We start from the raw sequence: 72089 nt of genomic DNA on the forward strand, positions 1-72089 counted from the left end.
CACAAGAAAAGAAAATCAATGACCTCATTTATCTCTTAAATGAATAATAGGCATCTTTATTTATTTTTTACAAATTTCTTACTATGGACTTGCTAATGATGTCATGCACTTTTCCAAAACATGTTTTTTAAGTTAAGGCATTAACAAGTCTTGAGTCTAAGTATTATGCTCTTGAAAGACTGAGATAACATCTATAGCCAAAGTAATTTGACTTGAGAGACTTTCTTTTGAATATTGTAAAACACAGGGAGAGCATCTGTAATTTATGACAGGGGACACAGCACAGAACAATCTGATCTTTTGAGGGCTCTTCCCCAGCCTGACCAGTCAGATAACAAAGTTACTCATTTGGCATACTGAGTTATAAATGTCTTAAAGAGAAGGCAACTTATAGTCCAGCCCCTGATTAAACAACTTTCAGGTCCTGGAGATTGTGTCCTCCCCATGCAAGTCTCCTTGCTGGTGACCCTTCAGGGCTGTTGTATTGACAAATGTCAGTTGTACTTTAGGAGTGATGGAAAGACTACACTTCGGAAAATCAGACAGGCTTTCATTGTCTAAAGGAGACAGGAGAAACTCAGCACAAACACAGGCAAGGATACACAGCATGGAGATCAGCAACTCCATCTCAAATAAAGTTGTAGCTTCCTGGGCACTACATCTTGCTGGACTAATATCTTCCTTAGGCTTCCTTCCTTAGGCACTATAGGGGGCTTCCCTTGCAGCTCAGTTGGTAGAGAATCTCCCTGCAATGCAGGAGACGTGGGTTCAATTCCTTGGTCAGGAAGATCCCCTGGAGAAGAAAATGGCAACCCACTTCAGTTTTCTTTCTTGGAGAATCCCATGGACAGAGGAGGCTGGCAGGCTACAGTCCTTGTGAACCAAGTATACCACCCCATATTCCAGGAACTGCTTTTAGCCATGTATTAGTTGATGTAAGTATCCGAACAATCCCGAGGTAAATATTAATGTTATTCTCAATTTACAGATGAGAAATCTGAGCAGAGACAGGTTAAGTAATTTCCCCAAAGCTGTATGTCTAGTGAGTGGCAGGCTCATGAGGGCAAAGGAATACCCTTTCCTGTATATTGCAAGAACTAAGCACCTCTGCCCTTTCTCATTCTTATTGACTCAGATTGGATTACTTGTTTACTTTGTTGACTCTAAAAATGAAAGTTATTTTCCCAGCTAAAAATGGGTTTATTCTAGAATAGCAGGGGACTTGTAACACAAAGAACAAACTTGACACCATATTGGATCTGTTCCTTTAGCTCTAACCTTTTGCTGGTGCTCAGTCATGCTGGTTCTGCAGCTTTGTCCAAAAGAATGTTGTCTGTAGCCTGAAATGTACATGATAGTCCTGTTCTCAAGGCTCTGCCTCCCAGGCTTGACCTTTAAATATGTGACAGTTTTCGTTTGCTGTTTGGTTACTAAGTGTTACCCTTTTATGACCCCATAGACCATAGCCCACCAGGCTCTCTGTCCATGGGATTTACCAGGCAAAAAATATTGGAGTGGGTTACCATTTCCTTCTCCAGTGGATCTTCCTGACCCAGGGATCAAATCTGGTTCTCCTGCATGCAGGCAGAGTCTTTACCACTAAGCCACCAGGGAAGCCCAATTTTCTTTTATGCAGAGATAAAAAATTGCAGAACAGAGAATAACAGTTGTCTTGTTTTATGTTTACAGGACCATCATAACCAGACCTATGTGGATAGCTGCAGGAGCAGAGGGTTATCACATCACCTTGGGGGTATGACCTGCACCAAGAAGGTCACACCTTCATACCTGCAACAACCAACCACACTCCCTCCCCCTTTAGTATAAAAGAAGCCTGAATTCTAATTCAGGTTTAAGATGTTTCTTTGGGACACTGGTCTGCCATCTTTTCTGTCTGCTGGTTTTCTGAATAAAGTCACTATCCTTTGTTCCAACAACTGGCCCCTCGATTTATTGGCAAGTCATGCAGCAGGCGGTGTCAGTTTGCATTTGGTAACTAAACTGCAATTTGGGTCAAGCAAACTATAGCAAAAGCCAGAGTACAACAAACAAAGCAAAGTTACTTTATGGAGAAAATTGAGTTTGGGAGCAGTTCTTTTGAAGGAAATATCATTGGGGAAAAGTGAGGGTGACAGTTTCTCATTGGCTGAGTTGTGGGGTAGTCTATTTCTTTTAGGAGCCCCAATGTATGGGTTGGTCAAAAAGTTTGTTGGACAGCTTACATCTTTTCCTGTTGGGCCCTGTAATTGACAATTCTTTCTGTAATTTACTGAGAGTGGTACCGTACTGTATGACAGCTCCCCCTTCTGGCCTCTCAACTCTATTTTGGTGAGGTTTCCCTTTACTGTATTAATTTTCACAACTTTGATCTATAGAAACCCTCAGGCAAAAAGAGTCTATTTCCTTTGAGAAAGTTTCTCTGTGTTAAAGGATGTTCCCCTTTGTTAGAAATATACATTTTCAGCCCGGAGTTAGACTTACTGAATGGGTAATTTTGTAGGTGGTGCTTTTCAGTCCCTTTTTAACAACCTTCAAAAGATTCTGATGCAAGTTAAAGACAGCCACTGTTGGAGAAGTTTTCTTCTTCAGATACATGAGCTGGCTGTGCAAGCTTGGGAGATAACGGGAGGGCCGGGCTCCCCGGACTCTATTTCATCCGAGCGGCACTAGGACCCCGGTACCGGATCCCGCTACTGCCGTTGCGCCGGGGCGGGGTTGGCTTTCCGGGAGTGGGCCTCCCCCCTCGACCCGCCCCTGGAGGCGGACCCGAGTTGACTTAAACTCCGGGGCCGAGAGGCGCTGCGTTTTCCTGGCTCGCCCAGGTTGGGTTCAGCTCTGGTAGGTAAGTAGGGACCTGGTTCCCGCCGGCACTCGCATGTTTCCTCGGGTTCTCGGCGCGGCGGGGGGGCACCGGCAGCCCAAGTGCCCACAGGCGGGGGCTGGGTGTGCGGCGGCGAGTGCTTTTGTTCTGTGGTGGGGACTCAGCGGCGGCTCCGGGGGCTCGGGTCTCGGGCCAGCGGTGAGGGCTGGCCCGTCGGGCTCGGCTTGGTGCCCGCCCACCGCGCGGGGAGGGCCGGGAACCGGGGCGGATGTCGACCCCTAATCGGAGGGCGGCGCCTCGCCGGGTGTTCTCTGTAGAACGCCTTTCCTCGCCATAGAGGTCGCGGGTGGCGACTGCGAGGACGCATTTTGTTAAACTGCAAGGCGATTGGTTAGACTGATGGATGTGAGAGTGGCTTATGTTTTTAATGATTTCCTGTCGCTGGCTTGAAAAAAAAAATCTTTGTTTTGAATTATTTTTCCAGTGTTCCCTTCCTCCCCACCCCCATTAGGCCGAACCTCCCAAAACAAAATTGCTCAGCTTGCGTCTCCAAGTGGCCCGCAAACACGTTTGTGCTGGAGTCGCTTTCCGTTCCTCAGGAGTAGTTAGTCCCTCCAGGCATTTTTAAATGCACAAATGCGCACGGATTTTAGATGTTCTCGAGGGATACGAATTTCCTAAGCAGATGTCCTTTGGGAACAGCAAGTTTTCAGAGAATGGTTTCAGTGAAAACAATTTATTTGTAATATTTTAGTGCCTGCCTTCAAAATAAAAAGGAGAGTAGGTGAAGGGGATGTGCTGGGGTGCATTTAAATAGACGGGTCGCAGAGCTTGTTTGGGGATTTTTCTGATTGATGTGTTAACTCTAAATCAAACGAGTTCTAATCGGTGTTAACATGAAAGAGTTACCGTTTTATTTTTTCCTGTGCACTTGGATTCTCATTTACTAATTCGATAAAGAATTGTTAAGTTGAAAGTGTTCAGAGTGATAGAGGGAGTGGATCAGGAGGCGTGCACTTGAATTATCACTTAAAAAGTAAATGGTAATTTACGGCAGACCCAGTTTCTATTTGTTACTTTGCCTTCTTAAGGATTCAGTAAGCTTAGTTTGCTTTTGATCCAGTCTTACCACGGTTTGAGCGGCAATGTCATATCAAGTAAGCAAATTAGTATGTATCTTTATTATAAGTTTAATGTGAATTTTATACAGTTACAAATTTTATATTGAATTTATTGTCAATTATAAAATGTTTACTGCTGTCCCTAGGACCAAAGAAGTAAACACTGTGTGGAGTGGTACTGACAAGTTTGGAGGGAAATGGTAACATATACAGTAATAAAGGAGTAATATATTTAAAGGTAAGTGTGTCAGCTTTAAGTACTCTAATTTATCTGTTGTGGAACAGAATGATTAAGCTGAATCAGTATTGGTTCAGTATTAAACTACAATGGCTCAGACAGTAAAGAATCTACTTGCAATGCAGGAGACCTGGGTTCAGTCCCTGGCTTGGAAAGATACTCTGGAGAAGGGAATGGCTACCCACTCCAGTATTCTTGCCTGGAGAATTCTGTGGACAGAAGAGCCTGGCAGGCTACAGTACCTGGGGTCACAAATAGTTGGACAACACTGAGCGGCTAACACCACCACCAGCTTACAATGGATTTGATGACAAAGTTTGAGGAGAAATAATATAGTTGACATAGCAAGGAATTCACTTATTCATCTTTATTAGAAAAGGAATAGATGATGGTCTAAATTACTGAGGAAGAGATCTACTTAACATTATTTTCTACAAGTTCTGTTTCTTATTTTACTTTTCAAATTCATTACTTGTGGCACATGGGGTAAGGCAGCACAGAGCAGAACTCTGAGAGAACCGACCCCTAAAATAGGGACCTCTACAGCCAAAGTGGTCGTTTCTGGGGTGTCCATTCTGTAAACTCCCAAGTAGTATTAGGGAAGTTTCTGTAATGATTTGAGACCATGGTCCCTGCAGTCACACTGCTGAGCATCAGATCTTGGCTCTTCCACTTACTATCTATGCAGCCTTGGGAGAATTATTAAACTTCTCTGTATCAACTTCCTCATCGTTTGTAAAATAGAGATAACAATAGTTTCAACCTCATGGGATTGTTACGGTAAGTTAATGAGTTTTGTAGATATAACACACTTGGAAGAGCTCCTGGTAAATGGTAAGTACTTAATAAATTTTAGCTGTTGTCATATTAGAGGAAATATATTTTATGGCCTGTCTTATAGGAGATGGTTCACTCATTTAAACTCTAAATCAGTTTATCAGCTTTGTGTTGATTAAACCCTTCCCTGTAGATCCTGTAAGTTCTATTTTTGTAAGGAAGTACCAGACACAACTCTAGTTTTTACCTGTTTGAAGTCAGTAATGCTTCTACAAAATTTTCCAGCCAGGGCAGATTTGTCCAAAAGCATTATATTCCCTGTTCTGGATATACAGGACTCTTCTTCCCTGATAGCTCAGTTGGTAAAGAATCTGCTTGCAATGCAGGAGATCCTGGTTCAATTCCTGGGTCGGGAAGATCCACTGGAGAAGGGATAGGCTACCCACTCCAGTATTTTTGGGCTTCCCTTGTGGCTCAGCTGGTAAAGAATCTGCCTGCAATGTGGGAGACCTGGGTTTGATCCCTGGGTTGAGCAGATCCTCTGGAGAAGGGAATGGCTACCCACTCCAGTACTCTGGCCTGGAGAATTCATTCCATGGACTGTATAGTCCATGGGGTCGCAAAGAGTTGGACAGGACTGAGTGACTTTTGCTTTCAATTTTGGAGAAGGAAATGGCAACCCACTCTAGTATTCTTGCCTGGAGACTTCCATGGTCAGAGGAGCCCATCAGGCTACAGTCCATGGACTTGCAAGAATCGGACACCACTTAGCGACCAGACCACCACCACTTCCCATTTAGATGAGCAATGTTTTAGATGTGATAAAAGTGCAAATGTTCAGTGCAAGTGATCCTACCTAATGTTTAAAAAGGATTTAGAAAGGTGAATTTCAGGAATTGCTTTTCATTTTAAATTAGTCATCTCTGTACCGCCACCCCTAGCCCCACAAAGGCATGTTCTGTGCGAAACAGGCTCAGAAAACATTCAATTTGAGACTTTATTTAGTTTCTCCATTGTGTATGACTCTGTGACCCATGCTCTGCAGCATGCCAGGCTTCCTTTTCATTCACTATCTCCTGAGTTTGCTCAAATTCATGTCCTCTGAGTCCAGTGATGCCATCCCAACTATCTCATCCTTTCGTGCCCCCTTAACCAGACAGTTTACCAACCCAATCTATTGAAATGCAAATTAAAATGTACTTTGTAATAAACCTTGTAAAGCAGTATCTTAAGGACCTTTGAAGAATTCTAAGTGCTTTGTTGTTGAGAGACAGCTCTGTGGTATGTCCATCCTTGATATCATAAGAGTGCTTATAAACTGAAGGGCAATGTTAGAGGCTAGCCTGTTGTAAATGTCTCAAGTGAAACATATATGTAATGATTGCAGAGATTTTGTGACAATCACCAAGATTCTCTTGAGATGTATTAAACTGCGGGGCTTCACTTGTAAATGAAAACTGTGTCCAGTACTTTGTCCACCTGATGTGAAGAACTGACTCATTGGAAAAAACGCTGATGCTGGGAAAGATTGAAGGCAGGAGATGGTTGGATGGCATCACCAACTCGATGGACATGAGTTTGAGCAAGCTCTGGGAGCTGGTGATGGACAGGGAAGCCTGGTGTGCTGCATTCCATGGGGTCTCAAAGAGTCAGACACAACTGAGCAACTGAACTGAAATCACTTGTAAATAAAATCTTGTGGTTAAAATCACAGAGTATTATAAGAAATTATTACGTTGTCCAGTTAGGTTTTAAAAAACAAAAAGTCATAAGCAAGTTTTTAGTTTTTAAGCTCCCAAAGAGAATTTATTGGATCATATAACTTAAAGAGTTCCATGTGGCTTGACTTTCAGGTTTGACTGGATCCAACATTTGAATCTGAAAGTTTTAAAGACTTGAAACACCGTCTTTGAGATCTGCTGTCTGCTTTGGCATTGACTTCATTCTCAGGCACACATCCCTTCATTGGATAGCCCTAACATCTCCAGGTATATGATCAGTCAGCTTCAACTTGCACAGAACATGCCTTTTGTCTGTGTGCTCTGCCAAAAGCCTGTACTTCATTGTGTCATGTGCCCATGTCTGTGCTGATAACTGGGAAAAAAATTTTTAAGCTACAGTTTAGAGATACAATTCATATGTCATTCATACAATTCACTTTATCCATTTACCATGTACAGTGGTTTTGCATATACTCAATACTATGTAACTAATACCGTAGTCACTTTTGGAACATTTTCTTGAACCCAGAAAGAATCTCTGTACTCATTAACGGACACTCTCCATTCTACCCATCTGCAGGCAACCATTTAATTAATCTAGTTTGTCTCTAGATTTGTGTATTCTGAACATTTCTTATAGATGAAGTCATAATATGTGGTCTCTTATGACCCTGAACACCTTGCATGAGGTTTTCAAGATGCATTCATATTGAAGTATATATGTCTTTCATTCCTTTCTATTGCAAAGTAGTAATTTCATTGTATGAATATACCACATTTTGTTTTCCTTTCATCAGTTCACACACATTTGGATTGTTTATGCTTTTTGGATTCTCTGAATGATGTTGCTGTGAGCATTCATGTACAAGTGTTTGTATGGACATACATTTTCAGTTCTCTTAGGTATATACCTGGGAGTGGAACTGATCTGTCTTATCATTTGGTAACTATATTTGGCCTTTTGAGAAATTGCCAGATTTTTTTGGCCATACCTTGTGGTATGCAGGATCAGGGATCAAACCTGTGCCCCCTGCAGTAGAAACACAAAGTCTTAATCACTGGACTGCCAGGAAAGTCCCTGCCAGACTATTTTTGATGAACTATGTACATTCTCAGTAGCAACATACAGGAATTTTAGTTTGTCCACATGCTTACCACACTTGTCTTTTTGGTTACAACTATTATAGTGAGCATTAAGTGGTATCCTGTGATTTTGTTGCTTTCCCATGGTCGTTGACAACCCACTCCAGTATTCTTACCTGGAGAGTCCTGTGGACGGAGGAGCCTGTTGGGCTGCTATCCATTGGGTCACACAGAGTCGGCCATGGCTGAAGTGACTTTGCATGCATTGGAGAAGGAAATGGCAACCCACTCCAGTATTCTTGCCTGGGAGTTCCATGGACAGAGGAGCTACAATCCATAGACTACAGTCCATGAGGGTTGCAAAGAGTTGGACACAACTGAGCGACTAACACTTTCACCAGTTCTTTGTATATTCTGGATTCTAGTTTCTTGCTAGTGATCATGTAGGTGAGGATTTGGTTTCTGTTCCATTGATTAGTGTCTATCCTAATTCAGTCCCACATGGCTTTTTTTTACTGTAGTTTTGTAGTTTAAGTTTAAAAATTGGGAGGTGTGAGTCCTTCAATATATTATACTCTTTTTCAAAAATGAATTTTAGGATCGGGTTCTCAATTTCTGCAAAGAAGTCATCTGGAACTTTGGTAAGGGTTGTCCTGAATCAGTAGATCAATTTGAGAAGTATTGCCTGCCACCTTGAGAGTGTCTGAATGTGGCATACTTTTCCACTCATTCATTTAGGTCTTTAGTTTCTTTTGAAGTTATCTAATTTCTGTATAATAATTTCTGTAAATTTTCCACATTTGTTCAATTTATTCCAAAGTGTTTCATTCTTTTGCTGTTAACTATAAATACATTTGATTTTTGTATATTGAGCTTGTACTAGGCAACCGAGTCAAAGTAGTTCTGTTAGTTTTTTTAGTGGATTCCTTATAATTTTCGATATACAAGATGATGCCATATGCAAGTAAAAGTAGTTTACTAGGTAGAGGGAAAACATTCAGGCTTTAAAGCTGTGGCTTTTTTTTTAGATGTCTTATTAAATTGATAAAGTTCCCCTTTGTTCTAGTTGTAGTGTTTTTATCTGAAAGGATGTTGAATTTTAGGATGCATTTAATTTCAGTCATGTTAGATGCTTTTTATACCTCCATTTCAGATGGTCATGTGGTTTGTGTCCTTTATTGTATTGATGTGTTACAGGATATTGGCTCTACATTAAAAAAAAGAAAAGTCAGTCTTGTATTTCTGGGATAAGTCCCACTTCATTATGGCATATAATTATTTTTATATGCTGTTATCTTTGTTTTGCTAGCATTTTGTTGAAGATTTTTCCATCTATATTCGTAATAAATTGGTCTGTATAGTTTTACTGTTTGTTTTTTCCACCTTTTCTGTTTTTAGTATCCTTAGTTTTCTTATACATTAAGTCATCATCCCTTGACCTTTTCTCATGACCCCCCACCATTTTACAGTGGACCAGATGTAGGGGCTAAAGATTAATGATCACCAGTTGTTTTTCCCTCAGGCATATGGAACAGAAGTCAATTACTATCCTTTCCTGGATCTAAGAGCTGATAATTTATCAGACCAAGGACACATTCCTCTAAGAACCAGGAATTCGAGACAAAGGATATAGTTTTAGGTTAATGGAGTGGGATGATTGAAACAGGCTGAGGTCTCAGAGTTCCTATACTAACTCCCTAATGATTTCTACCTCAGTATTTTATAGGATGATGCAAATTGATCTCCAGTGGGTCACTGCTTCATTAGGTCCCTAAAGAGTCACTGCCACAAATTCTATCAGATTTTACTCTTTCCTTCTATACAGTCATGTTATTTGACAAAGTGCTGTGGCTCAGGTGCATGGGATTGTTGACTTTATATCACATTCTTTCTCATCTAGCAGAATTTGAATGGCTCCCCCGTGCTTGCTGGAGAAGGAAGACAGTACTTATCAGGGGGTTGGGGGTGCATAGAAGTCATTGATTTACCTTAGACTGTCACCACTGTCTTCAACATAGCTGCAGGTCAAATGAAAATCTTAATTATAAGGACACTTGGAAACTCAGCAGCTGCTTATTCAGGGAGTGGATGTCCTTGGAGCTGTGTCCTTGGGCAAAGGCCTGAAAACATCATCCTATTAGTCATGATTTCTGATGGTTTTCTGATTAAGGGGAAGCAGAACTCTCTTGTATAAATTTTCTAGAATGTAGTTTTGGCTTGAATTTAACTGTTTGCTGGATCTGTCATCCTTTACTTGACCCTGCTGAAGATAAGGTAGATTATGTCCTGTATGTCTCTTCTGGTACTTGGGGGTCTCTTTGCGTCATTAATGTCAACCTCTGGTTTTATAAAATCTGGATCTTAACCCCATGACAACAAAATGCCTCCATGGCAGTTCTTAGAATCCTGTCAACCTGGGACTACCAAAGCAATCACTATAATGTGCCTGTAATGACAGGAATAACTAACAGTAAAAGGTTATATCAGTTGTCCCTTTAGAGGCATTTCATCATAACTTTATGGGAGCTGAATGGTGAACCTTAGTGGCCTCTGGGACATATTGGGAGCCTGGTTATGGCCTGATCATCATCTTGCTGGGGCTTACTGTCTAGTCACCCATACTCAGTGTTAACTAAGTGGAAATATACTTAAATAAGAGGTTGAGTGCCAGAGAATTTGCTTTTGAACTGTGGTGTTGGCGAATATTCTTGAGAGTCCCTTGGACTGTAAGGAGATCAAACCTAAAGGAAATCCTAAGGAAATAACCCTGAATATTCACTGGAAGGACTGATACCAAAGCTGAAGCTCCAGTACTTTGGCCAACTGATGGGAAGAGCTGACTCATTAGAAGAGACCCTGATGTTGCGAAAGATTGAAAGCAGAGAGGACAAGGGGACAACAGAGGATGAGATGGTTGGAGGGTATCACCGACTCAGTGGACAGGAGTTTGAGCAAACTCTAGGAGATGGTGAAGGACAGGGAAGCCTGGCGTGCTGCAGTCCATGGGGTCGCAAAGAGTCAGACACCACTGAGTGACTGAAGAGGGCATCTGATTGAGTTGACCTGTGCTTCTGAATCCCGTTTGGAGCTGGATACCTGAAAGACTGGAGAGCAGGGATGGACGTGAACAGCTTCACCTTGGTGCTCTGGTGACCTTTCTTTTGTAGGGCCTCACAGGAAAGCTTTGTTTAATCTCAGGCCACTGATACTTTGACCGGACACCCCACAGGTCCTCCTGGTACAAACATTGATAAGCAGCTTCCTGAAAAATGGCACAAGGTGATTCTCTCTGCCTCCCTCGATTCAGTTGCACCAAAGACTTGATGGCCTCCTTCCCTTTGGGGTATAGCTGCAGGCTATGAAATGACTGCAGTTTAGAATTCTCAGCAGTCTGTTTTCTCATCCACCTCTGTATTGCCTTATGGGCCTAAGGACACTGATGTTGGTTTTGCTATTTGCATTAGAAAAAACACTTCATAAGAATCCATTCAGTCTTAATCTGCTTTCCTTCTGCAGCAGTGTAGAAAGCCAGCCTAAAAGCTGGGACAGTGGGACTTCCAGCCCTGCCAGCCCTGGCCCTTCTGCTTGGGACTGCTTGGCTTCATGCATTTGTTGTAACCATTAAATGTGACAGTGCATTCAAAGCATTCAGTACAGTTCATAACATAAATTTCAAAGGTTATTAGCTCTTACTATTTATAGAGTTGTATTATAAAATGTAAAATCTAGAATAGTCTATTCTTGAAAGCCTAATTCAAGGACAGGGATACAAAAAGCCAGACCTGAAATAGCTTGAGTAAATCTTGATGCTTTAGAATTCCTAGGAAGTGGGTTTTATATTTGCTGGTATTTGTGGTTTCGTTGAGTTTTTTAAAAGTATCTATACCTTTTTCCATTGCAGATCAGTTTTTAAATGAAAAATACTAGTTTTCCTCAATTTAACCACATCAGGGGACTCTCCAAAGAAACAGAAGCAGAATGAAAGCCATAAGGAAAAGGTCCAATTTAAAATACCAGAACAGATACAAGTGTTTTTGAGGTATGAGAAGAGTATCATATTTTTTTAAGAAATACTATATTTTTGAGGTACTGGAATGCTGACAGATGAAATCATGCAATGTTTATGGTTGACACAGATGTGAAGGGAGGGGTGGAGACTTTCCCGTCTATAACTTTAAATAGGGACTTCTTTAACTTGGTCTTCAGCAGTTATTATTTATTCATTTGACAAACATTTATCAAAGCTTGCTAGACAACTCCTATAGATACGTATCCTTTTAAAAATATTTCTTGGCCACACAGCACTGCATGTGGGATCCTAGTTCCCTGACCAGAGATCCAGCCTGTGACCTCTGCCATGGAATCATGGAGTCTTAACAAGTGAACCCCGGGGAAGCCCTTATATATGCATCTTGTAGGTTACCCTGAAACGGCCTTTTCAAAACCCATCTCTTGATTTTAATAGCTTTATCTTTCACTGTGATAATGTTACAGTTTCTTTGATAAATTAATGGTTACCTTTGCATATAAAATGATTATTCATGTGGTCTAATTTGTCCTCTCATATTCTGTTTCTACTATTTTGTATAACCTAAAGTAGGCCTAGCCATGGGAAACCATAAGAGGTCCATTTCAGTAGAGTTCTTTCTGTTGGCAGTTGTACGTGCTTGTACATAAGATAGGTGTTAATATGATTATTCTTTAAAGGTATGATTTTTAGGTTATTTTTTGGTTTGTAATTTTCTGTGATAAGGCTGATTTTAAAATAAAGGAGGCTTTCCAGTTAAACCATGTTCTTTGCATTGTATGGATATAGAATATTTTTAAAAAATTCACAAGTCTTAATGTTAGTGAGGTCTTCATGAAAATTTTATGTGAAAATCCACAGGCTTTGTTACATTTAGTCTACTGCAGCCATTGACTTCCCTTCTTTTTCCTGCTTCACAAATTGATTTTAATTTTGCAGTTTACAGCTTGCTGTTCACTACTTACTTGGCCATGGATTTTAGTGACTTGCTTTCCTCCCACTTTTTCTCACACCAAGTAATATTAATAATATGTAAGATTTAAATGTAGGGATTGTCAAAGCTAAATTTTTTTTTTAATTAAGAAATTTGAAAGATTTTCTTTTTGTGTGATGACACACAGAACATTTCCATGGATTCTCTTTGAAATAGAGGAGTATATGAATTACGACTGTGAACCAACCCCCGCCAGTGTAGACCCTAGCACTTTATCAATATCAACACACCCGCACTGCTTGCCTCCCCTCCTGGTGAGGGCCACCTCACCTTATCAGCATCAACAGATTAATAGTGCTTGTTCTCCAAACTGTAAAACCGACATTCAGATGGGTGGGTTAGTAGAGCCAAACTTTGTGCCAGCTATATCAAGGATCATTATTTAGGGCTTGCTAATTTACCTATAGCTAGTCACAGCTAGGAGCATTCCCTACAACAGAGTATAAACATCTAGAGCTAGGTGGCCTGCTGGCAGGTGCACCCATCACTAGACTGCTTGCTGACCCTTTTACCACTTGACAAAAGTACCTGAACTGTTGAATCCAATCTATAGTAACGGCCAGAGAGCAGACAACCTTAAAACTACAAAGCATCCAATGGACAGCTGTGTACTACAACCTAAGGTACTATAGTTTTTTAATTTTTAAAAAATCTCCACTATAAACTAGAAAGGTGGGTGTGTATAGTATGTTCAAAACTCCTATTTCCTTGTGTGTTTTTTTTTCCCTGGCAATTCTGTTCATTATCAAAAGTGGGGAATTGAAGTCTTTGACTTTTGGTGAATTCCCTGTTTTTGACTTGTCTGTTTTACTTACTTTTTAATGCTCTCTGAAGTGCTTATATATAGTTGTTATATATTGGTGGATTGACCATTTCATGGTTATAAAATGTCCCTCTTTATGTAGAGAAAAATTTTTTGTTTTAGTCTTAGCTTTTTTCTGATAATGTATATAGTTATTTTGCCTTTCTTGTGGCTGTTGGCATATCTTTTTTTAGCCTTTTGTTTTGAATCACTTTTATCTTTGAATCGAAGGTATACCTATTGAAATATATAGTTGGCTAGCCCTTTTAAAATAATCTGACATTCTGTCATTTGAATTGTTTAATCCACTCACTTTTAGTGCAATTGTTAATATAGTTGGATTTATATCTGCTGTTTATACGTTTTATTTTCTGTCTCATGTGTTTTTGTTTCTCACTATTTACTTTTGCATTAAGTGAATATTTTCTAATGTATCATTTTAGCTGGTTTAATAATTTTTTCAATGGATATTTAAAAAGTTATTTTATAAAAGCACAAATTACTTTTGAAAGTCATTTTGGGGACTTCCCTGGTGACTCAGTGTTAAAGAATCCACCTGCCAATGCAGGAGATGTGGATTCAGTCCCTGGTCTGGGAAGAACCCACATGCTACAGAGGAACACATGAGAAAGTTTCCATTCGGGCCATGGAAAACATCTTTCACAAATTCTAGAAGTCCTCTGACTAGCCTATGTGCATCACAGCTTTTGAGCCTGTGCTCTGAAGCGCAGGAGCAGCAACTGCCTAGCCCATGCACTGCAGCTGCTTAAGCTTGCAGCCCTGGAGCCCATGCTGCACAAGAGAAGCCACCACAATGAGAAACACAAGCACTGCAACTAGAGAGTAGCCCCTCACCACAAATAGAGAAGAGCCCTTGCAGCAAGAAAGACGTACCATAGCCAAAAACAATAAAGAAAATTATCTTTAAAATCATTTTTGTTTCTATCTTTAAGGGTGTTAAGTAACCATCCTAAAATCTGATTTGTTGTATTTGTGATTTTATATTATTTTAATGCCATAGCTCAAGGTAGCTATGTGGGATCTTAGTTCCCTGACCAGGTATCAAACCCAGGCCCCAAACAGTGAAAGTGTTTTCGTAACATCTGGAACACAGGGAATTCCCAGAGGTAGGATTTTAAATACAGAGATTTGATACTGTAAATACAGATTACATTTACAAAGCTGTGATATAGATTTGGTGATAGTATGGTGGCAGATGGTGCTATTTTTTTTTTTCCCTCTGAAATATAAGCCCCTGAGTAGGGGGATCAGGTTTATGGGTTGGTGTCTCTGGGAGCAGTGAGGAGACAATAGTGGGAAAAATAAAATTACTTTAAAGTTTCAGCAAAATAAAATAGAATTGTTGTATACCTGTTGATGTTTGTATAAACTCAATCCATTGGCTTGTGTGATTCCCGCCCCCCCCCCCCCCCCCCAGATAACTTTGGCTACTCCTGTGCAGAGAGGTTTTTAAAGTTCAGCCTTTGTTGGAATTTGTTAGGTAAGTGCCATGGCTGTCACAAGTTGGGGGTGATCAGAGGGTATGGAGATTTGGGGGCAAAAGTTTTTTTCCAAGAAAAAGTTAAATGATACACCATTGAAATCCTGACTCTGGTAATCTCCATTAAAATATATTTTGAAATATCTAAGAATATATTATATCCAGAAGTAGAAACTATAGTCAGGAAAAAGATCAGAAAACTTTGAACTCCTTCCTTTATGTGGAGGGTGGGTGGCACACCAAGCAGCACGTGGGATCTTGGTTCCCAGACGCGGGATGGAGCTTGCACGCCTACAGTGGAAGTGCAGAGTCTTAACCTTTGGACTCCCAGGAAATTCCCATAACTCCTTCTAATTTAATTAGTTCAATGTTGAGTTTTTCTGTGCCAGCACGAGAGGTGGAGTTGGGGAGGAAATCCGACAACCCCAAACTACTTATAAAGAGCATTTTTCTTCCTACCTGTAGGCTCTTTTGGAGAAGGGATTGGCAATCCGCTCCACTATTTCTTGCCTGGAGAATCCCATGGACAGAGGAGCCTAGTGAGCCACAGTCTGTGGGGTTGCAAAGAGTTGGACACGACTGAGCGACGAATGGTACACTACTATAGGCTCTTTTATTAGTCTGCCAGGACTGCTCTGACAAAATGACCAACGTTTGGTCATTTTTTTTCACCAGCTGAGCTTAAACAATAAATTTCTTACAGTTCTAGAGTCTGGACGTCTAAGATAAAAGTTTCTAGTTTCTTCTGAGGTCTCTCTTCTTGGCTTGCAGACAGCTATCTGTTTATGTCTCCTTACATGGTCTTTTCCTGTGTGTGCATGTTCAGTTCAGTCACTCAGTCGTGTCTGACTCTTTGCGACCCCATGAATTGTAGCACGCAGGCCTCCCTGTCCATCACCAACTCCCGGAGTTCACTCAGATTCACGTCCATCGAGTCAGTGATGCCATCCAGCCATCTCATCCTCTGCCGTCCCCTTCTCCTCCTGCCCCCAATCCCTCCCAACATCAAAGACTTTTCCAATGAGTCAACTCTTCGCATGAGGTGGCCAAAGTACTGGAATTTCAGCTTTAGCATCATTCCTTCCAAAGAAATCCCAGGGCTGATCTCCTTCAGAATGGACTGGTTGGATCTCCTTGCAGTCCAAGGGACTCTCAAGAGTCTTGTCCAACACCACAATTCAAAAGCATCAGTTCTTCAGCGCTCAGCCTTCTTCACAGTCCAACTCTCACATCCATACATGACTACTGAAAAAACCATAGCCTTGACTAGATGGACCTTTGTTGGCAAAGTAATGTCTCTGCTTTTGAATATGCTTTCTAGGTTGGTCATAACTTTTCTTCCAAGGAGTAAGCATCTTAATTTCATGGCTGCAGTCACCATTTGCAGCGATTTTGGAGTCCAAAAAAATAAAGTCTTGCACTGTTTCCACTGTTTCCCCATCTATTTGCCATGAAGTGATGGGACCGGATGCCATGATCTTCGTTTTCTGAATGTTGAGCTTTAAGCCAACCTTTTCACTCTCTCACTTTCATCAAGAGGCTTTTTAGCTCCTCTTCACTTTCTGCCATAACGGTGGTGACATCTGCATATCTGAGGTTATTGATATTTCTCCCAGCAATCTTGATTCCAGCTTGTGTTTCTTCCAGTCCAGCGTTTCTCATGATGAACTCTGCACATAAGTTAAATAATCAGGGTGACAATATACCTTGACATACTCCTTTTCCTATTTGGAACCAATCTGTTGTTCCATGTCCAGTTCTAACTGTTGCTTCCTCACCTGCATACAGATTTCTCAAGAGGCAGGTCAGGTGGTCTGGTATTCCCATCTCTCTCAGAATTTTCCACAGTTTCTTGTGATCCACACAGTCAAAGGCTTTGACATAGTCAATAAAGCAGAAATAGATGTTTTTCTGGAACTCTCTTGCTTTTTCCATGATCCAGCGGATGTTGGCAATTTGATCTCTGGTTCCTCTGCCTTTTCTAAAACCAGCTTGAACATCAGGAATTTTACGGTTCACATATTGCTGAAGCCTGTCTTGGAGAATTTTGAGCATTACTTTACTAGCATGTGAGATGAGTGCAATTGAGCATTAGTTTGAGCATTCTTTTGCATTGCCTTTCTTTGGAATTGGAATGAAAACTGACCTTTTCCAGTCCTGGGGCCACTGCTGAGTTTTCCAAGTTGGCTGGCATATTGAGTGCAGTACTTTCACAGCATCATCTTTCAGGATTTGAAACAGCTCAACTGGAATTCCAACACCTCCACTAGCTTTGTTCGTAGTTATGCCCACAGCGTCCTCTCAAGGAGGTCTTGAAAGCCCGGGCAAGCAAGTGAGCTCAGTAGGCTTCCACGCTCTGAAGAGCTATCCAGAGACAGAAAGAAGGACGTGGGGGACCCAAGTCTCTAGTGGAACAAGGGTATTTTATTAGCAGAAATGCATGCTTATATATCTTCAGTAAAATGATTATTCAGCGGTTAAAAAGAATGTAATTACACCAGTTGCAACAAAATGGATAGTCTGTTAATTACATGGTTGCTGAAGAGAGTCACTGAAGGGAATCTAAGCAGGTGCTCTTTCCTGTGATCTCAGTCATGAGAACTGTGTGCAGCTCCACTCATTCCTGTATTCCAGGAACTGATAAGGAACAGAGAGTCCTTGAGAAATGGCACACAAAGAAAGAAAATGCAACATACTGGATCCCTTAAAGTTAAACGTCCCTGACAAGGATGGAATCTTCTTCAGTAGGACTGATATCCTATTGGATATTTAGAGGAAGAGACACCAGAGCCCACTGCATTGTTTATTTCTGAACTACTGGCAATTTCCTAGTTCCTTCTACAATTTCTAGATTAATTCCACTGTGAATTAATCTGAAATATCCTTCAAAAATGAGATCTGTTTATGGCCTAGCAATATGGTCAATATTGGTAAAAATTCCTTGTGTTCTTGGAAAGAATGTGTATTCTGCAGTTGTTTGACATACTGTTAATATGTTTGAGTCAAATTTGTTTACCCTGTCATTTAATACGGTTGTGTGTGTGTGTACACACATGCACACATGCACTCATTCATGTCTGACTTTGTGATCTCATGGACTGTATGTAGCTCACCAGGCTCCTCTGTCAATGGAATTTTCCAAGCAAGAACACTGGAGTAGGTTGCCATTTCCTTCTCCAGGGGCTCTTCCTGACCTAAGGATTGAATTAATGTCTCTTGTGTCTCCTATATTGGCAGACGGTTGTTTTTTTAACCAGCTGAGCCATCAGGGAAGCCCATTATGGTTACAGATTTGTCCATTTTTTAGATATGTCCATGTAAGTGTTCTGGAGAAGGAAATGGCAACACCATTCCAGTATTCTTGCCTGGAAAATCCCATGGATCCTGGTGGGCTATAGTCCCATGAGGTCGCAAAGAGTCGGACACGACTGAGTGACTTCACTTCATGTAAGTGTTGGTGAGAGTATAATTTATTTCAATCTGTTTGAAAGGCAGTTTGTCACTGATTATGAAAACAATTTTAATGTCTTTTGAATTCACTTGTAGAAATTTCCAGGAACATTTAGCACAAATATAAAAGCATAAATACATGCTTTAGTGTAGGATAGTTTATAAGTACAAAAACCTAAGAAAACCAAATATTCATCAATAGAGAAATGGTTAAATATTGATACACTCATAGAGTGGAATGTTTATGCAGACAGTGAATAGGTATATGTGTAGTGGAATGATAAGATGTCCTAGTTATACGGATGAAAATCAGGCAAACTGTAAGTAGCATGTTTGGTAGGATTCTGTTTTAAAAGAATGAGATTTTATGCTTTGGTGATTTTTATGTATAGAAATTTTCTGAAAGAAAAGTTAACAGTAGTAGATAGCCCTAGGGAGTTAGACACTGGAGATGAACAATAGTAGTAAAGACTATACAGTATATGCTTGATTGTTTTTAATTTTTTTACAGTGATTATGGGTATCTTAGAATAAAGAGCTGGTTAAAATAAATAAATGCAGAAAGTAATTGTCTCTTAAGTGTAGCAAAAAAATTGCTAATTATATTGAGTAGAATGAGTTTGTGTTCAGTTCAGCTCAGTCGCTCAGTCGTGTCTGACTCTTTGCGAGCCCATGAATCCCAGCACGCCAGGCCTCCCTGTCCATCACCAACTCCCGGAGTTCATTCAGACTCACGTCTATCGAGTCCATGATGCCATCCAGCCATCTCATCCTCTGCTGTCCCCTTCTCCTCCTGCCCCTAACCCCTCCCAGCATCAGAGTCTTTTCCAATGAGTCAACTCTTCGCAAGAGGTGGCCAAAATACGGGAATTTCAGCTTTAGCATCAGTCCTTCCAAAGAAATCCCAGGGCTGATCTCCTTCAGAATGGACTGGTTGGATCTCCTTGCAGTCCAAGGGACTCTCAAGAGTCTTCTCCAACACCACAGTTCAGAAGCATCAATTCTTCGGTGCTCAGCCTTCTTCACAGTCCAACTCTCACATCCATACATGACCACTGGAAAAACCATAGCCTTGACTAGGCGGACCTTAGTCGGCAAAGTAATGTCTCTGCTTTTGAATATGCTATCTAGGTTGGTCAAAACTTTTCTTCCAAAGAGTAAGCGTTCTTTAATTTCATGGCTGCGGTCACCATCTGCAGTGATTTTGGAGTGCCCAAAAATAAAGTCTGCCACTGTTTCCCCATCTATTTCCCATGAAGTGATGGGACCGGATGCCATGATCTTCGTTTTCTGAATGTTGAGTTTTAAGCCAACTTTTTCACTCTCTTCTTTCACTTTCATCAAGAGGCTTTTTAGTTCCTCTTCGCTTTCTGCCATAAGGGTAGTGTCATCTGCATATCTGAGGTTATTGATATTTCTCCCAGCAAACTTGATTCCAGCTTGTGTTTCTTCCAGTCCAGCGTTTCTCATGATGTACTCTGCATATAAGTTAAACAATCAGGGTGACAATATACAGCCTTGACATACTCCTTTTCCTATTTGGAACCAGTCTGTTGTTCCATGTCTAGTTCTAACTGCTGCTTCCTGACCTGCACACAGATTTCTCAAGAGGCAGGTCAGGTGGTCTGGTATTCCCATTTCTCTCAGAATTTTCCACAGTTTCTTGTGATCCACACAGTCAAAGGCTTTGGCATAGTCAATAAAGTAGAAATAGATGTGTTTCTGGAACTCTCTTGCTTTTTCCATGATCCAGCAGATGTTGGCAATTTGATCTCTGGTTCCTCTCTGCCTTTTCTAAAACCAGCTTGAACATCTGGAAGTTCACGGTTCATGTATTGCTGAAGCCTGGCTTGGAGAATTTTGAGTGTTACTTTACTAGCATGTGAGATGAATGCAATTGTACAGTAGTTTGAGCGTTCTCTGGCATTGCCTTTCTTTGGGATTGGAATGAAAACTGACCTTTTCCAGTCCTGGGGCCTCTGCTGAGTTTTCCAAATATGCTGGCATATTGAGTGCAGTACTTTCACAGCATCATCTTTCAGGGTTTGAAGTAGCTCAACTGGAATTCCATCACCTCCACTAGCTTTGTTCGTAGTGATGCTTTCTGAGTCCCACTTGACTTCACATTCTAGGATGTCTGGCTCTAGGTGAGTGATCACACCATCATGATTATCTGGGTCGTGAAGATCTTTTTTGTATAGTTCTTCTTGCCACCTTTTGAATAGTATTATTGCCACCTCTTCTTAATATCTTCTGCTTCTGCTAGGTCCATACCATTTCTGTCCTTTATTGAGCCCATCTTTGCATGAAATGTTCCCTTAGTATCTCTAATTTTCTTGAGGAGATCTCTAGTCTTTCCCAATCTGTTCTTTTCCTCTATTTGTTTGCATTGATCGCCGTAGAAGGCTTTCTTACCTCTTCTTGCTCTTCTTTGGAACTGTGCATTCAGATGCTTATATCTTTCCTTTTCTCCTTTGCTTTTTGCCTCTTCTCTTTTCACAGCTATTTTAAGGCCTCCCCAGACAGCCATTTTGCTTTTTTGCATTTCTTTTCCATGGGGATGGTCTTGATCCCTGTCTCCTGTACAGTGTCATGAACCTCATTCCATAGTTCATCAGGCACTCTGTCTATCAGATCTAGGCCCTTAAATCTATTTCTCACTTCCACTGTATAATCATAAGGGATTTGATTTAGGTCATACCTGAATGGTCTAGCGGTTTTCCCTTCTTTCTTCAATTTGAGTCCGAATATGGTAATAAGGAGTTCATGATCTGAGCCACAGTCAGCTCCTGGTCTTGTTTTTGTTTACTGTATAGAGCTTCTCCATCTTTGGCTGCAAAGAATATAATCAATCTGATTTTGGTGTTGACCATCTGGTGATGTCCATGTGTAGAGTCTTCTCTTGTGTTGTTGGAAGAGGGTGTTTGCTATGACCAGTGCATTTTCTTGACAAAACTCTATTAGTCTTTGCCCTGCTTCATTCCGCGTTCTGAGGCCAAATTTGCTTGTTACTCCAGGTGTATTTCTTGACTTCCTACTTTTGCATTCCAGTCCCCTATAATGAAAAGGACATCTTTTTTTGGGTGTTAGTTCTAAAAGGTCTTCTACGTCTTCATAGAATCGTTCAACTCCAGCTTCTTGAGCGTTATTGGTTGGGGCATAGACTTGGATAACTGTGATATTGAATGGTTTGCCTTGGAAACAAAAAGAGATCATTCTGTCGTTTTTTAGATTGCATCCAAGTACTGCATTTCGGACTCTCTTGTTGACCATGATGGCTACTCCATTTCTTCTGAGGGATTCCTGCCTGCAGTAGTAGATATAATGGTCATCTGAGTTAAATTCACCCATTCCAGTCCATTGTAGTTCAGTGATTCCTAGAATGTCGACGTTCACTCTTGCCATCTCTTGTTAGACCACTTCCAATTTGCCTTGATTCATGGACCTGACATTCTAGGTTCCTATGCAACACCGCCAAAAATTTTATTGAGATTTTCCATATTTATTGTTACATCTTCCTTTGCTCTTTCTCTTACGTGAATTGAAGATGAAGCTTTGTCTAGTGTGAGGTTTAAGGAATTTTGTTTGACATGGTCAGCATTAGTAATAAAGGTAAGCTGAGAAAATTATCTTAAAAATTCTGACCATGCCAAACAGCTTTTTAATAAAGAATGTTTATTTTCTACAGATTCCTGGCATTCAAAACAGTTGGCTTTTAACACACTGATACTGCATCAACTTGACAATGAATTGGAATGCAAAACCAGAGAATCTCTCCTTCCCACCACAGTATCCTAAAAAACAAGCATCTTTTGTGGAGCAAGGACTTAGCACAACATCTCAAAGTTCTTTCCATACTGGAAGTAACCAGGAACCATGCCTGTTTCTCAGTAATTCACATCCAGTTTCACAGCCACTGCTCAACATCAGGAATCAGAAGACTCCTCCACAAATCCCTATTTCTGATTTGCATAGTGGAACCATTGTGACTTCACAAACTTCAGTAGAAAGAATAACATATGCAAATGTTAAAGGACCCAAACAACTAAGTCACGATTTGCAGATTTCTTCAGGAGTTACACAGGATGTGTGGTTGAACTCACCAATGGGGAGTTCTACGCTTTCTCATACAGGGGCAACTATATCTCATCAAACTGGTTTTGGAACGAATATACCCAGTGTGCATGCACTACAGAATCAGTTTCTAACATCAGATACTTATTCTATGCAGGTACATGTGATCCCTTCTAATTCTGGAAGAGTTCCTATAACTTACCAAGGAAACCCAAGACTAAACCTACCTTTGTCAGAGCAACAGGTTGATTGGGCACCTCAGCGAGCATCCAGTGGACTGACTTACCAGGATTACAGACCACTTCCAAAGCAATACAATTATTCATCACGAAGCTTTTCACAGGAGCCTACTCTTCAGAAACAAAACCCTATGTCATCTGTATCATTCCAAGTTAAAAATAGTCAATCTCCAAATCCTACACTGACATTTAAGTCAAAGCAGATTGCAGCTGTACCATCATATCAATATACAGTTACTCAAACTGACAAAAGACCTCCTCCTCCTTATGACTGTAGATATGCAAGCCAGTCTTTGCAGAGTACTCCACGTGTTGTTAAACAATCCTCTATGGAAGTTCCTCAGAGTCAAGAAATGCACTTACCTGAAATGAGGAAAGACTTTTGTAGAGACTTTCAACAGCAGTGGCAAAACCTGAATGGAAATTTCAGTATGATGGAAAGTTCCTGTAACTTGAAAGTAAATACCAGTGTCAATCATTCTTTTAATGAACCTGTTAGATCATCTGTGACTGGTGCTCAGGCTCTTGCTCAGAATAATCAGGAGAGAAGAGTGGATTCTCAAAATCTAACTTCAAATCAAGTACTGGATACAAGTGTCACAAAAGAAAAGTTAGTGAGGGATATTAAAACATTAGTAGAAATAAAAAAGAAGTTTTCAGATCTTGCAAGGAAAATTAAAATTAATAAAAATCTCTTGATGGCAGCAGGTTGTATTAAAACACCTAATACCTCTTATAGTGAATCAGCTCAAAATTCTGGATTGTCTTTGAAACAAACTGCCAAAATCCAGTCTGGACCACAGCTAACCCTAGTCAGTCCAGAGACTGTGGAGGATAAACCACCAACAGTAATGGAATCTGCAGAAGAAACTAATAGACTGCATAGTGTGTTGAGTTCCAACCTTCAGGACAGAAATTTTAACCAAGTCAGTTCTGTTTTACTAAATTCTGCCTGTTCAGAAAAGTTGCCAATACCAGAACAAGTCCATGATTCGGAAGCTGTGAATCCTTTAAAGACATCAACTGCTGAGGTAACTCAGGCACCATTAAATAACACCCAGCTTTCATCAGGAAATTTTGTCAGCATTGCACAAAATGTGCCAACAAATTCTGAAATAACTTTTCTTCCTCATTCTACATCATCTGAGGAATATATTTCAAAATATCCAAATAAAAATAGGCTAATTCTCAGTCTACTTACTTCTGGAGGTAAAACTCAGAAGAAATTATTAAAAGATAGTAGTGAATGTATTCAAGATTCTAAACTGCATAATTTTGAAATGAATCCAAATACTGAAAACACTGGTAACCAACTGAAAACCATGGAAAATGTAAATCCTCCAAGGACTTGTAATATAAATGCCAAAATTGCAGACACTTCTCGCTTTGAGTATAAATCGTTTAATGGGGTGTCTAACAGTGGCTCTCCCTTTTCCATGGAATTGCTAGCAACATGTCTGTCTTTGTGGAAAAAGCAACCTTCAGAACCTACCAAAGAAAAACAGGATAATGAGTCAAAAACAAACACAACAGCCATTGCAGTTTCAAAGCCTGCACCCATCTGTGAGAGTAGTCCATTTTCACCTGTGGGAAATTCTCAGAATAAGATAGTAAACACTTCACAAGAAACTATTTCATCAGTGGTAGCACAAAATTATGAGTCTTCAGGAACAACTACTACAAAAGGGATTGCTGTAGTATCACCCTTAATTCTTTCAGATGTCAATACATTGTCTGTCAAAGATACATCTGAAGCTTTACCTGAAACAGCATATCCAGTTATTAAAGAAGGCAGTGTTTGTAGCTTACAAAATAAATTGACAGAAAATACTGCTGCTTTGAAGATTAATGTTAATGAACCAGTAACAAGTACTACAGGCATCACGATTTTCCCACTAATTGAGGACAAGCAAAGTCAGTCAACTAATACTAATTCAGAAAGCATACCTAATACCAATCAAGGAAAGCACAGTGAATCAGAACCAGATATCCAATGTCCTGTGAGTGATCAGCAAGCCTCATATATATCAGAGAACAGTAGTAGTGTGTGCAGTGATGTATTACAGATTGGCAGTATTTGTTCTCTTGTTGAAGGTGATACCTCTTATGATTCCCAAATAGCAGAGATATTCAACTTGCTCCCTTTGCAAAAAGTTGAGTCACAGAAACCTCTACCCAATCACCAAATGATGAATAGTAGACAACAAAATGAACATTTCACTGAAAATAAAGACTTTGTCTTTAAAAAAGATGAATTTGTGCAGTGCACAGATGTTTCAAATAAAATAACAGACCAGTCAGAATCACTGCAACCTCCAGCACTGTCGCCTTTGAAATGTGTTGAAGCAAAGAGTGGAATTCTAAAGGAAAGCAGTTTGGAGCATATCACTGAAAATGAAAACATGGGAAATGATACATGTTCATCAGCTGCTATTCAGCAGGATAGTTACCCTCAGGAAGCTGATTTGTCCTGCAGTTATACTGAACAGGATCCTACAACAGATGAAAGTCTCCATGATAAGACATCTGTCTTATACCTACATGATCAGCTGTCAGAACTTTTAAAAGAGTTTCCCTATGGTATCGAACCTGTGAACATGCATGAAAGTTCTGTGGTACAGCAGATGGCAGACCAAATCTCAGAAGCTCAAACTTGTGGTAAAACTGATTGTGACTCCAAAGGTTCAACAGACCAGATACAAATTACAATATTAAACACAGATCAGATGAAAGAATTGTTTCCTGAACAGGACGATCAACCCAATGAGGTTGACAAATTGACAGAACCTCAGAAAGAAAACCCTGTAACAAAGGAAGAGAACCAGTGTGACCCACAGGCACGCGGAGTGGAAGAACATTGTGCTTCTGTACCATTGGATTCGGAAAAAGATGATATCCGTTGCTGTGCTTTGGGATGGCTCTCTATGGTTTATGAAGGAGTACCTCAATGCCAGTGTAATTCCATTAAGAAGTCAACTTCAGAAGAAAAAAAACAGACAAATCCATGTTCTTCAGAGGCCAAGAGTTATAAACAAGGAGAGAGAACCTCTGACAGAGATGTTCCTGTTGCATTTAACAGTCCTCCAAATAATCCTCCAAAGATTCCTCTGACTTGTCCAGTTGAGAAAAAACATTTTCCTGAAACAAAGCAAAGCAGCAATATAAAAGACAAATCCAAAACAGAAAGTAACAGTTCACTAAGGACAGAGCAAGAATTATCCAGTCAACTTTTATCTAAAGGTGATAAAAAACTGGATTCTTTGCAGAGTCACAAAAGAAAGCGAAATCTGCAATTTCATGAGGCAACTTTTCCTTCTGCTAATAAAATTACAAAATTTTCCCAAGAGAGCCCGCAGAGGAAGTTCATGGCACAAAACTTAGGGCCACTAAAACCAAAGATGAGTTTTTTGACAAGCAAAACTAAAGATTTGAATATGAAGAATGGTTCTTTGGTACAGGCAGTATCACCAGAAAAGAGAAAATTGAAATCAGGAGGCTCTAAACAATCTTTGGAAGAAAGGAAATTAGATGAAGGGATCATACTTGATTCAGAGATAAAGAGGAAGAAACATGATAAACAAGAGCAGAATAAAAATGTAGGAGGTGGTGCATTTAAATTCTGTAATTTTTCAACCCCAAATGAAAGAGCTTGGATTAAAGAAAAGACAGTATCAAATGTTAAATCCTCGGGCTTTAAAGATAGCTCATCTAAAATGAATAGAGTTCTATCACCAAAGGATTATTTATCAAGGCAGAAGCATAAGGAAGCATTGAAGAAAAACTATCTGAAAAATAGTGATTCTCAGCATATGAGGCCCAGTAAACTTTCTGTGCAAGTGGAAAGTTGTGGGAAATCAAATGAGAGACCCAATGGCAGTGTACAGACCTGCAAGGAATCATTAAATATCAGTACAGGCCATGGTAAAAGCATCAAAACCCATCATTCCAAAGAGTCTAAAACATATATTTCAAGGAATATTAAAGGAACAGTTGGTGGAAAGCAGTCTGATAAAATGTGGATTGATAGAACCAAGCTAGACAAAAATTTAAATAATATAAATAATGAGGGTGAATTAATCCAAATGTCTTCCCAAACAAAGGATCAAAGGAAGCTGTATCTGAACAGAGTTGCATTTAAATGCACTGAACGTGAGCGCATTTGTCTCACAAAATTAGACAATTCACCCAGGAAGCTTAAAGAAAAAAGACCAGAAAGTAAATCTAAGAACCTATTACCTGTGAAAGATACCACAGAAAAACTAAGCATGCTGGAGTTTAAATTATGTCCAGATGGAGTGTTTAAAAGTACAAACACTGTTGAAGACCAGAAGGATCTGCCGCACACACCTAGGAAGGAGCAAGCCCCTGTGCAAGGTCCAGTATGACTTTTTTTTGCTGGTGTCTGCAAAAGTGTAAAGCATTGTAGGTCAGCAAGTGGCAGAGCACCTCCCTTGGGTAGCTAGGAAACACTTAAAATTATTTTGCGTTTACTGAGGTTTTCTCAGTATGTTGATAGTTCATTGGTCAATATTTGTTTTAAAAGTTTTGCCCCACTTGTAAATTATATTACATGCACATTAATGACAAGGTTTATAAAGTTTGCAAGGTTTTCCAAATACAAAAGATCTCCCTTTTCACTAAGGAGTGAAGAACATGCTTTGAGCAGTTATAAAAGTATCAAGTATACATTATTTTAAGTCTTGCTTTTTGTTCAGTTCTTTGGGCTTACAGTTTCAGACCCCCAGTGATTTTGAAGTTTTGGTCTAAATAGTAATAGCTGCAATTGTTAATGAAGTCTTTTTGTATATACAAAAGTAGTTTGACTTCTTGCCATCTTTGAGTCAGTTGATGACTATTATATCACTAAGGTTAAAGTGGTACCTTCTCATATACCCCAGAATGGCAATCATGACTGTTCATTAGCTGAAGGATAGAATTCTTAACACAGTGCAAGATGGAAGGAGAAAATAGGGGACTCAATAAGGAAATATTTAAGGGTAGTGGTTAGTATATGCAAAACATTGTGTTGAGGAAACCCAGATTGGAAAACTAAAGGATTTGAATGGAAATCTTAGTTTCTCTTGCACTGTTCAGACAGTGTTGGGGTGTATAACGTTACAATGAATAACTTACTTTTTCTTAGAAGGTGTATGGATATGTGAGTATATAGAGTATAAATTTGTGTTGATTACACTTGGTTCTTAAAACTAGATTATTAGAATCTGAGAACCTGATTGTAACAGAAACATTGGGTGTAGGTACAGCAGTGTCAGAGATATGTTCTGTGTCATGCCTTTAAGTACATTGACATGTGTTGGTGTTCAGTCCAGGTGAGAGAAACATAATTACATTATGAAGATAAACTTTTTAATTGTGAGATTCAGTCACCTCATACGGAGAAAGCATTTTTCCAGGCCCTTTTTAGAGTTAATGTGTGAGTATACCTAATGCCTTCTAAAATCTGTTTTAGGCTTACATGGTTTTCCTTCATTATAGTACTAGAAGAGATGAGTAGCAAAGTCTAGAGATCTGAAAATGAATATTTAAATAGTTTCAGGAATAAAAAGTACAAAAGAAGACTGGTTAAAATGTGTGACTGAGGAGAAAAGGATGCCGGAAGCCAACCAAGAAATAGGTAAAACTATCTATTTGAAGTTTTTATTTTACTTATCTGACACTCATATCTAAGCTGGATTATAGTTCTGAAACTATCGTGAAGCTTGGTTTTTATCCATATTTCTTTTAAAAAATGATTCAGTGTTTGAGTAGTGGGAAGACATTCTCCTATGTTTTCTGTCATGCTTTGGACATAAAAGTAGTGATCTGTTTCCTTTTAAGAAGAAAATTCTCCCCTTGACTTAGGCAAGGGGTTGGCATACTTTTCCTGTGTAAACCATGCCCAATAAATATTAGGTTTTGCGAATCATGTTTCCTAAATACTAGACTCTAACGTTAATGATAACATGAAAAAATGACTAAAATAACAAATGAATATGGGCTATGTTCCAATTAAAGTTTACTAAAAGTTGTATAGGCTGGGCTTGGCCCACAGGCCTATTAGCCTACCCTCAGTTAGATTTATTTGCAAATTAATTTAATTTTCAAAACCAAGTAGACAAAGATTCGTATTTATCAGTGAGAGGTTAGATCATTTGATTAAAGTTACATAGCAGCAATAAAGAGAAGCAAGAGAGGAAGTGTGACAAAGGTTTATTATTGTTGTTAGTTGCTAAGGTGTGTCCAACTCTTTTGCAACCTCATGGATGATAGGCTACTAGGCTCCTCTGTCCATGGAATTTCCCAGGCAGGGATACTGGAGTGGGTTGCCATTTTCTTCAGGGAATCTTCCAGACCCAGGGATCGAACTCATGTCTCCTGCATTGGCGGGTGGATTCTTTACTGCCGAGCCATCAGCGAAGCCCACAGAAGAGTTAAAAAACAAATATATATAAACAGGCATGTATAATTTGAGTCTTCTACATTGAAGATGTGTACAGGAAAAAAATTCAGCTGAATCGAATCGAAAGAAAAAGGAATGAAGTCTTAATTAGAATAGGAAGACAATGGAAAGTGCAAAAAATTAGTGAGAAAGTAGAAAACACACTCCTAAAGTTGGAACACAGACATGAGAAAGATGTAAATGGGTGTGGCAAGTGGGGCAAGAAAGGTCTTTGGAAGTGGGAGGGGACACAGCTTGCCTCATTGCCTCAGAGATGAGAGGCATAACTGGAACCTGAGTCCGAAAATACTCAGAAGACAGACACATTCGCAGAGTGACCAGAGAGGCTCAGGAAACGTCATGAGCAAAATGACAGACAAGAAGATAACTGCAGACAGGATGAGCAATAAACAGTGAAGGTGGGACATCAGTGCTCAGGTTCATGATGAAAAAGACACAAACCAGGACCCAGAGAAGAGTTGCACGCAGCAGGGTGAGAGGAAGGCTAAGAAACAAGTTTGGAGCTCTGTCAAAAGTCTAATGAGACTTAAGGAAATCATGAAAAAGCATACCAAGATGAGGCTAGAGAACTAGAACAAGCTTAAAGCAAAGGTTGTCAGTTCTTAAAGATGGCTATAAAAAATACATTTTAGATAAGTGACAGTAAATTTGGTGGCAAAGGTTGGCATGTAAATGGAGCAAGTGGTGAAACTGTCAGGCTGAGGTAGAGGAGATGACAGAATCCAGTGGAAAACCACTTAGAGCCCACCTCAAGGATCAGCATTCAGGACAGAAAACTAATGTGGTCAGAGAAGAACTTGAAACATTACTCTGTTACCAAAAAATGAAGAATAATAATTAAGAGGACAGAGTACTTGACCCATCCAGGCTGAAAGAAGTAAAATAGGACTTTTAATCCAGAAAGGAATGGCTAGAGCAGGAAGGCAAAGTATAGGGACTCAGAATTGTAATAGCTTCTCAGATAAAGAGGTACATTTTAAAATGCACAGAAAAAGGAATAATAGCTGGCTAGGCCCATCACAAAAAGGATAGTGAGACTAATCATAGCACTGTAATTGAAAGAAACAGAAATACAGATATTTCTTAGAATACCTGATGCATAGTAAGGCCAGAATATGCAAACTGTACTCCTATGCTCTCTTTGGAACTGGCTTACCTTGGTTCATTTTATATTGCTAGTTTAGATGGCTGTTAGGAAAGTCACATTCTTAATAGTATGCAAATGACAATAGATTTTACTGGGTAGGGGTATAGGTAAAGGAGAATAGCTCTGGTCAGTGAAGATGGGGATGGGGTAGTAAATGGCGCCTAAAGGAGAGGCAAGATGTCCTGTTCATATACTTTATAATTCTATAGGTAAAGAGCCATTGTTTGTTACACTTCACTCTTTATTGCAGATAAGAATGCATGTTTTCCCTCTCTATATTGATTGTACTGGTCACTAACATTAAGAGTAACAAAGTAAAATTTTTGTTTCCTTAGATGATAATGTTTTGGCTAATTCAAGGCTCTCCAAGAGAAACTGCAGTGCAGATGGATTTGAGATACTACAAAACCCAGTAAAAGATTCAAAAGCAATGTTTCAAACCTACAAAAAGCTGTATATGGAGAAGAGAAGCAGAAGTCTTGATAGCAGTCCTTTAGAATAATTTTGAGACTTTAATTCTTCTGGTGGTTCTGTAATTACCACCAGAAAAATTCTGTTAAATATTTTTCTGGAAATACTCAAGATTGCCATGATAAAATTTCTGAGTCTGGTTACCCCTTAAGTTATACATATCATTGAAATTAATTAAATTGGCTTAAGAACCTTATTTTGTGGGTAGCAGACATAAGAAATAGGTGGTATTTGTCAAGGAAACCATAAGCTATTGAATTCTGACATTATTGAACCAAGTGTACCATTATCTTAAAAGAAATTTTTATACAAATCTTGTTTTGAAATGCTAACTATCCATCCTAAGGGAGATTTGTTCCTTATTTAAGGACTAGTTTATTTCCTCTGGGACTGTATTTTTGTTTTTAAAACTTTCTAGCAAAACTTATTTTTTCAGAAATGCTCACTGTGAATGTCGAAGTATATTCTTTAGTATTTTATACTGAATTGTTAACTTTTTGTCGGAAGTCTTGTTTTATACTTGTTAAACTGAATACAGTTTTTGGAATAATGTTTAAACATTACTTTTCATACTTGAAATAAACATTTATTTTTTAAAAACTAGGTTGGAAATGGTTTGATTTTAATTTTGTTGCCTATCCTCACAGCAGCACATTTTAGAAAGGTGTTTTTAAAAGAAATGTTAAATGTTTTCAGGTTTATTCAGAAGAGGAGCAAAAATTTTTCTAGGTTTAGGAAATTTCAAGGAAGGCAAAATAAAATTCTTCAAATGTTTCTGGGCTTTACTCTGTTTGACAACTAGAAGTAAAAAATTTGTTTTCATGAAACCTTAATGTTACAAGATTTTAAAAATATATTTTAAATTTTTTTCTGGGAGTAGGGAGAAATGGAATATTCATTGAAAGTACTGATGCTGAAGCTGAAGCTGCATCTTGGCCATCTGATGCCAAGACCTGAGTCATTAGAAAAGACCCTGATGCTGGGAAAGATTGAAGACAGGAGGGAAGGGGGGATGACGGAGGACCTGGTGGTTTGATGGTATCACTGATTGAGTAGACATGAGTTTGAGCAAGCTCCAGGAGATGGTGAAGGACAGGGAAGCCTGGTGTGCTGCAGTCCATGGGGCTGCAGAGTCAGAAATAACAGAGCAACTGAAAAACAAGGGAGAAATGGGGAGTTACTTAATTGATGTATAGTTTCAGTTTTGCTAGTGTCAGTATTCTTAGCACTGCAGAAATATGCACTTTAATAAACATCTGTGAGGTGGTAACTCATTTTTCACAAGTTTTAACAATACTTTCTGAAGAGTTCAGAAGATGAGGCTTATCAAAATATTAAGCAGCATGCTTCCATAGGAAAAGTCACTGTGCTCATCCTGAGTTTAAATGTCAATAGAAGTTTCCATTAGAAAAGCAAAGTTGTAAAATGGCATCAGTTGAGGCAATGCAATAGTTCCAGACTAATAGTGGTCCTCATGTTGGTCATTGTGTTCTTTACAGCTGGGATCTCTCCAAAAAAAGTCTCCCTTAAGAATGTCTTTGATAAAGTAATGCAAGTTATTAAGTCTCAACCCCTGAATATACATCTTTTAAATGTCCCAGGTGATGAAATAGCAAGCACATATGAACTATATACATTCCAGAATGATGTAAAGCAAGAGAGATAACAAAAGCAATGGTGATGTTATGGTCATTGAGAAGTAGTCCCATGGAACATCATTTTTACTTGAAGTCATCTGACATGTTTGTCTCAAACTACATCATCCTGATAATTCAACGTGAATAAAAGTATTTGTTGTCAGTGATAAAATTTAAGCTTTCAAAGAAAAATTGGGATTTGGGGAATTTTTTAAATCTAAGACTGTGCATTTGATAGCATCCCACTACCTGGACGCATACTCAATTCAATGAGAATATTAATGAACATAAGTATTTTTGATACTATACACCAAAGTGCCAGTATTTGGAACATCTATATAGCTTAGTGGACCAATATTTCTGATGACCAATGCAAAAAGAGAAAGAGATCCATTCAAAATGCCAGGTAGACCAGTGGATTTTAATAAAACTGTGTGAAAATTTCTTTATGGTATCAGCTTCTTACCAGCTGAGAAATAAAGCTAAATTCATTGCCACTAAGTCTTTATGAAACAGTTGCTTGTCAACTTTTGATACAGTATCAAGAATGATGCATGATTATCTGAAAAGGCTGTGAACACTATATAAAAAACTATATTTGAGATTGGATTTTGTTGATGTCAAGACAATATATCTGAGCAACAGAAGGTACAAGTAAACTAGAGAATTCAGTTGTATGCTATAAAGTTAGATTTGCAAAAATGTAAAACAATGCTTTTCTCAAATTTGTTTAGATAATTATTTTTTGTAACTTTTTTTTTCTTTTGGCTGTACCACTCAGCATGCAGATCTTAGTTCCCCAACTGAGGGAGCATAGAGTCCTGATCTCTGGACTTCAAGAGAAGTTCCAAAATGTTATTTATTTAATCATGTAATGGAGTTACTTTTAAATGAAAAATGCTTTTAAAAATGTGTTTCAATTTCTCATAGATTAAATTTTGAAAAACATCTGTTGAGTTTCCTCAGTTTTTAAGATTGTAAAAAAAAAATCTCAGTGGCTAAAGTGATTCTGGAACAAGCACAATTGGATAAGTTTGGTCTCACCTCTATCAAATAACTTGCAAATATTTTTCTCAAATCAGGTAAGATATTTAGAGTTGCACACGTGTACTTAACAGTGTTGAGGGACTTCCCTGGTGGTTAGGTGGCTAAGGCTCCTTGCTCCCAAAATAGGGGTTCTGGGTTCAATCTCTAGTCAGGGAACTAGATCCCACACACTGCAACTACGTTCACATGCCTCAGCTAAAAATCCTGCGTGCCACAACTAAGGCCCTGGCATAACCAAACAAGTAAAGAAATATCTATTTTTTAAATGTTCAATTGGCTGCTGTCACTATTTTTTGTTTAGAATTGACTGGCTTGATCTTGTTATCCAAGGGACTCTCAGGAGTTTTCTCCAGTACCACACTTAGAAGTACCAATGAATAATTAATGACATTGAATTTCAGCAGAGAATCAAAGAAGACTGCACTGACTTAGTAAAGAGAAATTCAGTCTGTTAAGTGTTATGAGGTTCAGGGCAATTGTGTGTAGAATATTACTTTATGCATAATACAAAGAAAAACCCCCAGGGAAAGAAAGGATGAAGAGGTCCTTCAGGAAGAAGGGAATTAAAAAAATAGAAAGTAGGATGCAAGAGTGAAAGATAAATCAATAAATACCCACCTAAGGAATGATGCTAAAGCTGAAACTCCAGTATTTTGGCCACCTCATGCCCCTCTGCCAACAACACAAGAGAAGATGCTACACATGGACATCACAAGAAGGTCAACACCGAAATCAGATTGACTATATTCTTTGCACCCAAAGATGGAGAAGCTCTATACAGTCAACAAAAACAAGACCGGGAACTGACTGTGGCTCAGATCATGAACTCCTTATTGCCAAATTCAGACTTAAAAGAAAGTAGGGAAAACCGCTAGACCATTCAGATATGACCTAAATCAAAGACCTAAATCAAATCCCTTGTGATTATACAGTGGAAGTGAGAAATAGATTTAAGGGTCTAGATCTGATAGACAGAGTGCCTGATGAACTATGGAATGAGGTTCGTGACATTGTACAGGAGACAGGGATCAACACCACCCCCATGGAAAAGAAATGCAAAAAAGCCAAATGGCTGTCTGGGGAGGGCTTAAAATAGCTGTGAAAAGAAGAGAGGCGAAAAGCAAAGGAGAAAAGGAAAGATATAGGCATCTGAATGCAGAGTTCCAAAGAATAGCAAGAAGAGATAAGAAAGCCTTCTTCAGTGATCAATGCAAAGAAATAGAGGAAAACAATAGAATGGGAAAGACTAGAGATCTCTTCAAGAAAATTAGAGATACCAAGGGAACATTTCATGCAAAGATGGGCTCGATAAAGGACAGAAATGGTCTGGACATAACAGAAGCAGAAGATATGAAGAGGTGGCAAGAATACACAGAAGAACTGTACAAAACAGATCTTCACGGCCCAGATAATCATGATGATGTGATCACTAATCTAGAGCCAGACATCTTGGAATATGAAGTCAAGTGGGTCTTAGAAAGCATCACTACAAACAAAGCTAGTGGAGGTGATGGAATTCCAGTTGAGCTGTTTCAAATCCTGAAAGACGATGCTGTGAAAGTGCTTCACTCAATATGCCAGCAAATTTGGAAAACTCAGCAGTGGCCACAGGACCGGAAACGGTCAGTTTTCATTCCAATTCCAAAGAAAGGCAATGCCAAAGAATGCTCAAACTACTGCACAATTGCACTCATCTCACATGCTAGTAAAGTAATGCTCAAAATTCTCCAAGCCAGACTTCAGCAATACGTGAACCGTGAACTCCCTGATGTTCAAGCTGGTTTTAGAAAAGGCAGAGGAGCCAGAGATCAAATTGCCAACATCCTCTGGATCATGGAAAAAGCAAGAGAGTTCCAGAAACACATCTATTTCTGCTTTATTGACTATGTCAAAGCCTTTGACTGTGTGGATCACAATAAACTGTAGAAAATTCTGAAAGAGATGGGAATACCAGACCACCTGACCTGCCTCTTGAGAAATCTGTATGCAGGCCAGGAAGCAACAGTTAGAACTGGACATGGAACAACAGACTGGTTCCAAATAGGAAAAGGAGTACGTCAAGGCTGTATATTGTCACCCTGATTATTTAACTTCTATGCAGAGTACATAATGAGAAACGCTGGACTGGAAGAAACACAAGCTGGAATCAAGATTGCCGGGAGAAATATCAGTAACCTCAGATATGCAGATGACACCACCGTTATGGCAGAAAGTGAAGAGGAGCTAAAAAGCCTCTTGATGAAAGTGAAAGAGGAGAGTGAAAAAGTTGGCTTAAAGCTCAACATTCGGAAAATGAAGATCATGGCATCTGGTCCCATCACTTCATGGGAAATGGATGGGGAAACAGTAGAAACAGTGTCACACTTTTTTTTTTTTTTTGGCTCCAAAATCACTGCAGATGGTGACTGCAGCCATGAAATGAAAAGACGCTTACTCCTTGGAAGAAAAGTTATGACCAACCTAGATAGTATATTCAAAAGCAGAGACATTACTTTGCAGACTAAGGTCCGTCTAGTCAAGGCTATGTTTTTTCCAGTAGTCATATATGGATGTGAGAGTTGGACTGTGAAGAAGGCTGAGTGCCAAAGAATTGATGCGTTTGAACTGTGGTGTTGGAGAAGACTCTTGAGAGTCCCTTGGACTGCAAGGAGATCCCACCAGTCCATTCTGAAGGAGATCAATCCTGGAATTACTTTGGAAGGAATGATGCTAAAGCTGAAACTCCAGTACTTTGGCCACCTCATGCGAAGAGTTGACTCACTGGAAAAGACTCTGATGCTGGGAGGGATTGGGGGCAGGAGGAGAAGGGGAAGACCCAGGATGAGATGGCTGGATGGCATCACTGACTCGATGGATGTGAGTCTGAGCGAATTCTGGGAGTTAGTGATGGACAAGGAGGCTTGGTGTGCTGTGGTTCATGGGGTCACAGAGTCAGACACGACTGAGCGACTGAACTGAACTGAAAGAATTGACTGCAGAAAGTAAACTGTAATTAATGAAGACTAATTTTAGAGGAGAAATATAGAGTAAAAATATCCATCTGAATGGTGACGTTTTGGAGGGAGACAAAATAGGACTTAATAGTAGGTAGACAGGGTAAGGGAAAAAAAGGGAGGAATCTTGTTTCTGGATTGTGCCACAGAGTGGGTGCCACTGAGTGGGTGGAGAGGTCTGCCTTTCCTGTATAGGACCAGATATCTTGGGACTGGGGATTGATTTTCTTCAGCAAGTGGCCAGCTTTAATGGAGGTTTTGCAGTGACCAACTCCTTTTCCTGGAGGACAGGCTGTAAGGCCACAGTCTTCAGCAAGTTAACCCACACTTAGTGGCTGAGTCAGGGATTGATTGTCTTAAGCAAGTGGCCAGCTTTAATGGCACTTTTGCAGTTGAGCTATTTTGCTGTGAAAGTGCTGCACTTGATATGCCAGCAAATTTGGAAAACTCAGTAGTGGCTACAGGCCTGGAAAAGATCAGTTTTCATTCCAATCCCAAAGAAAGGCAATGCAAAAGAATGCTCAAACTACTGCAAAATTGCACTCATCTCACATGCTAGTAAAGTAATGCTCAAAATTCTCCAAGCCAGGCTTCAACAGTACGTGAACCGTAAACTTCTGGATGTTCAGGCTGGATTTAGAAAAGGCAGAGGAACCAGAGATCAAATTGCCAACATCTGTTAGATCATCGAAAAAGCAAGAGAGTGACAGAAAAACATTTGCTTTATTGACTATGCCAAAATCTTTGTGTGGATCACAACAAACTGAAAAATTCTTAAACAGGTTGAAATACCAGACCACCCTACCTGCCTCTTGAGAAATCTATGCAGGTCAGGAAACAACTGTTAGAACTAGACATGGAAAAGCAAACTGGTTCCAGATCGGGAAAGGAGTACCTCAAGGCTGTATATTGTCACCCTGCTTATTTAACTTATATGCAGAATACATCATGAGAAACTCTGGGCTGGAGGAAGCACAAGCGGGAATCAAGATTGCCGGGAGAAATATCAATAACCTCAGATATGCAGATGACACCACCCTTATGGCAGAAAGTGAAGAACTAAAGATCCTCTTGATGAAAGTGAACGAGGAGAGTGAAAAAGTTCGCCTTAAAACTCAACATTCAGAAAACTAAGATCGTGGCATCTGGTCCTGTCACTTCATGACAAATAGATGGGGAAACAGTGGAAAGAGTGACAAACTATTATTTCGGGCTCCAAAATCACTGCAGATGGTGACTGCAGCCATGAAATTAAAAGACGCTTACTCCTTGGAAAGAAAGTTATGACCAACCTAGATAGCATGTTAAAAAGCGGAGACATTTGTCCACAAAAGTCCGTCTAGTCAAAGCTATGGTTTTTCCAGTACTCATGTATGGATGAGAGAGTTGGACTATAAAGAAAGCTGAGCGCCAAAGAATTGGTGCTTTTGAACTGTGGTGTTAGAGAAGACTCTTTAGAGTCCCTTGCATTGGGAGAAGATCAAACCAGTCCATCCTAAAGGAAACCAGACCTGAATATTCATTGGAAGGACTGATGCTGAAGCTGAAACTCCAATACTTTGGCCACCTCATGCAAAGAACTGACTCATTTGAAAAGACCCTGATGCTGGGAAAGATTGAAGGCCAGCGGAGAAGGGGATGACAGAGGATGATATGGTTGGATCGCATCACTGACACAATGGACATGAGTTTGAGAACTCAAGGAGTTGGTTATGGACTGGGAGGCCTGGCATGCTACATTCCATGGGGTCGCAAAGATTTGGACACAACTGAGAGACTGAACTGAACTTGCAGTGGCCAACTCCTTTTCCTGGAGGACAGGCTGTAAGGCAACAGTCTTAAACAAGTTAACCCACACTTCTTAGTGTTGAGTCAACCCAGTATAGATTTTTGAGAGGAATGGAGCTATGAACTTGGACCAAGGTACCATCTTCACAGATAACATTTTCTTGGATGGTCTTTTAGGATAGATTTTAATAGAAAGTCTGAGGTTTAATATGGGACCTTTATAATTTATCCTACCATTTGCTTTGTCTAATTAGAATAGATTGATCTATGAGATAAACAGATTTTTTTTTTTAAGATACCCAAAAACCTACACTCTTAACCTCAATTGAAAGAGAAGGGCAAGAAAGAATATTTAGCCTTCTCTGTTTTAAGTCCTTTAGTTGCTTCCTTCCTGTCTTTTATTCTCTTCTCTGTAACTCCAAGTTGGTGATTTGCTTTAGATTCCAGGCAATTGTGCAGATCCAGTGATCAGGGAACTGCTGTATTTTAGGTATGTTACATTCCATTGATCAATGGTATGGCACGCTCTGATTGCTATGATTATACAGTGGAAGTGAGAAATAGATTTAAGGGATTAGATCTGATAGAGTGCCTGATGAACCATGGATGGAGGTTTGTGACACTGTACAGGAGACAGGGATCAAGACCATCCCCAAGAAAAAGAAATACAAAAAAGCAAAATGGTCATCTAAGGAGGCCTTACAAATAGCTGGGAAAAGAGAAGAGGAAAAGCAAAGGAGAAAAGGAATGATATACCCATTTGAATGCAGAGTTCCAAAGAATAGCAAGAGATAAGAAAGCCTTCCTCTGTGATCAATGCAAAGAAATAGAGGAAAACAATAGAAAGGGAAAGACTAGAGATCTCTTCAAGAAAATTAGAGACACCAAGGGAACATTTCATGCAGATGGGCTAAATAAAGGACAGAATGGTATGGACCTAACAGAAGCAGAAGATATTAGGAAGAGTTGGCAAGAATACACAGAAGAACTGTACAAAAAAGATCTTCATGACCCAGATAATCACGATGGTGTGATCACTCACCTAGAGCCAGACATCCTGGAATGTGAAGTCAAGTGGGCCTTAGGAAGGATCACTACAAACAAAGCTAGTGGAGGTGGTGGAATTCCAGTTGAAATATTTCAAATCCTAAAAGATGATGCTGTGAAAGTGCTGCACTCAATATGTCAGCAAATTTGGAAAACTCAGCAGTGGCCACAGGTCTCCAAAAGGTCAGTGTTCATTCCAATCCCAAAGAAAGGCAATGCAAAAGAATGCTCAAACTACCGCACAATGGCACTCATCTCACACACTAGTAAAGTAATGCTCAAAATTCTCCAAGCCAGGCTTCAACAGTATGTGAAAATTGAACTTCTGTATGTTCAAGCTGGTTTTAGAAAAGGCAGAGGAACCAGAGATCAAATTGCCAACATCGGCTGGATCATCAAAAAAGCCAGAGAGTTCCAGAAAATCATCTGCTTTATTGACTATGCTAAAGCCTTTGACTGTGTGGATCACAATAAACTGTGGAAAATTCTGAAAGAAATGGGAATACCAGACCACCTGACCCGCCTCCTGAGAAATCTGTATGCAGGTCATGAAGCAACAGTTAGAACTGGACATGGAACAACAGGCTGGTTCCAAATTAGGAAAGGAATATGTTCAAGGCTGTATATTGTCACCCTGATTATTTAACTTATATGCAGAGTACATCATGAGAAACTCTGGGCTGGAGGAAACACAAGCTGGAATCAAAGATTGCCGGGGAAAATATCAATAACCTCAGATATGCAGATCCACCCTTATGGCAGAAAGTGAAGAACTAAAGAGCCTGTTGATGAAAGTGAAAGTGGAGAATGAAAAAGTTGGCTTAAAGCTCAACATTCAGAAAACTAAGATCATGGCATCTGGTCCCGTCACTTCATGGCAAATAGATGGGGAAACAGTGGAAACAGTGTCAGACTTTATTTTGGGGGGCTCCAAAATCACTGCAGATGGTGATTGCATCCATGAAATTAAAAGACCCTTACTTCTTGGAAGGAAAGTTATGACCAACCTAGACAGCATATTAAAAAGCAGAGACATTACTTTGTCAACAAAGGTCCATCTAGTCAAGGCTATGGTTTTTCCAGTAGTCATGTATGGATGTGAGAGTTGGACCATAAAGAAAGCTGAGCACTGAAGAATTGAAGCTTTTGAACTGTGGAGTTGGAGAAGACTCTTTAGAGTCCCTTGGACTGCGTGGAGATCAAACCAGTCAATCCTAAAGGAAATCAGGCCTGAATGTTCATTGGAAGGACTGATGTTGAAGCTGAAACTCCAGTACTTTGGCCACCTGATGTGAAGAGCTGACTCATTGGAAAAGACCCTGATGTTGGGAAACATTGAGAGCAGGAGGAGAAAGGGACGACAGAGGATGAGATGGTTGGATGGCATCACTGACTCAATGGACAAGAGTTTCGGTAGACTCCCGGAGTTCATGATGGACAGGGAGGCCTGACGTTCTGTAGTTCATGGAGTTGCAAAGAGTCGTTCACAACTGAGTGACTGAACTGAACATATCCAAAATGTGGCTCCTACCTTGTGATACTGTTGGGTTAGTGAAAACATAATTCCAATTTTGGACCGTGAATTTTAAATAATTATAACTAGGCTCTAGCTCTTCTTTATTAACCAAAATAGAGACCATTCATTACATTCAACGCATTTTTGGCAATGAGAATTAACTTTATTTATTCCTGTAGTGTAAAAATCTGTGCTTGGGATTCAACAAACTCTTGGAAAGCATCCTGCTGGTGGTGTAAGTGTTTTCCCTGCAAAAAGTTGTCAAGATGCTTGAAGAAGCGGTAGTTGTGAGAGGTCAGGTGAATATGGCAAATGAAGCAAAACTTTGTAGCCCAATTCATTCAACTTTTGAAGTGTTGGTTGTGTGACATGTGGTTGGGCTTTGTCATGTATAAGAACTGGGCCCTTTCTGTTGACCAAAGCTGGCTGCAAGCATTGCAGTTTCCAGTGCTTCTCATCAGTTTTCTGGGCATAATTCTCAAATGTAATGGTTTCACTGGGATTCAGAAAGCTGTCATGGATCAGATGGGCAGCAGACCACCAAACAGTGACCATTGTCTTTTTTTTAGTATAAATTTGACTTTGAAGTGCTTTGGAGCTGCTTCTCTGTCCAATCATCGAGCTGGTCATCACTGGTTCATATATAAAGTCCACTTTTCATCACACATCACAATCTGAAATCATTTGTTGTTGTTGCGTAGATTAAGAAAAGATGATACTTCAGAACAACAATATTTTGGGTTTGTGGTCAACTTATAAGGCACCAACGTATCGAGCTTTTTCACCTGTCCAATTTACTTCAAATTGTTGACCATAGAATAGTCAACATTCAGTTCTTAGGCAACTTCTCATATAGTTTTAAGAGAATCAGCTTTGATAATTGTTCTCAGTTGGTTGTTGCCAACTTCTAATGGCCGGCCGCTACCCTGCTCATCCTCAAGGCCCTCGTCTCCTTTGCAAAACTTCTAGAACCACCACTGGACTGTACGTTTGTTAGCAGTTTCTGGGCCAGTTGTGTTGATGTTACAAGTTGTCTCTGATGCTTTACAATCCATTTTGAACTCGAATAAAAAAAAAATTGCTCAAATTTGCTTTTTGTTGAACATCATCTCCATAGTATAAAATAAATATAAAATAAGCAAGAAGTAATAAGTCATTAAAAACTGTAAAGCAGGAAATGCATATTAAAGTGATATACAACATAACCACATTATTTAAGAGTATATTCCAATATCAAATGGCAAATTTTAACAATTCAAAACCACAGTTACTGTACCAACCTAATATATTTTCCAAACTCTATTTTTAAGATATCAAAGTATCAAGTATAAATCATTTATTTACTCATGACTGTATAGCCTAAGTAAAATATCAAGTTGTTTGGTTTGGGGAAAATTACCTCAACTCAGTTCTTTTTATTTTTTGTTTTTTAAAATTGATCTATAAATTCAAAGTGCTCCCAATCATAATCAAAACAAGTTATTTGTGAATATCAACAAACTAATTCTAAAAAATTTATGGACAGGAAAAAGACCCAGAATACTCAATGAAATACTGAAGGAGAATAGAGTTGAAAGACTGACATTCCCTGCCTTGAAGACTTACTATAAAGTCACAATAATCAAAATAGTGTGATATTAAAGAAAAAATAGTAGATTAGTGAAGCAGAGTAGAGAGACCAGAAGTTGTTGCTCAGTCGCTTAGTCATGTCCAAATCTTCACAACCCCATGGACTGAAATACCAGGCTTCCCTGTGCTACACTGTCTCCCAGAGTTTGCACAAACTCAAGTCCATTGAGTTATGCCATTCAATGAGTTCATACTCCTCCTGCCCTCAATCTTTCCCAGCATCAGGGTCTTTCCCAATGAGTCAGCTCTTCACATGAGGTGGCCAGAGTATTGGAGCTTCAGTTTCAGCATCAGTCCTTCCAACAAATATTCAGTGTTGATTTCCTTTAAGATTGATTGGTTTGATCTCCTTGCAGTCCAAGGGACTCTCAAGAGTCTTCTCCAACACCACAGTCCAAAAACATCAATTCTTCAGCATCAGTGTTCTTTATAGTCCATCTTTCACATCCACGCATGACTACTGGCAAAACCATAGATTTGATTATATGGACCTTTGTTGGCAAAGTGATGTCTCTGCTTTTTAATATGCTGTCTAGATTTGTCATAGCTTTCCTTCTAAGGAGCAAACGTCTTTTAATATGGCTGTAGTCATCATCAACAGTGATTTTGGAGCTCAAGAAAATAAAATCTGTCAACTGACAGAGGATGAGATGGTTGGATGGCATCACCGATTCAATGGACATGAGTGAGCAAACTCCGGGAGATAATGAAGGACAAGGAAGCCTGGAATGCTGCTGTCCATGGGGATCACAAGAGTCTGACATGACAGAGCAACTAAACAATGGTAATACATCTATTAAAGGGGACAAAATTCAAAATACAAAACCAAATGCTAGAGAGCCTTTGGAGCAACAGGAAGTCTCATATATTGCTGGTCAGAATGCAATGCATTTCACCCACTTTGGAAGAGAGTTTGTGGTTTCTTACAGGAATAAACTCTTTTACCATGTAATCCAGCAATCATGTTCCTTGGTATTTAGCCAAAGGAGTTGAAAACTTGCACACAGATGTATATAACAGACTCGTTGCAACCCCATGGATTGTACCCCGCCAGGCTCCTCTGTCCAGGCAAGAATACTGGTGCAGGTTGCCATTCCCTTCTCCAGGGGATCTTCCTGACCCAGGTATTGAACCTGGGTCTCCCATATTGTAGGCAGATTCTTTACCATGTGAGCCACCAGGGAAGCCTTATAACAGCTTTATTCATGTGAACACTTATAAGCAAAAACATTGCCTTAAGTAGGTGAATAGATAAATAATAGTACATCTAGACAACGGGATATTATTCAATGCAAAAAAAAAAAAAAAGCAAGCTACCAAGCCATGAAAAGATATGAGGGAATCTTAAAAGCACATTACTTAGTGAATAAGAAGCCAACATGAAAAACCTACCTCCATACTACACAATTCCAACTAAGATATTCTGGAAAAGGCAAATGAAAATTCTATATATGATACTATAATAATAGGTACATGTCATTATTTGTCCAAATCCATAGAATATACAACACTAAGAGTGAACTCTAGGGTAAAATGTGGATTTTGGATCACTACAGATTCATCTGTTGTAACAAATGTGCCACTCTGGTGGGGATATCAGTAATGGGAGAACCTATGCATGTGTGGGGCAGGGGGTACTTGGGGTTCCTTCCTCAATTTTGTTGTGATCTTAAATCTACTAAAAAATAAACTCTGGGAGTGACATCAGCATTATAGTGGCATGATACCCTCCTTTTGTCTCTCCCCTTCAATTTACAATCAGTAAAATATCCATAATTAAACCAAGGTCCCTCTGACCAACACACCAAGACACCAGAGTTCTACACATCAGTACCTCGAAAAGGTGTGCACTGGAATATATAGTGGAGGCAGGACTAGGGGAAAAGTGGAGGCCGTGCTTGCAATCCTAGCCAGCAACCACCTGAAAGCAAAAGTATACAAAACTTTGAATAAGGTGATAAATATAATTTCAGAATCAAAAAATTACAACTCTATATCAGTATAGGTTGTTCAACAATTATAACATAAGGTTAAAGTGGGGGGAGCAGTAAAAATAACTATTTTGCTGTTGTTTGGTCACTAAGTCACATCTGACTCTTTTCTGACCCCATGGATGGTAGCCCAACCTGCTCCTCTGTCCATGGAATTCTCCAGGTAAGAATACTGGAGTGGGTAGCCATTTCCTTCTCCAGGGGATCTTCCTGACCCAGGACTATAGGTACTTCAATTTGGTAACAAACTTGCAACATAAAATGAGACAATTTGTGACAACAAAAACATAAAAAGGTAAGAGGAACAGGACAGAACTCACATAGGCAAGTGAAGAGAATATGTCATTGACAGAAAAAGGACTATTTGAGACATTTTATCGAAACCTCTTGTTGATGCTTTTGAACTGTGGTGTTGGAGAAGACTCTTGAGAGTCCCATGGACTGCACGGAGATCCAACCAGTCCATTCTAAAGGAGATCAGCCCTGGGTGTTCTTTGGAAGGAATGATGCTAAAGCTGAAACTCCAGTACTTTGGCCACCTCATGCGAAGAGTTGACTCACTGGAAAAGACTCTGATGCTGGAAGGGTTGGGGGCAAGAGGATAAGGGGACGACAGAGGATGAGATGGCTGGATGGCATCACCGACTCAATGCACATGAGTTTGGGTGAACTCCGGGAGTTGGTGATGGACAGGGAGGCCTGGAATGCTGCAATTCATGGGGTCGCAAAGAGTGGACACAACTGAGCGACTGAACTGAACTGAACTGAACATGTTAACTACAAGTCTAGAGCAGAGACACAAAGCCTATTAAAAGAGGAAACTGAGTAGAACAGGAGTTGCAACAGTGGCTCAGGCTGCCCAGGCGGTGAGTCTATGACCCTGAGTGCAGAAAGTGGTAAGGTACCTTGTTTTTCTGATGAGAAATGACCATGTTAGAATGAAAGGAAGCTATCTGCTCAGACCACTGTCTGTGGAATCTTTGAAAATGATAAAATAGTGTTGGATTCTACAGTGAGAGCCTCTGGATCAGCTATGTGGTAAGATGTTTCAGAAAGACAAGAAGCAATACAATAGTAGCAATTCCCAGAGCAGAGAAATCAGTACTAAGGGCAAGTCTATAGACTACAGCCTTGGGGGGCTTTCACGGTCCAGCAAGGTGGCAAACTTTGACACCAATTCTACCAAGACCTCAGGACAAAGCAACAATAATTCAGATACCTGTGCAGGATTTATAAAAAAGAAAGAAAGAAAGAAAGAAAATACATTGATGTAGTTGAGAAACTGAAAGTCTCTGAAGGGCAAAGTCTTGAGGGGGTACTAGAACTGATAAATTATATAGCTGTCACTCAAAAAGATTAAAAATTGCCTTTTATCCCTTTGGAGGAAGAACTTACTATGCAGCTTACCAAGTTTGGTATAGAAGTATCCACATCAGATCAGTATGATGTTTTACATGGGTATGCTCTGTATTTAATCACCCAAATGGTATGTTATGATGATGATCTGGGTGCAGGAAAAAGCTTATTGGCTTTGAAGACTACAGATGCAAACAATGAAGAATACAGCCTGTGGGTTTACTAGTGCAATAGCCTGGAAAAAACACAAGCAATCTGTAAAGTTTTATCCATTGCTTTCAACACTGTATTGACATCTGAGAAACCTTGAATTTTGCAGTCAAGGGGAAGTTGACTTCAAGTGCAAATTCAGCTGTTTTCTCACTAGTTCTGTTTTCAGTCTGTGGTGTTGAACTATTATGGAAATATAAACGATCCTTTGCTCTAAAGAAAATGCAATGTACAAAATATCAACCATTTGTTTTTCTATTGTGTCTTATTAAACAGTGAAAAAGAAGAGGAAACTGAGAAAAACAAAATAGAAAACCACGAAACTAAAATGGCAGACAGAAATACAAACAAAAAAAGAAACAATGGAGATATAGAGCAACTAGAAAATAAAAGATAAAATGGCAGTACTAAGTTCTCATTTATCAAAAATCATCCTGGAAATTGAATCCATGAATTAAAAGACAGAAAGTAGCTGATGAGTTTGAAGACAAGACCCAACTAAATGCAGCCTCCAGAACACTTAGTTCTAAAGACAAATGTAAGCCCAAAAGTGAAGGGATGAAAGATGATACTCCAAGTAAATGAGAGCCCAATAAAGCAAATGTAGCCATACTTATATCCAACAAAAATAAACTTCAAGCCAAAAAACATAACAAGAGACAAAGATGGACATTATATAATGATAAAGGGGACAACTCATCAAGAAGACATAATGATTATTCATATGTATGCATCTAACATAGGATCACCAAAATATATAAGCTAATTATTAACAGATTTAAAGGGAGAAACTGACAGTAACACAATATAGTGGAGTATTTTAATACCCTACTTATATCAATGGATAGATCATTCAGGCAGAAGGTCAACAAGGAAACAGTGGCTTTAAAATAAAAATTTATATCAGATGGGCTTAATAGAATCACAGAGAACATTCTACCCAAAAGCAGCAGATTACACATTCTTCTCAAGTGCATATGGAAAATTCTCCAGGATAGACCATTAATTTGGAAAACAAAACTAGTCTCAATACATTTAAGAAAATCAAAACCATATCAGGCATTTTTTTTTGCCACAATGATTATAATCTAGAAGAAAGCTAGAAAAATCACAAATATGTGGAAACTAATCAGCATGTTATTTAACAGCCATTGAATTTAACATAGAGCTTAAAAGAGAAATGAAAACATATCTGAAGACAAACTAAAATGAAAACATGATATATAAAAATCTAAGGAATGTAGCAAAAGTGGTACTAAAAGGGAAGTTTATAGCAATGCAGGCCTATCTCAAGAAACAAGTAATAATTCAAATAATCACTCTACCCTTACACCTACTGGAATTAGATAATGAAGAGCAAACAAGGCCCAAAGTCAACAGAGAAGGAAATAATGAAGATATGAACAGAAGTAAATAAAATAGAGACTAAAAAACAACAAAAAAGATCAATGAAACTAAGAGCTGGTTCTCTGAAAAGAGAAATAAAATGAACAAAGTTTTAGCTAGACTCACTACGAAATGAAAGAATAAAGTCAGGAAAAAAGTGGGAAAATTACAATTGATACCACAGAAAGAAAAATGGACAAATTCTTAGAAGCACACAATCTTCCAAGTCTGAATCACGAAGAAATAGAAAATCTGAACAAGCCAATCACTAGCAAAGAGATTGAAACAGTAATCAAAAACTTCCCAAAAATCAAAGTCCAGGACCAGACATCTTCACTGGTGAGTTATCTCCCCAACTCAGAAAAGATATAAGACCTATATTCTCTCAAACTTTTCCAAAAATTGAAGAGGAGGGAGGGAACAATTCCAAAATTTTACAAGACCAATATTACCAAAAGTTAAGTGAGGACAATAAGAAAAGAAATTTACAGGCCAATATCCCTGATGTACATAGATGCAAAAATCCTGAACAAATTATCAGAAAACCGAGTATTAAAAATACATCAGAAGGATTATATACTATGATTAAGTGGTATTTATTCCAGTGGTGCAAGAACTGGTTCAATATTCAAAAATCAATCAATGTAATACACCACATTAACAATCTGAAGTATAAAAATTATGTTATTATATCAATAGAAAAGGCATTTGACAAATTAAACCTGTTTTTCAAAGATTTCAATCTCATTCATGCACTATAAAGCTACTAGCCCTCGCAATGGCCTGTGAGCCCAACTTCAGCAGGAGCTAAAGTATCTAGGATTTAGAGTCAGAGAGTAGTAATTTCATCCTGACTTTTCAATGAGCTGATAGTTAGGCTGTGACTGCTAAGCACCGAGATACAGAATTCAAAGATGTAGTATTTGCCTTTGTTCCTGGCAGAACAGAATTTAATGTTTTTGCCTCATTGTGGAAGAATTCAGAGATGAAGCAGGGAGGTAAAAAGTAAAGTGAATTTATTTAAGCAAAAATACTCAGAGGGAGAGCAGGTAGACAGGTGAGGAGCTGTTGTCCTGTTTCTCTTTGGCCAGCTGGTTATGAGGGCCATGCAAATGAAGGGGCAAAACATTCACTGGGGAAGGAGGAGTTTGGGGGTCATATTCCTGATTTTCATCCCCACTCTATCTTCCTGAAGGCAGGAGGGATTTTTTTCTTACTTAGCTTAGATCGTGTCACAGCATAGGTGCATGATGGGGACTTCTTATCTGCAAGGCTAGTTTTATTGCAATGAGAGCATATTTAACAACAAGTTACATTCACAGGCAGGAGATTCCTGCCTTCATCTTTCTTTATCTGCTTCCAGGACACTTATTGCCCAAAAGGTGTGGTTTCCTGTCAGTCTGCATGTTCCTGATTTCCTGTCTGCCCATGAACGCCCGCTGTTTACGAGATGCATGATTTCCTGCTACCTGGCCCCTGCCCCCATTTCTATGCTTTTATCTAACTACCTGCCTGCTGTAACACCTTAAAATTAAACACTAGCTGGCAACCCGGGCAAAGAAAGATTACAGAAAAACACTTTTTATCTCGCTAGCATTCACTGAGCACCTACCGTGCGCCAGACACTATTCTTCACAGCATGGAATCATGGTCAAAAGTACAGACTCTGGAATCAGCCTCCTGGAGTTCAAATCCTAGCTCTGTCATTTACTAGTTGTGCTACCTTGGACAATGTATTCAATACTTTACCTCTCTCTGCTTTACTTTCCTCATCTATAAAAGGGCACTAATAGGAATTCCCTGTGGTGAGGACTCTGTGGTGAGGCCTCTGTGCTTTCACTGTCAAGGGCAGAGGTTCTATCCCTGGGTCAGGGAACTAAGATCCTTCAAGCTGGGTGGAGAATTTATTTTAAAAATTAAATAAAGGGGCAAATAATAACAATACATACCTCAGAACATTATAATAAAATGAGTTCCTAACTATAAAGGACTTAAAGACAAGGCCTGAGCTTCCCTGATGGCTCAGATGGTAAAGAATCTGCCTGCAATGCAAGAGACCTAGGTTTGATCCCTGTATTGGGAAGATCCCCTGGAGAAGGGAATAGCTACCCATTCCAGTATTCTGGCCTGGAGTATTCCATGGACAGTATGGTCCATGGGGTTGCAAAGAGTCAGACATGACTGTGACTTTCACTTTCACTAAGACAATGCCTACCTAGCATATCAGAAATTATATATAAGGTTTTTTTAAAAATTAATCTTAAAATCTGTCTATCAGGACCTTGGTGTCATGGTCCAGGAGTGGGTTGGAAAAGAATTTCCAGATATAAGACAGATGAGAGGTAAATAAAGTTTATTAAGGTGGGAGATGCTGTTAGAACAGTGGGCCAGCTCAAGGGAGAGCCGACTTTGAACAGGGGCCCTTAGTCCACTTTTATACCCAGAGTACAAGGAGTGGGATAGGGGTCTTGCGGGTCATTTGCTGACTGAATGAGGCACATGTACTGGGTGGGGGAAATACCTTTTCCCTGTGTGGGGTAGGAAGGGAGACAGGTTATACTGCTCAGGAAGACCTGAAATCCACTAATAGTTAACAGCATGGGGGAGGGAAGGACAATAAGGGTCTGATTTTTCTGTTCCTGAATTCCAAGACCCTCCTTCATTTTATCTGCTCTTTAGTCTTTGGGTCACCACACTTGGCATGGAAAAGGAACAATTTATTTTATTTAACATACTTTTCCTATTTCGAGAGGAAGATTATGAAATAAAGCACTAATTTAAATGTCAGTTTTAGAAATTCTTTCATCTGCTCCACAAATATCTATAGAGTCCTCCTCCGAGACAGGCATTGTCCTGTCCAGTAAACAAAGTGTCAAAGAATTTAGAGCCCAGTGGGAAAGACGGCATGGAATAAGCATGCAAACAACCATAAACTTAACAACTGCGGTTTGTGCCAGGAGGGAGAAGGCAGAGTGCAAAGAAAACCATAGAAGGAAGACAATCTAAGTGATAGGAAAAAAATGAGAGTAGGATATAAAAGAATAGGAAATGATGTTTAAGGTGAAATCTAAAGGGTAAGGCTTAGAGGAGCAAAAAGGAATGTAGAAGGGAAGTGGGGAAACATTCCAGGAAAGGGCACTGCAAATGTGAAGGCCTTGAATGTCAGAGGAATTTGGGGGTGCTTGAAGAAATGCCACAGGAATTTGGGGCATTGGGAAACAGTGAGAGAAGAGCAAACTGAGACATGAAAACTGACACTTAGGCAGGAGTCACAGAATGCAGTGCCTTTTATACTGCAGTATACTAAGGATGAGGACAAGTTACTTTTGGAGCAATAGAAAGGCATTAGAAACCATGCACAAAAGTGCTGACAAGATCGTATTTGTACTCTAAAACATCCTTCTGAATAAATGAAGAATCAAAGTGTAGCAGACCTACCATATTCTATTTTCTATAAATTCTCACATTAAGTTAAAGTAACTAGGGATATTTTAGATGTAAAACAGGTAAAATTAATTGTTCAGCTTCTCTCTTCAAAGATGCAAGTCCTAACCTTGACTAAATATGTTTACTTGTTATATTGAGAAAGTGAAAGCGAAAGTCGCCCAGTTGTGTCTGATTCTTTGCGACCCCATGGACAGTCCATGGAATTCTCTAGGTCAGAATACTGGAGTGGGTAGCCCTTCCCTTCTCCAGGGGATCTTCCCAACCCAGGGATCAAACCCAGGTCTCTAAAATTGCAGACGAATTCTTTACCAGCTGAGAGCATACTAGTAATTATATGGCAAAAAAAAAAAAAAAACCACACACAAAAAACCCTGACCTTGAGAATGTTAACAAGTTTGTACTATTTGGCCTCAAAAGGCCAAGTGCTATCATTTTATTTATCTTTGAAATTTTTTTCTGGCTGAACCACTGGTGGAATCTTAGTTCCCCAACCAAGGAATGAACCCTGACCCTTAGCAGTGAAAATGTGGAATTCTAACTGCTGGACCACCAGGGAATTACCAAAGTATTATTATTTTAATTTGATTTTGATAAGTGATAGGAAAAAATGAGAGTAGGATATAAAAGAATAGATTATACAAAACTACAACAAGGTATCATTTTATACTGTTCAGAATGGCCATCATCAAAAAATCTACAACCAGTAAATGCTGGAGAGGGTGTGGAAAAAAGGGAACCCTTCATTACTGTTGGGGGGAATGTAAATTGATACAGCCACTATTATGCAAGTTCCTTATAAAGACATACTGTATGACTGAGCAATTCCACTCCTGGGCATATACTTACAGAAAAGCATAATTCAAAAAGATACATGCACCCCAATGTTCATTGCAGCCCTGTTTACAATATCCAGAACATGGAAGCAACCTAAATGTCTATCAGTGGAGGAATGGATGAAGAAGATGTGGTACATAAATACAGTGGAATACTACCCAGCCATAAAAAAGAACAAAACAATGCTGTTTGCAGCAACATGGATGGACTGAAAGACTGTCATATTAAGTGAAGTAAGTCAGACACAGAGAGACAAACATCATATGATATCACTTATATGTGGAGTCTTAGAAAAAGGGTACAAATGAACTTATTCACAAAACAGAAGTAGAGTCACAGATATAGGGGAAATAACATGGTTACCAGGGGATAAGAGGGAGGAGGGATAAATAGGGAGGTTGGGATTGACATACCCACACTATAATAAGAACCTGCTGTATAGCACAGAAAACATGGCTCAATATTCTTTAATGGCCTATATGGAAAAAGAATTTTAAAAAATGGGTGACTCTGTATATGTATAACTGATTCACTTTGCTGTACACCTGAAACTAACATAATATTGTAAATCATGTACTCCAAAAATTTTTTTGAAAAAAAAAGATTATATTATGTTATATTATTATTAATTATTCTCTATTTGACAGAGAATTTTATTTATCTAAAAACTGTGAAAAAAATACCCATTTTATTGTCAAAATTTTCTCAGCTTCCCATAAGACCACCAAAGAAATCTACTCAATCAAGCTGAGTTCACTGATGTTATTGCAGCATAGAAGAGACCACCTTGATTCAACTGTGACCCAGGAGCAAGGCTGCTAATTAGGATAGGATTGAAGATTAAGAGTTTGAAGGCCTAGACTTGTGGTTTAAAGATGGTCCTTCAAGGTAGGGACTTGTTTGGAGCTAGGCAAAGTTTATGAATGCAAAGTGAAGATTTTAAAATAATTTTTGATAAGCAAACTGGTGTCAGAGAAGCAAGCTCTTTGTCCAGGTTACCAAGCTGTTATTTTAATAGGAAAGCTATTCCTGTGGATGATCTGCCCAGACACACTGCTTGGCAGACATATCCTGAGGTAAGCAGTGAAGTTATTCATTCCTCTTAGTCCTATCTCCCTGGGTAAAAATTTCCTGGAACAAGAATTAAGGCATGTAGTCTCTATTTTCACTTTCCCTTCAAAAATTCTCCTTTCAAAATCCACTAATAAGGACTTTCCTGGCAATCCAGTGTTAAGACGCCATGCTTCCAACACATGGGGGCATGGGTTCGATCACTGGTAGGGGAACTAAGATCCTACATGCTATGTGGTGTGGCCAAAAATTAAATAAATAAAATCCACTAATACAAGAAATTAATGAGATGTAGTTCAGGAAAGTAGTTAGACTACAAGTACAGTAAAGGATTAATATCTTAATGTATAAAATGATATTAATATTAAATATATATATGCTGCTATATATTATTCATATAATATTTAAATATGAAGACTCAAATAGGTTAAAATTAAAAGTACGAAAAAAGTTACACCATGCAAACTCTAGTCTTAAGAAAACTGGAGTGGCTGTGTGTGTCAGACAGGTAGACTTCAGGACAAGGAATGTTAGCAGAGATAGAAATATATTTCATGATCATAAAAGGATCAATCATCAAGACAACATAACAATGCAAACTATGCAAAATATATATGCACTTAATAACAGAGTTTCAAAGCAGACTGTTATGTAGGAATGAAAGTGACAAAACTGAGAATTTGACTTTCTCAGTTATTATTAGAAATGGTTTTCAGTTATTTTTTCACCCCTCTCCTATAATTAATAGAAAAATAGAAAGCAAAAAAAAAAAAAAAAAAAAAAAAAAACAGAAAAAGATAAAGAAAACTTAAAGAAAGAATGACAAAGTCAAGAGTCCTTCCTTGTCCTCAATCTGTATGCCTCATCAGTCACAAAGTTTTGGAAATATAGTTTCCTCTACATTTCTTAAATCTGTTCTGTCATCCCCATTTCCATGAATTGCAGACATGAACTGATATCCTTCCCTCATTAGCTAGCAGCAATCTGACTTTCCCTTGGTAATCAGGATCAAAAGCAGAGACATTACTTTGCCAACAAAGGTACAGATAGTCAAAGCTGTTTTTCCAGTAATCCTGTATGGATGTGAGAGTTGGACCATAAAGAAGGCTGAGCACTGAAGAATTGATGCTTTTGTACTGTGGTGTTGGAGAAGACTCTTGAGAGTCCCTTGGACTACAAGGAGATCAAACCAGTTAATTCTAAAGGAAATCAGTCCTGAATATTCATTGGAGGGACTGATGCTGAAGCTGAAGCTCCAATACTTTGGCCACCTGATGTGAACAACTGACTCATTGGAAAAGACCCTGATGCTGATAAAGATTGAAGGCAGGAGGAGAAGGGGATGACAGAGGATGAGATAGTTGGATGGCATCACCAGATGGCATCATGGCTCAAACTCATGTTGGAGAAGAGTTTGAGCAAGCTTTGGGAGTTGGTGATGGACAAGGAAGCCTGGTGTGCTGCAGTCCATGGGGTCACAAAGAGTTGGAAATAACTGAGCAACTGAACTGAAGTGAAAGGAACCAGATGCAAAAGGCCACCTATTACATGATTTCATTCATATGAAATATCCATAATAGGCAAATAAATTCACAGGGAGTAGATTAGTGGTTACCTAAGGACTGGGGGAGGAGGAATGGAGGTGACTGCTAAGGGTACAGGATTTATTTTGGAGATGATGACAGTATTCTGGAATTAGATAGTGGTTATGGTCACAAACTTAATGAAAATACTGAATCACTGAATTGTACACTTTATATGTATTATGAATTATGTCTCAATTTTTAAAAAGCAGAGGAAAAATCACTTCATGGCAAATAGATGGGGAAACAGTGGAAACAGTGTCAAACTTTATTTTTTGGGCTCCAAAATCACTGCAGATGGTGATTGCAGCCATGAAATTAAAAGACGCTTACTCCTTGGAAGGAAAGTTATGACCAGCCTAGACAGCATATTAAAAAGCAGAGACATTATTTTCTCAGCAAAGGTCCATCTAGTCAAGGCTATGGTTTTTCCAGCAGTCATGTATGGATGTGAGAGTTGGACTGTGAAGAAAGCTGAGCACCGAAGAATTGATGCTTTTGAACTGTGGTGTTGGAGAAGACTCTTGAGAGTCCCTTGGACTGCAAAGATGTCCAACCAGTCCATCCTAAAGGAGATCAGTCCTGGGTGTTCATTGGAAGGACTGATTCTGAAGCTGAAACTCCAATACTTTGGCCACCTGATGCAAAGAGGTAACTCATTTGAAAAGACCCTGATTCTGGGAAAGACTGAGGGCAGGAGAAGAAGGGGACGATAGAGGATGAGATGGTTGGATGGCATCACTGACTCAATATACATGGGTTTGGGTGAACTCCAGCAATTGGTGATGGACAGGGACACCTGGCGTGCTATGGTTCATGGGGTCGCAAAGAGTCAGACACGACTGAGCAACTGAACTGATCTGAAGGGGAAAAATGAATAGAACCTTTGTAAACCTCCATTCCTTGGCTCCTCAGCTCATGTATTCAGCTAGGAGGGAGAGGTTGCGATTTATTTCCACTGGTTTAAGTCACACATTCATCTTGTATAACAATCCTGTGAGGTAATTTTCTTTTAGCTGATGTGGTCACTGAGCCATTCTACCACATTGTCAGATGCTTCTGGGTTTCTGGGGCTTGTGATAATGCTAATGAATTCTGTAAGTGTAATTTCAATCTACTGTGTCCTTCTCTGCAAACAGATTCCTTGGTCTGAAGTGGTTTGAATGGAATATGAATGGCAATGAATGAGGCCTTCTGTTTAGTGCCAGTAGAAGCATTTTACACAGTAAAGGCAAATTCGTATCTTGAAAATGTTTCTATTCCCAAGAGGACAATATCTGCTCCTTGTATGATGGAAAGTGTCCAATGCATCAGTTTGCCTCCAACCAGCTCACTGGTTCCTGGGAGAATGGTGTGTTCAAACAGGGGCTCAGCATGGCCTTGGCTTTTATCACATCGGAACTCAGAATAGGCAGGAGCCAAATCAACCTCAGTGAAGAAAAGCTCATACACAGCCTCCTTTCCTGTTGTCATATCACTTCATAAATGGGCCTGTTAAGTAAGTACTAGGTAGCTGGAGAAAGAGGTTGATTGATATCCATAGGACAGAATGTACTGTCTATCTGATTACTGAGAGCTTTTCTGCCATAGATGTCCTCTGATGAACATTGATATGGGTCATGGATTTGTCATACATGCCCATTCTGAGAAGTCTTCCCTATAACTTTTCCCCTAGACTTCACCAGTCTTCCAATTTTGTTCTTCCTAAGGTTTTATCCAGTAGGTCAACCCATTAGTCACTGTCCATGAATTAACATTTTCAAAATAGGATACATAGCCATCTAGTTCCAAAGTGATTAACTTTGGAAAGTTAATAACCAAAGTTATTAACCAAATACACTGGCTCTTCAGGCACTCTGGTACTTGTTTAATAGGTTTATCAAACCATATACTCTGGCATTTTGTACAGATTTCTGGTAGTTATTGTTAGTTTTGACCGGTCTGGACTAGTTTGTAGATGCTACCCAGGTAAATGAAGCAGTACTTTCTGTTTTTGCTCCACATTTAATCCCAACCAAGAATTTGCTCTTGCAGAGGCTGTGGGGTATTGGAGTATAATTAACTAGAAATGATTTAGAGTATTGATTCTTCTCTGTTCATGGTGGCAGGCTATAATGACTTTGGCTTCACTACTGTCTTTTAGTATCATCTCTGGGATAAGCTATAAAATACTTCTCTTGAAGTCAGCATACTGTACAAACCATATTTGGGTGTACCCAAATACTGTAGGGTACACCAGGACCCTACTTTCTTTCCTCACTCCTCATAAGGCCATACATGTGGTCTGAGGGAAAGTTAGTACAGAAGGAGCGGTTATGACAGAATGTTGGGCTTCATGTTCATGTTTTAATTATGCCTTCAAGACCTGTATGAGCTGGTAATGTACATACTATTTCCACTTAACAGTGAAATGCTGCTCAGTTCAGTTCAGTTCAGTCGCTCAGTCGTGTCTGACTCTTTGCGACCCCATGAATCGCAGCATGCCAGGCCTCCCTGTCCATCACCAACTCCCGGAGTTTACTCAGACTCATGTCCATCGAGTCAGTGATGCCATCCAGCCATCTCATCCTCTGTCGTCCCCTTCTCCTCCTGCCCCCAATCCCTCCCAGCATCAGAGTCTTTTCCAATGAGTCAACTCTTTGCATGAGGTGGCCAAAGTACTGGAGTTTCAGCTTTAGCATCATTCCTTCCAAAGAAATCCCAGGGCTGATCTCCTTTAGAATGGACTGGTTGGATCTCCTTGCAGTCCAAGGGACTCTCAAGAGTCTTCTCCAGCACCACAGTTCAAAAGCATCAGTTCTTCGGCGCTCAGCTTTTGCTGCAGCACTGGTTCAATTACAGAGCTTTGTGAATCAGATAACACTGCATTCCTTGGCAGTTGAGTCTGCATAGTCAATTCATGTCCTAAGAACAGGGCACACACACACACACACACAAAAGAACAGGGCACAGTAGCAACCGAGGAGCTTCTTCTCAAATGGTGAAAGTGTGTTAACGAAAGAGGACATAGTGCTAAGAAATTTGCTAGGATTCTCCTAAAAGATGCTTGTGGGAGATTTCAGACAGCACTGAAACTCCTTGTACCAATGGGCTTGTGGGGCCACTAGACCTGAGGAGCAGGGCAGGTTGAACCACCCCCTGGGCCTGCTGGGGAACTTTCCCTTATCTGAGACCCTGCAGAGATCTGGAGTCTTGTGAGTTACTTGATAAATTGCTTAGGGCAACACATCCAGAGGCCCATCAAATACCATGCCTCTTTGTGGTAGTGTTACTGAGTCCAAGCTCAAATTGAGAGACAAGGTATTGGGGCAAGGAATAGCAATGGCGAAGATAGCAGGCTAGTATCCCTACCATCGTACATGAGTTAGAATTCAGGCTTTTTTTATATTAATAAGGGAGGTTAGTTGTTGCAGACTTCTTGGTGTAGGTTATAACCCAGAGAAGATGTGATAATCTTTTATTCTTGCAGCTATCCACATGGGCCTTGTATAATGTTCCTGTAAGCCTCCAACAAGACAACTGTTATTCTGTTCTGCAACAGTTTATCTCTATTTGAATGGAAAATGTTATACCTTTAAAGGTCAAGCCTGGGAGGCAGAGTCTTGAGAATGGGCTATCATGCACGTTTCACGCTGTAGGCAACATTCTTTTAGACCAAGGTGCAGAGCCAGCATGACTAAGCAGCAGCAACAGAACATAAAGGTTTACAGCTAAAGGAACAGATCCAATATGGAGTCAGCTTTTTTTTCTCTGGAAGTGGTACAATTTGCACCAGACTACTTCTAGACACCCAAAACATAATTAATGTACCCAGCCCTTGAATTTTTTACAAGGTTTATTTCATATCCTCTGGCATACATGTGCTTTATTAAGTCTTTGGAGTGGGTAGCCATTCCCTTCAGTGGATCTTCCCAACCCAGAGGCTGAAACTGGGTCTCCTGCCTTGCAGGCAGATTCTTTACCATCTGAGCTACCAGAGAAACCCTTATTAAGTCTTACAGAATGGTCATTAGTTTCTGCTTGTCAGGTCCAGTTAGCATATCATCAAAGAAATGGACTAATGTTCTGTAGGATGTCAATATGACAAATTTCACTCTGTAACAGAAAGCAAAATGCTTGAAGGCAGATATGTAAGTTACAACCAGGTACATGTGCTATTATGGGCCCACCTTCTAGTGCTGCTGAAGCCGGTCCGTTGAGAAACCAAGTACTGCTCTCAGAGAGTTGGAGAACTCGGGTTTATTACACCAGCAGGCCCTGAGGAGCTAACACTTCCAGCTCTGTGCCCTGAACAAAGGCATTACAGAGTTTTTATAGACAGAGCATAACACCAGACTTTAGTGGGCAGTGCTGACTGTTAATAGACCAATTCAAACTAGGAGTTCCACTCAGGAGGTAACAGCAGTTAGCACACAGCAGAGGGGATGCCTGACCTTTACAGAAACAAAGATGGCTAAGCAGGATTACAGGGGCTGGATAATTGACAAGGATGAGTGAGGTAAGTTTCTGTTCCTAGCATTGTTGCAAGTTTCTGTCTTCCCAAAACTATGTAACCTACATGACTTTGCAAGGAGCTAAGGCAATGGCACCCCACTCCAGTACTCTTGCCTGGAAAATCCCATGGATGGAGGAGCCTGGAGGGGTGGGGTCGCTGAGGGTTGGACAGGACTGAGAGACTTCACTTTCACGCATTGGAGAAGGAAATAGCAACCCACTCCAGTGTTCTTGCCTGGAGAATCCCAGGGACAGGGGAGTCTGGTGGGCTGCCGTCTATGGGGTCACACAGAGTCGGACACGACTGAAGTGACTTAGCAGCAGCAGCTGAGTTGCAGAAGCAGAATATGAGATTATTTCTAGCTGGGTGCAAGTTTTAAAATTTTCCTCTTCAATCTCCCCTCTTGATGCCCCTTAAACCTTATAAGGCAACAACCTCTTGATCTTCTTGGCTCAAGGGCTGACAACTTTTCAGTGCTAGGAAGAGTGTGGTGGCCCTCCTGTTTGCAACGGCCTCAGCTAGGCTGGAAATTGTCCTCACGAATAATGGCAAGAGACAAGGAAAGAGGAGGAGGTTTGTTTTGAATCCCAGAGTTTTGAATCCTCCTAGATAAGAAAACCATCCCCCAGATAATTCTCCAGGATTCCATCCCTTCCAGTCTGGACTGGAACATGAACTGTGTTAGTCATCTTTCTGGTTATTTCTTCTATAACCTTGCCCTTATCGTCTATCTGTAGGCAACAGTTACTAAGATTGAACTTTCCACACATGCCCCCTTCTGCAATCAATAAGTAATCTAGGGCCAGGAAATTTTGATAAACAGCATCCCTGGTTTGTTGCCACATCCTGGTTTGTTGTTCTGCCAGTAAATTAAGAGCCTTGGCCACTTCATTAGTAATAATTTCAGTCACCTCCTGGAGCCAGATAATTCTGTTAAGCATGTAAATTGGGGTTTGGTAGTCCCAGAATCCATCTTCTGCCCATGTGGCTGGCTTGTAGTACTGGATTATGCATTCAGAAAGCCATTCGTCATCTTTCCAGTCTCCAATCTGTAGAGACCTGCGCTTTTTGGTGGGGCCTCTCTCTTTATAAACTGGGACTCCCAGTGATTCATCTTGGGCTAGGGGGAATAAGAAAAAGGAGAGATGGATAGTCCCCAGTACACATGCCCCTGACCAGTTGGCTAGCAAAACTGAATATGTGTTTGTTCCACAAATCCAATCTAATCTTTCTGGAGCAGGCCAATGGCCTTCAGTGGATAAGTCATCCCATTGGGTCTTTAAATTGGGGAAGCTTGCTAGAGGTTGAGGATTAGGCTCTGTATAGTGTGGGCTTCCCCACCAACTAGAAGTATGAGTAGTTGTATTTGGCCAAGACAAGTGAGGTTTCCTCCCAGATCATTGACATGGGCCCCAGTGTGTCAGGCAGTCTTTTTTTTTTTTTTTTGGCCAATTATGGAAGTCTTTAAATGCCAAATTCTGACCCTGGTCTTCTTGAATTTTTCTGAATTGTTGAAGGGTCTTTGTGGATCTAATTCTTTAGTTCCCAGGGCCATTGGTCTCCCATATTAATTCCTCCACATATAACAAGAAGTAACCATTAAAGTCTGGACTATGGTCTCTGCTAGGGCTAGAAACAGATTTTTAGTCTTGGCTGAAATAGGGGGAGGGCCACTTTCCATCTCTTCATAAAAGGAATGGAAGAGCCTGTGTGTGGAAATCCAGAGTGGAACAGATGCACTCTGAATATCAATACAATTCTTGAGTTACTACCTTTCCCATTAATACAGATGTTGATTTGATGACCCCTTTTCCATTTTAGGTCTCTGAGGTTGAAAATAGTGAAATTGACTGGATTACATGTCCCCAGCTTACATTTGGGACCAACATTTCTCTTTTGGAGGAGTGCTACTTTGTCCTTATTCTCCCAAGTTCAGTTCAGTTCAGTTCAGTCGCTCAGTCGTGTCTGACTCTTTGAGACCCCATGAATCGCAGCATGCCAGGCCTCCCTGTCCATCACCATCTCCCGGAGTTCACTCAGACTCACGTCCATCGAGTCTGTGATGCCATCCAGCCATCTCATCCTGGGTCGTTCCCTTCTCCTCCTGCCCCCAATCCCTCCCAGCGTCAGAGTCTTTTCCAATGAGTCAGCTCTTCACATGAGGTGGCCAAAGTACTGGAGTTTCAGCTTTAGCATCATTCCTTCCAAAGAACACCTAGGGCTGATCTCCTTCAGAATGGACTGGTGGGATCTCCTTGCAGTCCAAGGGACTCTCAAGAGTCTTCTCCAACACCACAGTTCAAAAGCATCAATTCTTCAGTGCTCAGCCTTCTTCACAGTCCAACTCTCACATCCATATGTGCTTCTATGTTTTCCAAGTTTTTGCAACTGACACAGGCCCAGGTCCAGCCGCAATACCACATATCTTCACAACCCCCGGTGTTATGGCATGCCAGGTTACACATATATTTGTCATTGAATGCATATTCTTGTTCCCATGATAAGCCCTTGCAATTTAGATTTAGGGTTTTTGTCAGCAGCAGTGCATACATCAAAGTACACCAACACCAAGTGTTCTAAATTAGTAATTTGTGTTCAGTTAATCAGGAGCCTTCCTACTAGGTGGCAAACTTCTAATGAATTTTCATTGAGGAGGAAACCAGGGGTCAAAACAAATATATTGGTCTTCTTGTTGACAAACAGAACACGCTGTTTTGTTATGTACATAAGTTTCCTTTACCTCTCCTTGGCAAGAGAAGTGAGTATGGTAAAGCAAGGTCCAAGTGACCCCCTGACCTGATCTAGTCATGTGAATGCATGAAATACATGTGGGGTCTGTTTTACTCTCTAATACACTGCTGCTGCTGCTGCTAAGTCGCTTCAGTCGTGTCTGACTCTGTGCGACCCCATAGATGGCAGCCCACCAGGCTTCTCCGTCCATGGATTTTCCAGGCAAGAGTACTGGAGTGGGGTGCCATTGCCTTCTCTGCTCTAATACACTACAGCTAAGCTAATACACTACAGCTTAACAGGAAATGGGCTTCCCTAGTGACTCAGACTGGAGAAGACAATGGCACCCCATTCCAGTACTCTTGCCTGGAAAATCCATGGATGGAGGAGTCTGGTGGGCTGCAGTCCATGGGGTCACTAAGAGTCGGACACGACTGAGTGACTTCACTTTCACTTTTTACTTTCATGCATTGGAGAAGGAAATGGAAACCAACTCCAGTGTCTTGCCTGGAGAATCCCAGGGACGGGGGAGCCTGGTGGGCTGCCGTCTATGGGGTCGCACAGAGTTGGACACGACTGAAGCGACTTAGCAGCAGCAGCAGCAGTGACTCAGATGGTAAAGAGTCTGCCTGCAGTGTGGGAGACCTGGGTTCAATCCCTGGGTTGGGAAGATCCCCTAGAGAAGGAAATGGCAACCCACTCCAGTATCCTTGCCTGGAAAATCCCCTGGACAAAGGAGCCTGGCAGGCTACAGCCCATGGGGTCACAAAGAGTTGGACATGACTGAGCAACTTCACTTTCACTTTCAGCAGGATATAAACTGCTATTATACAAAACATTTGATTCCACTTAACAATCCCACTACCTTTAGGTAGACTGCAGTCAAGGCAACCTTTGTGTATCTGACTCACAGAAAGCATCAAAGCCAGTGGAATAACCAGCCCCATTCAGCAGAGTGTCATCATAACCCTGACTCTCTGATGTCCCTAGTCAAAGAAGGGAAGGCAGGGGGGTGGCATTGGGGGGTGGGATATCTGACCAGGGAGTGATTACAACAGGCCCCTAATAGGGATGATACTCCCCATTACAATGAGATAGCAGACAGCTAATAGCAGCTTCTGACCCAAATTCCAGTCCTGGGGTGTGGCTGAAACGAGTTCTATAGCAAAGAGCACAGCAGTAATGCCGATCAGGGAAGGGGCCAGGGTGATAATGGAAGCCCATTCATATCCTGATAACTGGATCCTCAAGCTTCCACCGTACATCGACCAGCCAGTTGACAGGATGTGGCTGGAGCAGGGCTGAAGAATCCTCAAGCTTCTGCCATGTGTTGACTAGTCAGCTCCCGGAGTGACTTGAGCAGGGCTGTTGATTTTGGATTCAGACCTTGAGTGGGTTCTCGGAGTCTCAAACTGCTTTCCAGATATCCTTATTGTGGGGAGCTGCTGCTGTCTTGATTCTGGTGTGGTGGATCCAAGGGGTGACACCTGTAACTTTAACAGCAGTAGGGGGGCCTGTCCAAACTGGCTGAAGTGCTTTGTTTTTCCAGCCTTTAACCCATACCTCATCTCCTGGCTGATAGGGATGAACCCACTTGCGACAAGGAATGGGAGTCCTTTCTAAGGTTCCTCAGGTGATATGGCATAAGACTTCTCCCAGGGCCAGGAGGCGTTGGGACATCTCCAGGTCATCTAGTTGCTGGGGGTCTCTCTTGAGCTTTCCTATCACTAGGGGTGGTCTCCCATATAAGATCTCAAAGGGAGAACCTGAGGCCTGAGGACCTCGGGGTGCATCAGGCTCAGAGTAAGGCCAGGAGTGGCATGTTGATCCAAGGTAACTGGATCTCCTGACAGAGCTTAGCTAACGTAGTCTTGAGGGTCCGATTTATGTGCTCAACTTGCCCAAAGCTTTGTGGCTTTTAAGCAGTGTGCAGCTTCCATTTGACTCCTAGTATCTTGGACAAGGTCTGGATTATCTCAGACACAAAGGCTGGCCCATTGTCAGACCCTATGAAGAGAGATAGCCCATATCTCTGGATTATGTCTCTTAGTAGGGCCTTGGCCACCTGTCATGCCCATTCAGTGCACATGGGGTAGGCCTCAGCCCATCCCAAATAGGTGCAAGCTACCACAAGTAAATACTTATAGCCCCTGTAGGGCTTAATTTCAATAAAGTCCACTTCTAAATCTTTAAAGGGCAGTGTCCCACCTATCTGCACCCCTGGGCTGGGTCTTAGTCTTTGATTGGCATTGTTTTATGCACAAGTCACACATCTAGCACTGATCTGGGCACACAGGGTTGGGAACTTAGGAATGAAATAGTAATAACTCAGTAAACTTTCCAGGCAGTTTTCCCTAAGTGAGTTGTCTCATGGTGCTGTTTCACCAGCTGGACTGTATATTGCTGGGGACAAAGAGGCTTGGGTCTGGAAGCTTCTACCAGCCTTCTTTTCCTTTTGCTCCTCCCTCATCTAAAGCCCTTTGATCTTCTTCCTTGGTATATCTCAGGGACAGAGGAAATTCTGGTGCCAAGAGGACCTTAGAGATTGGTTTAGGGCCCACTGTGGGACTCGGTTGGGTTGCCACCTCCTTGGCTGCCTGGTCGGCCAACTGATTCCCTTTGCTGACTAGATTGGTTCCTCTTTGATGGCTTTTGCAATGGATGACTGCCCCTTGGGAAGGCTTCCAGACTGCCTCTAACAGCTGAAGGGTTTCTTCTTTTTTGATCTCCTTTCCCCTGCTGTTAATAGTCCCCTTTCTTTATAAATGGCTCCGTGAACATGTAACACAGCAAAGGTGTACCTTGAGACAGTGTAGATATTAACTTGCTTTCCTTCAGTGTGCCTTAGCGCCTGGTTGAATGCCCACAGCTCATCCCCTATGCCAACCATCCTTGTGGCAAGGCCTCAGCCTTTACTATCTCATCTGTTGTCATTATTGCATAGCCATCCTGGACGAAACTGCTTCCGTCAGTAAATAGTTCCAGTACCGGGTTCTAGGGGGGAGTGTTCATCAGGTCCTCCTAATAGTTATGATTGAGGGTTCCCACCTCTGTAGGTAAGTAGGTGGTGGGATTCAGCATCTGCACAGTCTTGAGGTGGACCTGTGGGTTTCACAAAGCAGTCCCTGGTGTTGGTCAATTACTTGTGCCCTTGGCTGTTCATCAGCACAGTAACAGCATGGGGAACTTTTACATTTATATTTTGTCCCAGCATAAGCTTATCTGCTTCTCTGACCAGGACCACAGTGGCAGCCAATGCCCAGAGTCATGGCAGCCATCCCGTGGCCACACAGTCCAGTTGTTTGGACAGGCACATGACCAGGCACTGCCAGGGCACTGACCCCTGGTACAGTGTAATTTTTCTTATGCACAAAGAGGTTAAAGTCTCATGTCACATCAGTTCAGTTCAGTTCAGTTCAGTTGCTCAGTCGTGTCCGACTCTTTGTGACCCCATGAATTGCAGCATGCCAGGCCTCCTTGTTCATCACCAACTCCTGGAGTTCACTCAAACTCATGTCCATCGAGTCAGTGATGCCATCCAGCCATCTCATCCTCTGTCGTCCCCTTCTCCTCCTGCACCCAATCCCTCCCAGCATCAGAGTCTTTTCCAATGAGTTAACTCTTCACATGAGGTGGCTAAAGTACTGGAGTTTCAGCTTTAGCATCATTCCTTCCAAAGAACACCCAGGACTGATCTCCTTTAGAATGGACTGGTTGGATCTCCTTGCAGTCCAAGGGACTCTCAAGAGTCTTCTCCAACACCACAGTTCAAAAGCATCAATTCTTCGGGGCTCAGCTTTCTTCACAGTCCAACTCTCACATCCATACATGACTACTGGGAAAACCATAGCCTTGACTAGACAGACCTTTGTCACATCTGGCAGCCCTAATGCTGGAGCGCTGGTCAAGGGTCTGTTTATCTCCCTGAAGGCTTTTTCTTGTTCAGGCCCCCACTCTAGGGGGTCCTTACCAGATCCTGCTGTGGCTTGTACAATGGTTAAGCAATTTCAGGAAAGGCTGGTATCTGATCCGGCAGAATCCAGCAGCCCTGAGTAACTCAGACTTCTTTCTTGGTACTTGGCCTGGATATTGAACAGATGGTTTGCTTCCTCTCATGTCCCAGCACCCGATGCCCTTTCTCAATGACAAATCCAAGGTACTTGACCTCCTGTTTGCAGATCTGGGCCTTTTTCCATAACACCTTGTAACCCATGGTGGAGAGTAGAGCCAATAGGGCATACAATCTAAAAACATTGGGTTACAGTCTATGTCTGATGCAGGATATGGCACGCTTGGGGCTGATGTGCGGGGATGACCCAGAGAGATGTTGTGGGGAGGGGGGTGGGAGAGGGGTTCATGTTTGGGAACGCATGTACACCTGTGGTGGATTCATGTCAATCTATGCCAAAACCAATACAGAATTGTAAAGTAAAAAATTAAAAATAAATAAATAAAAAAATTTTAAAAAAATATTAAAATTAAAAAAAATAAAAATAAAACCATTGGCTTAGAGGAACTTGCCCCCCACTCCCATCATGTTGACAAATATAATCTACCTTTCTGACCAGGAAGGAGAGGGGTGTGCATGGGAAGGGCCTTGTCTTAGGGCCTTATATCCTAGGTAGCACTGATGTCACCACTCCTGGAAGGCCTAGTATTCCCAGACAGCAAGATTACGTGCCTCCTTGAAGACAGCCTTGATTGCTAAATGCCTCAGGGGGTCAGAACTGAAAGGAGGTGATCCCTTGTAGTGGGATTCATGGAGGAATAACTTCAGGTGGGGCTCCAGAAAGGGTCTGGGGTGATTGACCATCTCAAGGGCACTGAGCAGGTGGAGAGAGCAGTATATGTACTCCTTGCTTAGGTGAAGGGCCTGAAATCCTTGGGGAATCAGGGGATTATGAAGGAAAAGGTGACAAAGGAAGGTAGCTTCGTAGTGAGAAATCAAAAGTGTGCAGGAGCACGTCAGAATGTGCCACTCCACACAGGCTGGCTCAGGGAATCAAGAGAGAGGGATACAAATCAGTCTGACAAAAGGGGCAAGTTTTTCAAGGGAAATCTAATTTTTCAATACATTAGCTCAAAGAGTCATCTGACAGGAGGGGAGAGTGAGGCTTAAAATTTTAGGAAAATAATTTTGATGGAGGGCCCTAGGGCAAAGGGCTGTTTGGACATAATACAATTTTAAATAAAATCAGTAACCAATTGTTCCCCCTCCTCGTGTATCCTGCCCTGTGTCAGTGGCGTGAAGATAAACAAGGGTGGGTGCCCCCTCAAAAGAAGAGGTCATTCAGGTGCCCCCCTGGCCACATCCTTGTGGGGAACTTAGGGGTCTCTTAGCTTCGATGGGTCAGTATAAACCCCTGACCCAGATTTGACTCGCAGGGAGGGACTGGGTACCCCAGAGACAGACACCATGTTGAGCCATATGAGGTCACCATGAAACCACAGGTTAGGGCCCACTTGGACTCCGTAGCCACAAAGGCTGTGAAGCCACACAATTGCACTGGAACAAGACAATCCAGGGCACTCACTTACACACACATTCAGGCCAGAGCTTATCATAGTACCTCCCCTTCCTGGGAAGGTCCCTAACTGGTGGTCTTCCTACTGAAGACCATACGAGGTGATCAAGCTCCTCTTCCATCCAGAGACGGGACCTGACTGGGTTCTGTGCCCGGGGGTCTTACTTTATTGTGTAGCTGTGTTCCTAGTGAGTTGGTCCATCCCTCCAGTAAGTCCAGTTGGGGCTCGGCCATCTGGAGAGTTGGAATCCTGGTCAGAAATAGAACCCAGAAAACCGCCAGGTGGTGCGCCTCCTTATTTGTCTTGGAGTTTCTCCGCTCTGGCCTGGTCAAGCCACTGGTCTGGCAGCTCAAGGGGCCAGCATGGTTGGAATCTAGCTGGTGCCTCCAGAAATGTTGCAGAAATCGGTCTGTGGAAAAACCAGGCATCGCACTCAGAGAATTGGAGAACTCAGGTTTATTATGCTGGCGGGCCCAGAGGAGTTAACACTTCTAGCTCTGAGCCTCAGATAAAGAAGTTACAGAGTTTTCATAGACAGTGCATAACACCAGACTTTAGTGGGCAGTGCTGTTGATAGGTCAGTTCAAATTAGGGGTTCTGCTCACTCCGGAACAAGGGTTAGAACACAGCAGGGGGGCGGGATGCCTGACCTATATACAAACACGGTTAAACAGGATTACAGGGGCTGAGTAATTGACAAGGGTGAGTGAGGTAAATTTCAGCTCCTAGCATTGTTGCAAGCTTCTGTCTTCCCAAACCTATGTAACCTACAGGACTTTGCAAGGAGCTAGCTAAGTTGCAGAAGCAGAATAAGCATGAGGTTATTTCTAGCTGGGTGCAAGTTTTCAAATTTTCCTCTTCATCAGAAGTTGAAAAAATTAAGATCAGGAGGCAGGAAGGCTGCCAGGTCCTAGATAGGACCCACAAGGGACCTGGGACCCACAAAGAACCTAGATAAGTCCTCTGACTGGCTTTGGCAGGTCTTAATCCTATCTGGCAAAAACCTATGGGAATCCTAGTGACTGAGAGATCCTCTTGTGGGAATTTCCCACCCATTTTATTAACTGTACCATCTAGTATGAAACATATAGCCAAATAGCCACATGAAGTATTTAGGTTTAAATTAATTAAAATTAAATACGGCTAAAAATTCAATTCTTCAACAGACACATGTGCCTAGAAGCTACACTGTTAGCCAGATATAGATCTACTGGACAGTGATACTATGAAGTCACAGTGGAAGTAGCCAATGATATCCCCCTACATAACCAACAAACAAGATTCCCAAAGGCCTATCAAACCAACCCACACACTTATGGTCAATCAATCTATGACAATGGAGGCAAGAATATACAATAGAAAAAAGACAATCTCTTCAGTAAGTGGTGCTGGGAAAACAGGGCAGCTATTTGTAAAGGAATGAAATTAGAATATCCTCTAGCACCATACACAAAAATAAACTCAAAATGAATCAGAGACTTAAATATAAGGCAAGAGACTATAAAACTCTTAGAGGAAAACAGGCAGAAAATTCTTTTGACATAAATCTCAGCATTGTCCTTTTTGATCTGCTTCCTGGAGTAATGAAAATAAAAACAAAAATAAACAAATGGCACTTAATTAAACTTAAAAGCTTCTGCATAGGAAAGAAAGCCATAAACAAAATGAAAAGACAGCCTACAGAATGGGAGAAAATATTTGCAAATGAAGTGACCAACAAGGGCTTAACCTCCAAAATATACAAACAGCTCATGTCAAAAAAAAAAAACCCAAAGCAAAAGAACAACTCAATCAAAAAACGGGCAGAAGATCTAAACAGATACTTCTCCAAAGAAGAGATACAGGCAGCCAAAAACACATGAAAAGATGCTCAATATCACTGATTATCAGAGAAATGCAAATTATAGCTAAAATGAGCTAAATCACCTCACACTGGTCAGAAGGGCCCTCATCAAAAAGTCTATAAACAATAAATGCGAGTGACAGTGTGGAGAAAAGGGAACCCCCCTTACACTACTGGTGGGAATGTAAATTGGTACAGTCACTATGGAAAACAGATTGTAGGGTCCTTGAAAATCTAAAAATAGAATTACCATATGATCTTGCAATTCCACTCCTGGGAATATACCTGAAGAAAATTCAAAAAGATACATGCATCCCAATGTTCATTGCAGCACTATTTACCATAGACAAGACATGGAAGCAACCTAAATGTCCATTGACAAAGTAACAGGTAAAGAAGATGTGGCTCCTATGTAAACGGACTATTACTCAGCTATAAAAGAACAAAATAATGGCATTTGCAGCAACATAGATGGACCTAGAGATTTTCATACTGAATGAAGTAAGTCAGAGAAAGACAAATATCATACGATATCACTCATATGTGAATCTAATTTTAAAAAGCAGTAAATTTTTATTTACAAAACAAACAGACTCAAAAGACTTTGAAAACAAGCTAATGACTACCCAAGGGGAAACTTGGTGGGGAGGGATAAATTAGGAACTTGGGCCTAACATACACATACTCCTATATATAAAATAAATAACCAACAAGGACTACTGTATAGCACAGGAAACTCTACTCAATATTCTCTAATAACTTGTATGGGAAAGAGTCTGAGAAAGAATGGATATATGGATATATATAACTGAATCACTTTGTACATCTGAAACTAAACATATGCATATGTACATATGCAACATTATAAATCAACTATACACTGATAAAATTATTTTTTTCTAAATGTTGAGAAGGTAGACATCCCTGGTGGTCCAGTGGTTAAGACTCCACCTGCCAATGTAGGGGACATGGGTTTGATCCCTGGTTGGGAACTAGGATCCCTCATGCTGGGAAACTAAACCTGTGCAACACAACTACTGAGCCCACGCATTCTAGAGCCAGTTCTTCACAAGAAGAGAGGCCACCACAATGAGAAGCCCACCCACTGCAACTACAGAGTAGGCTTCCCTCACTGCAACTAGAAAAAAGCCCACGTGCAGCAACAAGGAGCCAGTGCATGGCAAGGAAGACCCAATACAGCTTTGCTGTTGTTCAACCTCTGGACATGGAACAACAGACTGGTTCCAAATAGGAAAAGGAGTATGTCAAGGCTGTATATTGTCATCCTGCTTATTTAACTTCTATGCAGAGTTCATCATGAGAAATGCTGGACTGGAAGAAATACAAGCTGGAATCAAGATTGCTGGGAGAATATCAATAAGTTCAGATATGCAGATGACACCACCCTTCTGGCAGAAAGTGAAGAGGAGCTAAAAAGCCTCTTGATGAAAGTGAAAGAAGAGAGTGAAAAAGTTGGCTTAAGCTCAACATTCAAACAACGTATTCAAAAGCAGAGACATTACTTTGCCGACTAAGGTCCATCTAGTCAAGGCTATGGTTTTTGCAGTAGTCATGTATGGATGTGAGAGTTGGACTGTGAAGAAGGCTGAGCGCCGAAGAATTGATGCTTTTGAACTGTGGTGTTGGAGAAGACTCTTGAGAGTCCCATGGACTGCACGGAGATCCAACCAGTCCATTCTGAAGGAGATCAGCCCTAGGTGTTCTTTGGAAGGAATGATGCTAAAGCTGAAACTCCAGTACTTTGGCCACCTCATGTGAAGAGTTGACTCATTGGAAAAGACTCTGATGCTGGGAGGGATTGGGTGCAGGAGGAGAAGGGGACAACAGAGGATGAGATGGCTGGATGGCATCACTGACTCGATGGACGTGAGTCTGAGTGAACTCCAGGAGTTGGTGCTGGACAGGGAGGCCTGGCGTGCTGCGATTCATGGGGTCGCAAAGAGTCGGACACAACTGAACTGAACTGAACTGAACCTCTAAGTCATGTCCAACTTTCTGCAACCTCGTGGACTCTAGCATGCCAGGCTCCTCTGTCCTCCACTATCTCCCAGAATTTGCTCAAGTTCACGTCCATTGAGTCAGTAATGCTATCTAGTCATCTCATCTTCTGCCGCCCCATTTTCCTTTTGCCTTTCATCTTTCCCAGCATCAAGAACTTTTCCAATGAGTTGTTTCTTTGCATCAGGTATTGGAATTTCAGCTTCAGCATCAGTCCTTCCAATGAATATTCAGGGTTGATTTCCTTTGGGATTGACTGGTTTGATCTCCTTGCTATCCAAGGGACTCTCAAGAGTCTTCTCCAGCACCACAATTTGAAAGCGTCAATTCTTCAGTGCTTAACCTTCTTCGTGGTCCAACTTTTACATCTGTACATGACTACTGGAAAAACCATAGCTTTGATGATAGGGACTTGTCAGCAAAGTGATGTCTCTGCTTTTTCATATGCTGTCTAGGTTTGTCATAGCTTTCCTTCCAAGGAGTAAGTGTCTTTCAATTTCATGGTTGCAGTCGTTGTCCACAGTGATTTTGGAGAACAATAAAAGAAAATCTCTCACTGCTTCCACTTTTTCCACTTCTATATGCCATGAAATGATGGGACTGTATGCCATGATCTTAGTTTTTTGAGTGTTGAGGTTCAAGTCAGCTTTTTCTCTCTTCTTTCACCCTCATCAGGAAGAATCTTGGGAATAAACATCAGGACTAAACAGAGTAACAATATACAGTCTTGATGTACTCCTTTCCCAATTTTGAATCAGTCTGTAGTTCCATGTTCAGTTCTAACTGTTGCTTCTTGACCTACCTACAGGTTTCTCAGGAGACAGGTAAGGTGGTTTGGTATTCCCATCTCTTCAAGAATTTTCCACAATTTGTTGTGATCCACATAGTCCAGAGCTTTTGTGTAGTCAATGAGGTGTATGTAGATGTTTTTCTAGAACTCCTTTGCTTTCTCCATGACCTAATGAATGTTGGCAATTTGGTCTCTGATTCCTCTGCCTCTTTGAAAGCCAACTTG

General features: G+C 40.6%; 1 protein-coding gene and 1 pseudogene across 6 annotated transcripts; both read left to right on the forward strand.

The window, feature by feature from the left end:
• The first annotated feature begins 4062 nt into the window (after window positions 1-4062).
• On the forward strand, window positions 4063-31529 carry LOC120861155 (retroelement silencing factor 1-like). Of its 6 annotated transcripts, XM_040236795.1 has the most exons (6): window positions 4064-4180; window positions 11663-11800; window positions 15023-15085; window positions 22224-27222; window positions 28400-28483; window positions 30791-31529. In XM_040236795.1, exons 4-6 carry the CDS (start codon window positions 22281-22283, stop codon window positions 30955-30957), a joined length of 5193 nt encoding a protein of 1730 aa, XP_040092729.1. In that variant the 5' UTR covers window positions 4064-4180; window positions 11663-11800; window positions 15023-15085; window positions 22224-22280; the 3' UTR covers window positions 30958-31529. The 6 variants fall into 6 exon arrangements, with proteins under 6 accessions (XP_040092734.1, XP_040092729.1, XP_040092731.1 ...); XM_040236800.1 differs by lacking the exon at window positions 30791-31529 and having other exon boundaries at window positions 4063-4180; window positions 28319-28402; XM_040236797.1 differs by lacking the exon at window positions 15023-15085.
• A 13883-nt stretch (window positions 31530-45412) lies between these two features.
• Window positions 45413-47654, forward strand: LOC120861161 (annotated as a pseudogene).
• The last annotated feature ends 24435 nt before the right edge of the window (window positions 47655-72089 follow it).

Source organism: Oryx dammah, unplaced genomic scaffold (assembly GCF_014754425.2).
Source record: "Oryx dammah isolate SB20612 unplaced genomic scaffold, SCBI_Odam_1.1 HiC_scaffold_11229, whole genome shotgun sequence".
NCBI lineage: Eukaryota > Metazoa > Chordata > Mammalia > Artiodactyla > Bovidae > Oryx > Oryx dammah.

Bases quoted from the DNA above. Each gene is read 5' to 3' on its own strand.
- LOC120861155 (XM_040236795.1), top strand. From the start codon at position 22,281: ATGAATTGGAATGCAAAACCAGAGAATCTCTCCTTCCCACCACAGTAT. The intron at 27,223-28,399 runs GTCCAGTATGAC...ATATTTAAATAG, and splicing joins GGAGCAAGCCCCTGTGCAAG to TTTCAGGAATAAAAAGTACA. The intron at 28,484-30,790 runs GTAAAACTATCT...TTGTTTCCTTAG, and splicing joins GGAAGCCAACCAAGAAATAG to ATGATAATGTTTTGGCTAAT.